At 27.2% G+C, this 72,089-nt stretch overlaps 2 protein-coding genes across 2 annotated transcripts; both read left to right on the forward strand.

Moving 5' to 3' along the window:
- The first annotated feature begins 38,969 nt into the window (after positions 1–38,969).
- LOC145840302 (uncharacterized) lies at positions 38,970–41,868 on the forward strand. The gene is made up of 3 exons (XM_082947515.1): positions 38,970–39,484; positions 39,578–39,701; positions 41,414–41,868. Exons 1-3 carry the CDS (start codon positions 39,404–39,406, stop codon positions 41,866–41,868), a joined length of 660 nt encoding a protein of 219 aa, XP_082803641.1. The 5' UTR covers positions 38,970–39,403.
- Positions 41,869–45,942: 4,074 nt separating this feature from the next.
- Positions 45,943–47,703, forward strand: LOC145840311 (uncharacterized). The gene is made up of 4 exons (XM_082947528.1): positions 45,943–45,969; positions 46,047–46,182; positions 46,392–46,587; positions 47,428–47,703. The coding sequence occupies exons 1-4, from the start codon at positions 45,943–45,945 to the stop codon at positions 47,615–47,617; spliced, it is 549 nt and encodes a 182-aa protein (XP_082803654.1). The 3' UTR covers positions 47,618–47,703.
- The last annotated feature ends 24,386 nt before the right edge of the window (positions 47,704–72,089 follow it).

The raw sequence follows: 72,089 nt of genomic DNA on the forward strand, positions 1-72,089 counted from the left end.
CTTTTATACGTTCGAAAATCCGTCTTTTATCCGCTCAAACGTGAATTCATTAACTAGTTTTACATTTCATTGAACTTTTGACAAACAGTTAAGTAAAATTCAAAAAGTATAAAGTGGTCTACCGAATCCAAAATTTAGGATTTGGCCCAATCCGAGTCCGAGTCCAATTTTGAAATTTAGGATTCGGCCGAGTCCGAGTCTTATTTTGAAATTTGGATTCGGCCGAATCCGAATCCGAGTCCGAATCTTGGATTCGGTAGATCACTACCGTACTGTTGCGGACAACGATGATCGATCATCTACTTTAAAGCATCAGCTTCCTCTTGGTAAGTAGCAGCATCAAAGATTTGACCCTTTTTAGTTTAGCCTTTTCGGCCCACAGTCAAGTAGTTGTCAGCAGCGAAAATACACGAAACAGTTGTTAATTTTTAACTACAAGTCGTTGTTTATAACTTTTAAACTAAGTATTTTACGTTAAGTGTTAACACACTTGATTTGTTTTTTTAATTACTAAAACTATTTTTCTAATATAAAATTGTACAACATCTTGTTTCGTGATAAAACTGTAATTATTAAAACAACAGAGTTACAAATATAGTCTAATAGTATTATCCTTTTATTTTAATCAATACATTTTTTAAAGGTAGGTATTTTAAAGGCTAACAACAAAATTTTGCAAAAAGTAGAAAAAAAACTTTGGAGATATGTATGTATACCTTAGACCAGTGCTTCTGAACCTTTTTCTAGTGGCGGAACCCTTTTCCAAAGTTCAACTTTACCGCGGAGCCCCTAATTTAATTTTACATTAAATGTTTAATATAATATTCTTGCAAAAAACGAAAAAATTTCAATAAAAACGAATTTTTCAGCAAAACTCTATCATAGTTTTTACTAATTGTAATAGTATTAAGTCTAATCAAACTCAAAGTGTGCCAGAGGCAATAGGTTTTTTATGATTCTATAATAAATAAACGAAAACAAACATGATTAATTGCAACGTCATAAAAATCTTTCCTTGCATAATAAAAACAAAATGAGAGCTACAAACAATAACGAAATGAACATGAACCTAATCGAATTCACATTTTACTGTAATAAACGGGTGAGATGCCTAACGAAAAATAAATAAAAAACTTTTATTGCGAAACTTGAACTTGTTTCTTAGCAACAAGCATGTCAATGCGCGGCTGGATTTTGGATAGACTGAGACGGAGACAGGCAGATAAGATTTGAGTCAGCATACAGTTCCTTTGCTTCGTTTTAATGTTTGTTACATGCGAAAAGCCGGACTTGCAAAGATAAGTGGTAGTGAATGGTAAAAGAAATTTTACTGCACGCTTTGCTAAAACGGGGTACTCTGAAATTGCACATATTCAAAAATCTAAAAGCTCCTTTCATTTGAAACTGAACTTTAAATTGCTATCTTCAGATAGTTGCAGCAATTCGTTTTCTGTATCTGTAGGAAGATTCACTTCTTCAGAAGCAATACCACACATAAAAGGATTCAAAATCCATAAATTTTCCGATGCGTACATCTTCAGGAAAATAATGTTGAAACATTATAGACAAAAGATCAAGGTGGTTGTATATTTCGTCAGAGAAGTTGAATTCTATGCATTTTTCGTTGGCCTTATCAAACCGGGGAAACATCGCAAAATTACCATTGCTAACCTTTTTCTTCCAAAAGTTAATTCTATTTTTAAACGCCTCAATCTTGTCTGTCTTGACAAAAATGTAATTTTGCTTCCCCTGCATGCTTAAGTTCAAAGCGTTCAATTCTTCGAAAATATCGGTGAGATAAGCTAGCCTGGCCAAAAAAACATCATCTTCAAAGAACTTCACTAATTCTGAGCCTTCATCTTTAAGAAAGGTGAATACCTGCTTCTTTAATTCAACGAGAGGAACCAGTGTCCGCCCCTTCGACAGCCAGCAAACTTCGTTGTGATAAAGAAGTCGCAGATGGTCAGCATCTAAACTTTCACATAGGTTTTTGAAACATCTGGCCTTTGTGTCACTTTTCTTTATGACTTTCGTTATGACTTCATTAAAAATAGAAATTCAAAAAATTTGCGCAACCAGGACACCTATTAATAATGAATACCCATTAAAAGTCCTACCGCTAGATACACACTAAGTAGATCAATGAATGCTATAATTATATATGTTTTCCATTTTATATGTTCCATTTTTTTGAAGTTTTATGATTTATGTTTTATTTTTGTACAGAAATCTGAGACAGTATTCATTCAAAAACATCTTTATAAAAGCAAACAACAAATAAAATCGATTTCGGCTAACGCTTTTCAACTACTTTTGTTAGCAACTAATTTTAAGATTAAATTTCGAGTAAATAAATAGTTAGAGGTTATATCAGAAAAAATAAATTAACACTAATTAGCATAGTTGAGCAAAAATTAATTAGACATTCACAATTCATAAACACATATATGAAACAGTTGATCAGTAATTTAATTAAGGTAAGCAACAATAAAAATAAAAATATAAGCGACAAAATTCAAATAAAATTAAACAAAAAAGGAAACAATTTACTTTAAAAACTTTCTTTTAATTTAATCTATAACAACTTATAAAGAGTAGATTTATAAACGTATTGTTGCTTTTATTTTTTCTTTCAAATTTTTTTTTTAATTTCGAAAGGGTCCGCGGAACCCCAAAGTGGCGTCGCGGAACCTTTAGGGTTCCGCGGAACCCCATTTCAGAAGCACTGACCTAAACTATAGAAACACAGCAGGAAAAAAAATACACTCAAAATCTACTAAAGTATAAAATCAGTCAAGTAAGCCTGTAAAAACTATCAAAAAATTTTTGTTGAGAAGTAAAATAACTTTTTATATTTTTCAAACGAACCTAAACCTTTAAGAAAACTACATTTCAATTACTATCACAAATAATTATTTATTAAAATAAAGCAGTAAAAAAAATTATATAGGACTTTCCGAAAAATTATAACAATAGTATCTTTTGACTATTTAAATAGAAAGTGCTATTGTTTCAACTGTGAAAAGATAATTTATTCAAAGTCTATTGAACGCTAAAAACAACTAAATAAGCCGGAATCATACCGATCAGCATGGTTTCTACTTCATTGCTAAAACAGCACCCTCTGGTGTCGGAGTTGGGAAAAGCTTCATTTTCCGCACTTTTGCCGTCGCTTGACACGAAGACAAACGACAGCTTTTCGACTTGTCCGTTCGTGACGCAGTGGCTCATTCCTTTTGAAAGTTCCCTGCTCAAGCTGGTGGACGCGTAGCAAAAACACATGCCGGGTCTGCACTCGCACTGCTCCAACAAATCATCGCGACTTGCAGGGTAGCCTCTCGCAAGAACATTCACTACCTCGTTCGCCTTGACTCCTCGCAGGTAGAGCGAGCTTCCACGCATCTTTTTAATCTCGAATCCGTCGACGGGGTTGATCCTGAAAATATGCAGGATTGCCGTGTTCGGGCTCATTTTGGTCATCAACCCGAGCACAAACTGGTGGTCTCGGTCTGTAGTTTGCAGCAGCTCCGCTTTGTACTTGGCGCAACTATTGGTTTCCGAGATGCTGCTCGTTTTAAACAACATTTGCTGTATAAAAGAGTTCACTTTGCGTTCAAACTGATGCTTCACATATACAACTTCTGACCGCTGATTGGCGCTTATTTCTTTTTCGAACTCGGCAACAAAAGCGTTCATGGAGCAGTTTTCGGAATTAGCAAGACTGTTTTCGATCGACGGCTCTTTTGGCGGATCTAAAGTTGGCAGGTATTTTGAAACGCAGAGTTCGCCGTACAAAATGTGTTTCGCAAGCTCACTTGCTTTTTGTTTTACTTCGATTTCTATGAAGTATTCGAGAGTTACTAGATCGTGGTGAGCCAGAAATATTCTACAATCGTCATCGTCCACTTGAAACGTGCCCGAAAGAATTTTGTTTCCGTCGCTGTCAAACTTGCGAGGTGGAGAGTCTTCCAATTTAACTTGTTTGTCGGAATGCGCATTTGCATCGAAAACCTTTAAAACGGGCTCGTAACTAAAACTGGAGTCATGACTTGGAAAAGAGGATTTTACAAACACAGTTGAAGTTGTCTTATTACCGAATATGGGTTTGCAAGTTTTAACAGACCGGTCATCTTTACAATCTCCACAAAGACTTCCTGAACTTTCGAGCGTCTCTTTCACTTTGCTAACAAACAAGTACGTCACATCTTTGGCGCTCCCATCGTCTTTCGTGTAGTGTTGACCGTAATGATGAGCAATTTCAAAGCTGTTCGTCAAATAAATTCCGGGGCCCAATCTGCCTGAAGAAGAAGGCCTCAGCCCTTCTCTTAAGATTCCTTCAACGTTTTTCCCTTTTGTGCCGTGTAGAAGCAGCAAGCTCGGACATCTGCAGCGTTCCACATTCGACCTGACCCTAAAAATCCTGAGAGCTACATTTTTGTTAGAGTACCTTTTCGATTGGTTCGTTTCAGCGCTCAAACCGAGCAATCCTTTCAACAGATCATAATCCGGATCGTCGTTTTCCAACAACTGAAGCTCGTGCTTGGAATCCTTGGAAAAAGGTTTTACGAATGCTGAAGTGTTGCATTTAAACAATTTCATAGCTTCTTCCACCATTTCTTCTTTTTCCGCATCGAATTCTTCGACCATTTCTTTGATTTCAGCTTGCGTCTTTTGTTTTTCTTCTTCGCAGAGGCGGCGCAAGTAGTTCTGAGGACCAGGAAACTGTAAGATTGTCTGATCTAAATATTTTTCGTTTGAGTACATGATGTATTTACTATATAATCTGTAATAAGTTCTAAGTTAGAAAAAAATTCTTTGTTTTTCATTGTTATAAATAACTAAAAAATAAAACTATTTTAAAAAATACAATAATAATTCTACTTTCATTGAAAAAATGACCAAATACATCCTTTTTAGTTTACAAGTACTTTCGTTTTCTTTATTATACGTAGTTTTTCAGATTTTATTTTGTTGTTTGATTTAATCAATTAAAGAAGTTTATATATAAACAATATATATATATATATAATATAGTTTGTATAGTTTTTAAGTAAGTGAATTTAATTATAAACTCAACTTAAATTTTATACATCAAAATATAAAAAAAAGTACTACAACATTTACATACTCTGCATTTGATAAAAAGAAAATCATTCTGTTTTAAATATATTCAACTTATTTTTGATATTTTCCTAAGCCTAAAGATGTAACTTAAAAGAAACAAACATTATTTGAAGACTTAAAAAAAGTCTTAAGGTTTCCTTAGAAAAATAATTTAATCTACTATAAGTTTACTTGAAACAGAAATCTCAGCTTATCATTTATTTTTATAATTAACTCATTGTTAAGATGCACATCTGTAAGCGAATATATTGTGAGGATTACTAAAGTTATATGGTTATAGTGTACAATCTACACAATAAAGCATAATAAATAACATAACGTAACTAATACTGATATTAAATATTACTTAAGGCTACTCTTTATAAAACTAGGTTTGACAATGAAGGACTATATTCTATTAAAGAAAAAATTCAAAAGCTCAAACATATAAACAATCATGTACAATATAAAAAGTTCATTTTTCAGAAACTACTTGCATGTTATTAAAATCTTTAAAAAAAATTTAAATCTAAAAAACTATACTTCGAGAGTGTTTATATTGGAAAAATAATTAACTGCTTAAATCTGAAATAATAAAAAGTACTTACGTGAACAAACAATCTTAAACAAAAACCATTAAATTTAACAATTAAGCATTATGAATATATATTCTGTAATTAAATGTTTACTGCAGAAAACCGTTGCTAGAATGATCTCCTCTAGAACTAGTGCACATGCAAACTTGCATCAGCTAAACACGTAACCTTGCGAGCCTTCTTTTAGACGCTTGGATGAACAAGAAGTTCAACTCAAAATTTTCAATTAAATTAAAATACTTATCAAATTAATTTTGATATTCTATTACACTTGCTCTTTTTCCTTAATAAATGAGAATATTCACTCTATTTTGTGTTACTAATTATTTAATACCCCTATGATACTATGTTTAGTATGACCCTCTATTGCCTGTAGTTTTGATTATTTCTGGTTATGGTTAAATATCAAGGGCTTTTTAAAGGGGCAGAAAGTAGATGTCAGTATTGCTTGTTTAAAAAAATATGCAAGAATACTGTAAAATTTCATTTAATTTACTGTTAAATAAAATGCACTGTGAAACTAAAATGACAAAAAAGTAAAAATGTCATATAAATGTGTGCTAAATGCTGCCTTAAAATAAAAATTAATATATAAGTAAAACTTGTTTAGGTAAAATAAATTCGAGTTGTTACAATCACCTAAAAGACTAGTGATTCTTTACCTGATGGACGCCAAGTGGAACAGAAATGTTGGGTAGGTTACTTAAGACAGTATTGTGGCTATAGTATACTTTAAACCTACACTACAAACCATAATGAATTAATAACAACATTATCCCTACTAACACTGATACTAAAAAATACTTAAGGCCACTCTATATAAAACTAGGCATGACAATATAGAAACGTATAGTAGAAAAGAAAAGTTTCAAATACTAACAAACATAAGAACTATGTACAGTATAAAAACCCTTATGTTTAAAAAAATATTTGCATATTAATAAAACCTTCAAGCATAAATAAAATTGTAAAAATATACACTTTTAGAAAGTTTCAACTAGATAATAAGAAAAAACTGCTTGAAATTAGAATTATAAAAAATACTTTTGAGAAGAAAACATTCTTAAACAAAAAACTCCAAAAAAATAATTAAGAAATATAAATATTTATTCTGTAATTACATGTTTACTGCAGCAAGTCGTGGCTAGAATGATTACCTCTCTAGCTGATGAGTATTTATATATTGCGCGAGCTTTCTCTTAAACGTTTGGATGAACAATAATTTTAACTCAAGTGTTTAGATTTAATAGAAAATTTTAAGTTAAAGTTTTTATTTATCCAAGCGTTTAAAAGAAAGCTCGCAAGGTCACGTGTTCAGTTTGATAGGCTGTTACCCATTTATAATTCAGTACCTCTATCTTAAATTTTTTTCATAGGCATACTTGAAAAAAAATTGTAAATATTCTGAAGTTATTTTGAAAAAGTTATCTTAAAAAATAATGAAAAGACTGGCTAGATAGAAAATTGTACAACTTAGACTTAACCTCTTTATTGTAACTAAACAAATCAGATTGTGAACCAAAGTATTTGGGTATTAAATGACAAATATTATTAACTCCTTAAACAAAATAAATAGTCAAGTAGCAATGATCACTAAAGACCTTAATAATCACTATTTAATTAATAATTTCTAAGTTTACATTTGAACTTTCCAAAATGACTTTTGTTTTTTTTTAATATTAGTGGCCCGGTCAATAATTTACTACGTTGGTCGGCGAGCGATTTGTGACCACAATTGTTGTTGAACCTAGGTAGGAAAGATCTGTTTCTAAAGATCTCGTATGTCAATTGTAGTTCAAATTCCGTTGTTTTACTCTTAATTTGGTATCTATTCGAGACTTTGGCAACCACAAGTCTGTTTAACAGAAAGTAATACTATTATTGTTATTATTTTTTTTAAGTTCACTAATGACTTTTTATGAATTAAAAAAAGGTTATATTTACTGCTAAAATTAAGTTTTCGAATACTTTTATAAGATAATATTTAAACCAAGTAACATTTTCTAAATTTAATCACATTTTACTTTGCTGTTGTTCTCAACTATCGTAAGTTGTTGATTGTGAGAGTTAAAACTAATAGTTTATATTTTCATCACAATACCAAACAGAAATATGTTTCTTGAAACCAAAAAAAAACTTATAAGTTAAATACAAACTAATTACAGTTAGGGTGTGCTTACTTACTAACTGAGTTTGGCTTTAATAAACAAAACTATATCTAAATGGTTCTGTTTTTATTTTTGAATATAAAACAAATTTCAAAGAAATGATTGACAAAAATTATAATAACAAAAAGTTGCCTAAATTTATCAAAAGAAATTAAATAAATGTAGTAGTATTTGTTTGTGTAAAGCTTGTGTCAAATCCTGAGTTAGATTTATTTTTTAAGAAAAATATTTAAAGTACATTGTCATTTTACTTGATTTTCTTAAGGACATTTTTGTCTTAAATGAATTATTGAGAGCACATATGTATAGCTCTAATATATAATGGAATTCGTTGACTGAGATACGTACTTATTTAAAAACTGAGGCAAATTTTACTAGTTCAGGGTCAGGGGTGGCTTTACTTTTATTAAGCTGGGAAGAACTTACTTTACTTACTTTGAAATAAAGGTTGTCATAGTTTTTATAAACATTTTAAAAAATGAATTAGATATTTAGTTATATAATAGTATTATATAACTATTTATATAAAATTTCCAGGTTTTTCAAGGTTTTTTGTTCAAATTTCTAGGTTTTCCGTTTTGTTATTTAAATTACTAATATTCCAGGTTTTTTCATGTTTGTAGGTAAAGTGGCAACCATGTTTATTATGGAAAAAATAAAAATAAGTCCACTGCTTTTATGCTTATTATTGTCAATTGATTTCAATGTAACTAAGCTTAAAGTTATTATTTTGTCTTTATTTTGTGTCAATCAAATTTACAGACATTGAAAAAAAAATCATACTATATGTGTTTTCTGTAAAGACAAAACAACTTTTTTTAAAGATTTTAAAAAACTAATGTTTTTAAATACATTTTAAACATTCTACAGAATATTGTCATGCCTAAAGTAACCAAAATATGTCCTGAATTTATTCAAATCCTAAAAATTGTTTTTTTTATAAAAAATGTTGTTCATCAACAATATTGGCTGTAAAAAAAATATTTGAACCAAAGTAACTTAATATAATTCAAAATCTAGTAAGAATTTGTCCTGAGATTCAATAGAAACTTAAAACTAACCTGATTTAACAATAAAACAGTTTTGAGTCAGACTTTGAAAAAAAAAATTTAAGTTTTACTTTATTTTTAATAGCTTTGTATTTAATTATGATTAGTTTTCTTATTTTTAGTTAGTTGTAAAAACTGTTTTAACAGTAAATATAGTGTTAACCTTCACTGTAGGCCTTGTGGTTGAAATTTAAATGATGATACTAAGAAAAGCTGAGTACAGTTAACAAAACAGAAACCATAAAAAATAAAGTAGCATGGACTTTTAGACTAGAAACTATAATAAAAACTTCATAAAAAATCTAACTACAAATAAAAATATGAAATAAAACATATACAAATTTGTTTTTCAAAACACTTAATTTAGTTTGAATTTTTCTAAAATTCGAAGACTAGTTTTTAAAACTGAAATATTTTAAGATTTTGTTTTTATTGATATTAAGTTATTTTTTATTAGTATGATATTTAAGGATTCAAATAAGAGTTAAATCTTGTTACAGCTCTTGGCTCTATATATTACAGTGTATATTTTGTTAAAACTCAGGTTAGTTTTTCGTTGACCAAGCTTACTTTTTCGCTTAAAGGCAACTTTTTTCGAAATCCTGTAACACTTAACTCTGTTGTAACATGATAAACGAAGCTTTATTATATCTATGACAACCTTTGTTTTTAGAGTAAGATAAGTCCCTGAACCCTGAACTAATAAAGATTATCTTAGACTTTTAAGTTCAAACCGTAGTCAACAAACATCCTCATATACTATAGCTTAACATATGTGCTCTTAATATTTCAATGTAGAGAAAAATACATTTTAAGATGTCATATTAAATGGTCATGTACTTGAAATATTTTTCTTCATAAAACAACTGACTCAGAAGTTGACAAAAAGCTTTACGCAAAGAAATACTACCAAAATTGTTTTTGTTTTATTTTTATAATCAAGCAACTTTTTATTTTACAATTTTTATTAAACATTTTCCTACAATTCTTTTTATGTTTAAAAATAAAACGGTTTTATTTAGATATTGTTTTGCTTATAAATGACGAACACTCAGTTAGTAAGTAAAAACACCCTTACAGTAATTAGTTTTTATTAAAATTATAAGGTTTTTTTTTTGTATTATGACATATATTTAATTTTATAATTTGAAGAGAATATAAACTATTAGTCATAACTATCAAAATCAACAACTGACAATAGACAAAAACAACAGGAAAGTAAAAGTAGAGATTTAAATTTGAAAATAATTTTCTAAAAGTGTTCGAATACTTAAGTTTTTTACTAAAAATCCCTTTTTAAAATTCATAAAAAAAATCATCAGTGAACTTTTAAGAAAATATTAACACAAACAGTATTACTTTCTATTAAACAGACAATTGGTTCCCAAAGTCTCAAATAGATAACAAGTTAAAAGTAACAAAGTTGAATTCGAACTATAATTATCATACAAGGTTTTCAGAAACAAATTTTTTTACCTAGATTTAACAACAATAGTGGTCACAAATCGCTAGCCTACCCAGGAAAAAAATTTATGGACTGAAGTAAAGTAATGTTTAAAAAACTGAAATCTTTTTGGAAAGTTATAGGTTAAACTTAATTGTTATTTATTAAATAGTTATTATTAATTTGTAACAGAATATCAAACTGCATTTGATAACTGTTTAAAATTAATGAAAAATTTTAATTTGAAGTTCTTGTTCATCCAAGTGTTTAAAGAAAGCATACTGAAGCCATATATTAAAAAAAAATCATTTTAATATTACACTTATATTACACTATCATTTGCCTTGGCCATTTCCTAGATAAAAAATTGATAAAAGGATAAAAAAATTACTAAGAATGTGAATTACAACAAATTTAATTAAATTATTTTAGTTTAATTAAATTTGTTGTAATTCACATTCTTATTAATTTTTTTTTTCCTTTTATCAATTTTTTATCTAGGAAATGGCCAAGGCAAATGATAGTGTAATACACATCATTTTGATTTGGGGCCAAATCGTAAAAGATATTAACATTATTTATAAAATAAACATTTAAAAGTTTAAATAAAATGCAAAATAAGGGAAAATAAAAAAAAAATTAAAAAAAAAATATGTTTGGTTCTAAAACAATAATAATGAAAAAAACAAAAAAATACCTTTATTTTTGGAGGGACCCCATGAAATAATTCCAACCCCAAACTAAATATTTTTTTTTCAAATTAAAGACAAAGGTGCGTTCTCTAAAATAAAATAAAACATTTTTAGATAGCTTTTAAGATAACGAAAATAATTGACATTAAAGTTTTATGTTTTTTGAAAAATCAATAAATTTGCCAATAAAATTAACTTTATGCTCGTCTATTAATTTGAGTTACCTCAAATTAAATGAAATTAAATAAGCCAACATTGTATATTTTTTACTGGATAAAGTAAAGTATAAGGCTCTAACACATCAAACTTTTTATAAAAACAGTTTAAATTTTGCAGATCTGTGTTAAATGGACATGAAAAACTTTCGCCGGAATCTGAAAACTTTTAAAAAAACAGGGATTTTAAGTCATTTTTGTACATAAAGTAATTAAGTTAACTTGTAGAAGAAACTAACAAAAAAAAAACCTGGGAACATTTTTAAGAATTCTGAAAATCTCAGAAAATTTTAGGTAGATTTCGAATAAGATTTAAATGATTCAATTTCAATACTTTTTTGTTTTATAACCGTTTTGGTAGAAGATTATTAAGAGTATTTTAAATCTTATGTAAGTCTCAGGATGATTAAGGCCAATTCAGTTTGAAATAACTTGGTGATGTTTTTAATATTTTTTATAATCTCTAACTTTTAAAGATTTTAAATGAGATATAAATGATTTAATTTGAATGATTTGTTATTTTATAACGAATTTTGGTAAAATACTTATCTTTTATTGATTTTTGCTAAACTAAAAAAATTCTAAGGATTTAAAAAAAAAAACAATACAATTTTTTTTTTGAGTTGAATGAGGCTGGTAACGCTGTTAAATTTAAAAAAAAATAAATGTTTTTACTTAAAAAACCTATGAAAATCTTAGTATAATCCAGACAAGTTTATAAAAAAAAAATGGAAATACTTAAGACTTCTGATAATCTCATGAAATTTTTGTTAGATTTTGAATGAGATTTAAATGATTTAATTTCAATTATCTGTTATTTTATTACTAGTTTTGTTGAAGAACATAACTTTTATTAATTTCGTCAATTGTAAACAAAAATACTTATAAAAACTAAAAAAAACAAGTTTGGTTTAATACAGTTTTCTTTTTGTTATCAAAAAGTACACACCTTCTTATGTCTAAAATAGACTAAAAAATATTTACTTTAAAAAAACAAAAGAAATCAGAAACCCTTGAAGAAACTTTTCAACATTACACGTGAATTTTTTTAATATTTTAATAATAAGATTTTGAATAAGTTAAAGTAACAGAAGAAAACAAATTGAATGTTTTCTAGAATAATAAATAAAAACTGATAAAAACTTGTCTGTTTTTGCGCTTACCATTGTCATTCTATTTCAATTTAATTAACTAATCAACTTTGTTTTGTTTTTATTCTGTGACAATCTAATTGACATATTTAAATAAATACTAATGACATGTTACATGGGTTCTTTGTGTAGACAAAACACCAGATGCAAAGTTTGTTTAGACCAGGGTTTCCAAACTTTGTTTCAAGTGGTCCCATTTAAAGAAATTAAAAAATCTATGGTGCCATTCTACCAAGATTACTCAAAAACTACCATAATAAACACACAAAACCTTGTTTTTTCTTTGCTGTTCATCAGAAACTCTAGAATACCTTATGTAAGCTTCAAATTTAGACCTCATGACCCCCTGGTTGCTCCGCTCATGGCCCCTAAGTATCTGTCTTGGAAACCCTGGTTTGAACTAAGTTATTTAGTGTTTGTAAATACATTAACTATGTTCAACAGCTAATTGACATGTCTAAAGTAATTTTTCTAATTTTTTTCAAATCCAAATGTTTTTCTTTTAATTGATAAAATTCTAGCCTCAAAATTTTTAGTTATAAAAGATCAAAATATTAAAACTTAACTAGCTTAATATCATTCAAAATTTAGTTAATAATTTTTATGAGATTGAATGAATAATGTTAAGCTTAGTATAGTGATCAACACTGCTATTTTAAGTATTTTAACAATTCCTTAGCAAAAACTTTTTCTATTTAAAATCAGAAAAAAACATTTCAATTCTTTAGCTTTCGCCCGTAAACATCATTGTGACGTAGTTTTGGTTGAAGTTTCATATGTTTACTACTAACTCGCTGTACAGCAAAACGTTTGCAATGCTCTCTTCACTCACTTTTGAACTTTGTCCAGCAAGAAGAACTGCGCTAGCATTGTTTACATACAGTGTTAAGACAGCTTGAGAATATAAAATACAATAAAGTAAAGACTAACAATTTTTTTTTAATTATATAAAAGTAATGAACTTAGTAAGCTAACACAAACAGAGCCTCTAAAAGGTAGAAAAATTCTTAGGTCAAATATTTGTTTTAAATCAATATATTATCAGTATACTGTTTTAGAGCTTTTTATAAATAATACCTGAAATATATTTATTTTATTAAATTTTAAACAGTTTTTCGCAGTTTTTTATCATACTGATATGTTGTTAACTCGGAATACATTTGTACACTTAGCATATTTATCTAGTTTGAGAAATCACTACAAAATGTAGTGTTGTTGAGTATCATAATATAATTCTTCCAATTGAAATACATCACTGAAATAGTATTTTATTCTTTTTATTGTATCATTGAATAAATATCCTTAAAAATAAATTCGAAAGCTTATAAAAATTGTAGAAATTTTTTGGTATTTATAAAGGAAACAAGTCTTTTGTTTTTAGTAGCTCCGGTCTACCTATCACTTGGTAACTTTATATAATATACAATTCCAACTAATAATAATTTGTAAAAAAACCAAAAACTACGTGTCGATTCTATGAAAACTTAGTTTTAAAGTTATTTTATCTATATATTGAACAATGCGTTACTAAAACTAAGCAGAACCAATCCTAAAATAAAAGATGAAAAAAAAATTTTTTTGTTTATTTTACTAGCGAGTTTATATTTTAAAATCAATAAAGTCATTGTAACCAATACATGATCTAGAAACGTTTATTATTTTACAACCAAAAAAATAGCTTTAAGGAAATTCCTTATTAGTATGAAGAACTAAAAGGCTTTATAGCATTTTTGTTTACTTTTCTCTGTTGTATAACCTTTTTAACTTTTGTATGTTTAGTCTGAAAAATTTTAGTAATTTGGAGATTAGTGAGAAAAACTTATTTAGTTTTTCAGCTATTCGCCAACATTAAATAACAAATTCGCATGGCTTTAAAAACTACAATGTAAATAAATTGAAAATAATATGAAATAACACAATAGTTTCCTTTTAAAGACTTTAAAATAAGGTCTGTATTTTAAAGTTTGAAACATGAAGTCCCCCGACTAATTAAATTCGTTTTTTATTTTGTTATATTTGCACTTATTATATGCATACATTATTACGTTAAATGTCATATTTTTTTGCATTATTTTCTTAATTTGCGTTGTAATTTATCAATTGTTTTTAAACGTGTCCTAATAAAAACAAATCATAGTCTACTTTTAGTAATTTTAACCATAGTTAAAAAGTTTATGACCGTGAACGAATAAAACTTTTAATATTTTTTTGTGTTTAAAAAATAGTTACAAAAACACTAATAATTGCTAAACTAAAAATCAAATATAAGTAATAACAGAAGAGCAATTTTTAGGTACTATGTACAAGCATAAAAAATACATTAGCTTTAGTCTGTAGTAACATGATATAAATTCTAAATTACATAGATACTTATAAAAAGCTGACAATATTAGTCTTACGTGCAACGCAATTTCGCTTGAAATGACCCTGAAAACGTTTGTTTTTAAAAAAAGGAAGGTATTCGTTTTTTTTTACTATTTAAAGATAATGTAAAAAGTTATTAATTGTTTAAAAAAACTTTTATGCAATCTAAATAAAAAACTAACCTGATTTATCTTTTAAATAATTATAAAATTAAACATCACAGTTTTATTTTATATTTTGTCACTTAATTTGCGTTGTAATTTAGTAATTTTATTTATTCGTTTCTTAAAAAAACAACACTTAGTCAATTTTTTCTGCATTAATGTTAACCATGGTTAAAAAAAATTATGATCATGAGAGAATAAAACTTTGTAATTTAATTATTTTGTGAAAACCAATGACAATAAAAATTATAAAACCGTTTGACCCTGAAAACGTTTAGTAATCTTTCCTGGTGTATGACTCGATAACAGAACGGATTGTTTTCCACTAGGTTCTTAGACCAAATTTTTTGAGTGTTTTTTGTCGTTGAATAAACAAAATAAATGTTTAAAATGTAAGATCTTGAGATTGTTGGTTTTTTTACTTTTAAAGGTATTACGAAGTTATATATAGTTAACAGTTTTTAGACAACGCATATATTTACAAACATTTACTAAGTAAGTTGTACTAAAAGAGGAGTTTAAGTATTTTGATAGAAATACGACCTTCAAACAATGTTAAAACTTATCATGGACGTTATTTAATAATTTTTATGGGACTTTGCCAAATTGTCAGATAAAAATACGAAAGTCCAGGCTTAGGCTCAGAAGACTTTCGCCAATATTTTTGTTGATCATGTCAATTATAGAAAGACAACAGTAAATTTTTTTAGTTAAATATCTACTTTAGCTATAATCAATCAACTAATCCGATTGGTGTAATGATGAGCCTGCAAAAAAAACTAACGACAAATTCTTTGTTTAAAAGTAAAAAATGTTTTCATCTTTTTCAAACGAACCTTAATTTTAAGAAAATATCATGTTAGTAACTATACTAAATGGCTAATTATTAAAATAAAACAGTATAAAATAGTAACTACACTAAATGGCTAATTACTAAGATGTAACAGTTTAAAATAAGTATATAGCACTTGTCGATAAATTAAAATAATAGTCACTTTGACTGTTTAAAAAGAAAGTCCTAGTGTTTCAACTGCAAAAAGATAATTTGTTCAAAGTCTATTCAAAATTTGAAAACAACAAGATAAGCCGGAGTCATGCCGCTTATCTGTCGCGAAATTTCCGGTCTGGTTTTAAAACAGCACCCTCTGATGTCGGAGTTAGGAAAAAATTCACTTTCCACGCTTTTGCCGTCGCTCGTCACGAAGACGAACGACAGCTTTTCGACTTGTCTGTTTGTGATGCAGTGGCTTAATCCTTTCGAAAGTTCTAAGTCCAAAATGGTTGAAGCGTGGCAGGAACAGCTGCAGGGCCCGCACTCGCACTGCCCCAACAAATCCTTGGGACTCTCCGGGTATCCTCTCTCCAGAACTTTCGGCACCTCGTAGGACTTGATTCCCCGCAGGTACAGCAAGCCTCTGCGCATTTTTTCGCCTTTATCAACTTAGTTGATCCTAAAAATTTGCCGGATTGCCGCGTTAGGGCTCATTTTGGTTATCAACCCGAGCACAAACTGGTGATCTGAATCTGAAGTTAGCAGCAGCTCCGCTTTGTAATTGGCACAGTTGTCGGTTTCAAATATGCTGCTTGTTTCAAACAACAGTTGCCGCATGAATGAATTCACTTTTCGTTCAAACTGGTGCTTCTTAAGTTTAACTTTCTCCCCGTGATTGGCGTCTATTTCTATTTTAAGCTCGGTAAAAAAGCGGTCATGGAGCAGTCTTCAGAGTTAACAGGACTGTTTACAATCAACGTGTCTTTTGAAGGATTTGAGATTAAAGGGTCTTTCGAAAGCCTTGTCCAGTAGAGATTTTCGTACAAAATGTGTTTCGCAAGCTCGCGTGCGCTTTGCTTTATTTCGATTTCTATCAAGTATTCGAGAGTTAATAAATCATAGTGAGCCACAAATGTTCTTTTTTCGTCAATACAACTTGAAACGTTCCCGAAAGAATTTTGTTTCCGTCGCTGTCGAACTGGCGGGGTAAAGAGTCTTTGTACTCAACTTGTTTATCAGAATATGAATTTCCATCGAAAACCTTTAAAACGGGCTCGTAAATAAGACTGAAGTCAAGACACGGAAACGACGATTTTAGAAACACAGTTGAAGATGTCTTCTTATTGAGAAATTGTTCGTAAGTTTTAACAGACTGATCATCTTCACACTCTCTACAAAGACAACCTGAACTTGCCAGCTTCTCTTTCGCTTTGCTAACAAGCAATTACGTCATTCTTTGGCGCTCCCATCGTCTTCCTTAAAACAATTTCCATACCAATGAACAATTTTAAAGCTGTTCATCAAATAAATACCGGTGCCTGACGACGAAGGCCTCAGTCCTTCTCTAAAGATTTCTTCGACGTTGCTTCTTTTAGTGCCGTGCAGAAGCAGCAAACTCGGACATCTGCTACGTTCCACATTTGATTTAACCCTGTAAATCCTGAGAGCGACATTCTTGTTTGAGTACTTTTTCAATTTGTTTGTTTCACCGCTCAAATCGAGCGATCCTTTCAACAAATCGTACTCCGGATCGTCGTTTTCCAACAACTGAAGTTCTTGCTTGGAATCTTTAGAAAGAGAACTTCTTAAAGCCGAAGTGTTGCAAATAAACAACTGCATAGTATCTTTCACCAATTCTTCTTTTTCCGCTTCATAATATTTGAGCATGTTTTCAATTTCAATTTTCTTCTTTTGCTTATCTTCTTGGCAAAGGCGACGCACATTCTTTATTTCGCTTGTTAAGGATTGTGTATTTTCATATAATCTAGCTTTAAATTATGTTATGCGTAACTTCCAATTATTCACAACTGTTGCTTTATATATGACTTTTTTAGTAAGACAATCTCAGTTAGCTAAACAATTAGCTTTTGGTCTACAATTACAATATTTAATGTCTTCTTCAGATGTTTTATTGGAGTTTTGAAGTGTTTTATGATTATGATTAGACATTTCTTTTTCCAAGTTAGAAATACAGGAATATGAAGTCTTTATTGTATTTCTATGAAATATAGTACCATAAAATTTAAATTAGAATCTTAAAGATTATAAACTGTGAAACTCAGAAGGAGTACACAATTTTAAAAGTTCCTACATAGTTTTTACCCTTAAAAATAAACTTTTATGTTATTGTTTTTTTTACAGTATAATTTTAAATTAACAGCGGTTAATAAAAAGTTAAATTTTCTTTCTGCAAGCTCAATTTATACTATAACCTAATAGGTAAAGTAATTTATTTTATTAATTTTTATATAAAAAATATTTGTAAATTCTGCTATAACAAAAAATACTGCTAAATTGCACGGTAAAAGACAGTGCTGACGTCACTAATCAGTACCATCAAATGGTTGCTTCATATGAAAGCAAAATAAACTTTTTGTAAACTATCTTCTTCAAATTTTACGGTCGTGACTGACTGGTGAGTCCTAAGAAGGACGAAACTGGTCTTAGTCTACCGAAGTTTGTGATCTGATGATTAAATTGGTATAATGAACCTTTTGTTAAACTTGAGTTTCTCTACGGCATACGAAGGTCCAGGCATCTGCTCTGAAGACTTTCGCCGATGATTTTGATAATTGTTAGAAGTTGCTAATTTTCAGTAGTTTGAAGGTTTTCAGTATTATAAAAACTCTAATAAACTATATAACTTAAAAAAAATTTGACGTTAGGAAATATTTATAACTAAATTTAACTTTTTGCAATGGATGTACAAACAAATAAAGACGTTTTTAAATACAAACGTGAAGAACTTAGTTCTGACTCAGACGAACACAAATTTGTTAAAAATTTCTTCGCTAAAAGAACAAGAAACACTCCGTCAACTAACGCTTGGTTGTCAAACCTTCCCTGTTCAGCTTTTAAAGTGTTCAAGATAACAAAAAGCCAACCGTCTTCAGTTATAAATAAAAAAGGCAGCAACCTGATGTTGTTCCACGGTACCAAGAAGGAACATGTGGAAAGTATATTGAAAGATGGTCTTAAAAACTCTCAATAGGGCTGGTTCGGAAAAGGTGTGTACATGACGGAATATTCTAATGTTGCCATGATTTACACCACTTGTTAAATTCCATTTTTCATTGACCGGGGATTTAAGATGTGTGTTCGTCATCTTAAGTTCTTAAGTCAGAAAAGCTACAAACTCTCGAACGCTATTTATTTCACTGCGATATCTCAACTAAACCCGCCAGTTTATTTGAAAAACGTGTACTGAAGGCGTGTAAGCAGCCTACTGAAAATGATTACAAAAAAGATTCTTTAGGAAGAATATACAGGAAGGTTAAGGATGCTGGTCCTGAGAGTTTGTATAGATGAGTTCATAGCAGATGAACGTTCGGTACCTTATTGAAATTGAAGAGACACCAGTAACCTTTAAGGAGAGATTCAATAGTTTTAGCGATAATATTTCTCCTGTCTATAAAAAATATTACATTTAAAATAAAAATTAATTATATTTTATAAAAAAATTGTATTAAAATATAAATACTTTAATTGTCTATGTAAATTTATGATGTACATGAAAATATTTACTTTGTTGCAAGAGTTCTTAAATAATGTTGAATAAAAATTTATTAGTGAAAATTTAAACCATAGCAAATTTGTTCGGTAGTTCTTTATTCCCTATAGTTTTTTCTCGCAGTACCTCAACTTACAAATGATAGTAAAAAACTATTCAAGATAGTAAAGTTAGTAAAGTATATTGAACTTTATTCAAAATAGTTTAAAAAAATTACTGTTTTAAAAGTACTGTTTTAAAAGCAATTAAAGGCGGGTAAAATTTTAAAAAAGATCAAATTTAATCAAACTAAAAAATTAACATACTTATTTAAAAAAATTAGGAATCCAACAACCAATGATAACTATAGTTTTTTATAAGTTAGTTGTTTCATCATTGCATTTAACATAATGATTTTAAATTAGCTTTTTAAGATTACGGTACGATTAATCTTTATCTAAGCTAAAATTTATTCAATATAAACAGAAAAATAAACATTTTTTTACAAATGACGTCACTTAGCATTATATAATTTAAGTTAAAATTTTAAGTATGTTTACAAATTTCAGCATTTTGACTGAAAATTGATTACTTACATGTTGGAAAACAGAATTTGAATAAATATTTTCTTAATATTGGTTGAAACAACTCATTATATTTTTTGTAAATGTTATTTTTGACCTGTCCACTGTTTTTTAATGTCATTTGTGTTGTAGATTGACAAAGGTTGATATATTAAATATCAGGTTTAAAATAAAACATTTTGCCTTGGTTTGATTGAAAAAAAAAAGAATAATCCTCTTGAGTTTAAACAAAACAATGTACTACAACAAAATGGTGTTTTTTTACTACAACAAAAAATAAATATAATACGTTCTTAAAGTCTAACTCTTACGTTTTCTTACAAAACAACCCTTTCAGTTTTTCGAGTCATACACCTTATAGATACCTTTTAACGTCTCGTCCAAAAGATTTTTCAAGATTTCTAAACTTTGTAAGACATGCCGTTTTTTACGTAGCATGTATGTTTGTACCCGATATTTTTAATATATGTATCAATTTGTATAATTATTTTAAAGTCTTTACTATATTTTTATAAAGAATAATAATATCTTTTTAATTTAACGGCTGGTTTAAAGAAAATAGTTTATTCTGTTTGATTGAAAGCTTAGTTAAGCTTTTAAAAGTTTTGAATGTGATAAAAGATTTTAATAATTCTAAGGCTTGTTAAAAGTTCTACTCTAAATATATTGTCGCATAAAACTAACAGTTGCAAGCAAAAATTATTGACGTCACTAGGAGTTAAACTTAGTTATGTTATGATTTTTTGTTTTGTCTTAAAACTCTTATTTTATCTCTTATTACTGTTTACTAGCGTTGTAGTGACGTTCGTTCTGGTTTAAAATAAAAATTGTTCAGATCTAGAAAGTTTACATTAATTTTATGTATCAATGAAAACTTGATTTAGTATTTATGTACAATTATATGAGCTAAAAATCGGTTAGAATTTTTTTTTTAATTTAAAATCGCTTATAAAATTGAAGTTATATGTACATTTTAATTGTTTTAATTTACAAATTAAATCATTTACGTGTTTGTTTAAAGATTTCTTAAACAAAATTTTATATGAACTTTTTTTAATAATTTTTTTTTAAATTTTTAAGTAAAAGTATCAGTTTTTCAAAATCAAATTAAATCAAAAATTTTTACTTTTTTGTTTGATAAATAATATTAAAATGAATACTGTTTTAGTATATTATACATATTGTTTACATAAGTTTTATAAGTTTCCATATTTTATAGTTATTCAGTTTTGCATAGACTAATTATAATAAACAACGAAATTTTCACATTTTACGATTAGCTCTTTCAATTTAGATATTAATCAAAATATGTAAAAGTTTTCATTTAAAAGAGCTTATAAAATTTAAACTTCGATCATTTAACTTACTCATAGTTGTAATAAACAAGCTATGCGAACATAATGTTAGTAAATAAATGTTGTTTTCCTATTTTTAGATACCTAAGTATCACAGTGGGCTGAAAACGGGGATCAAGCTGCCATTGACATAAAACTGTTATAAAAAGCTTTATAATACAATTTAAAGTTACACTAAGTGTTACAATAAGAACAATGTTTGTTTTTATTTAAAGAATAGTTAAAATTTTAATTTTTAATGAAACTTTAAAGAAAGAAATTAAAAAAAAAAAGAAAATAATAAATGACTTCCTCAAGTTAGTCACATTTACTCCCATTTTAGTTTAAATATGAATGAATTTTTAATATCAAGCCGGTTGAAACTATACTCTAAAAACAGTTTATTTTTAATTTAAGGATGATCTTTATATAACAAAGTTTGTATTATTAATAACGTTACATTTGTACTAGTTTATCTAAAGATAAAAACCGTAAACATTTTGAACAATAAAAACATTTATTCGTTGCAAAACAGTGCAAAAAAAAAATTTAGCCTGTGATTAGAAAAAGTACATTAAAATTACTAGAAAATATTAGTCAAACACTTGTTTTTTCCTATTTTCTTATATGTGAATATCCCCAATTGTAAATTTAGAAAACGTTCAGTTTACTAAGTGTCACTGTAGCAGAATTTTTGTTTAAAACTTATGTTTACACACTTAATTATGACTACCTTAAATGGTCTACGCTTTTCTTTATACAAATTTTTTTTATGCACGACGTGACCCATGTACGTTTTACTAAAACTATCATTAGTTAAAAATGAAATCCTTCATAATAGCAATATTTTTTGGTTCAACGGTTAATGGATATAACTAACGATTCATTTGTTATAAACGTTTGCAAACTCAAAACTTGTGTTAATAATTACAAAACAGACCAATGAGACTTCGATTTGAGAAGTGCCAGCTTTTAGTTCTGCACAGTTATATGATCTGTTACAACTTTAAAGTGTGGAAACGTGAGGACAAGAAGTTACTGGCGAAAGCACTAGGTGTCGAGAATGTTGTGAAAATTGAGGTGAGATGTTGTAGTATACGTGAATAAATATATATATATATATATTATGTATGTGCATATATATAATACAAAACAATAAGTTTTTGCTCAATAAATTGTTTAAATCTTCGTGAAAATCGTGAAAATTTAGGTAAGATTTTGTATTATCTAAAAAACTAACATTTATAACTTTGAGCAGTATTGAGTCGTGAAGTGGTTTTTATTTTTGTCATTCTTGATTTAAATAAATTCAATTTGAGAGTTTTGTATAGTGTTTAATGTATACCCTTTTGATATAAAAAAGTAGTTTTTGACTCCTTGAATAACAGATACATCTACTTAAAAACTTTGTCCCTCAACTTTTACAAACTTAAAGATGGGTGATAGAGCACAGGAGAAAATCCAGTGATAACCGCACAAAGGATGAATTAGTGAGAGAGTCTCTACCTTTAGGTGAGTGTTTTTATATTTTTAAAATTTGTAAGTTTAATAAAAAAACTGCACGTTCAAGTAGTAATGAATATATTTCGATTAATACTTGTTAGAATTAAAGTTGAAGTTATTGTAGATAGAAATCCAATAAAGCGTTTAATCTAAGTTTCTACTATTTTTAAATCTTAGTACTCTCTTGAAACAAGTGAGGAAAAATTGCAATGAAAACTAATTAAATTTTTGTTTATTCTAGCAACTATGGTGTAAATTGCAATAAAAATGTTTTACTCTTTGATTACTTATATTTTGAAGTTTCAAAACACAAATTAAATTAACGGTTTATATTTTTTTACCTACCACTTTTTACACACTTAATGTTGAACCTTTTATTTAAGAGATGGGTGAGTAACCGTAGGAAAAAATTCAGGGATGTTTGCGTGAATCGTACAAAGGATGAACTAGTGAAGGATTATCTGACTTTAGGTGAGAGTTTTTATATTTTAAAAGTTTGTAAAAATATTTTCCTTTAAATTTTTAACAAAAATTGTAACTTTTTCTTGGTCACTGTTTGAACTTTCTTTACCCAGCTTAAGATAAACCGACATTCTAGGAAGGTTTGTTTAATTTTAACCGTTCATCAAAAAAAAGTTTAACAATGTTTTTTTTTATGTGCTCATGAACTATTAACTGATAAAATCATTCTTTACAGAGATCGAGAAGAATGAACTAAAATCTAGTCCCAATCAATTTTAACCGGAACTAGTTTTAGAGTAATAATTAGATGATCGCGTTATTTATAAAATTACAAAGTTTTAATATATTTAAAGAAACTAAAAAATATCAATTATAAAAACAAATTAAAAAAATCAGCTACAATTTCACTTTCCATTTAATTTAATTTTTAAATTTATGGGGCTGGTTAGAGTTAACTTCAAGTAATTAAATTTTTTGAAACTAAAATGTTTTAGATTAGTTAACTATTTTTTTTTATGTACTTAGTGTTGATTGATTGTTTGAAAATTTCTGATAGTTTTTTATTAAAATGAAATAAACGTTTAAACAGGAAAATTGAACTGTGCTATATAATTAAAGTTTAAGCAAGCTAACTAAATTCTAATATACGTTTAATGTTTTAGTAATTACTTTTATATTACTTAACAAAACAACCTCGAATTGCTTACTTAGTTTTAACTCCACACCTAGAAGTTATTATTTAACTAAAATTTAAAGGGTTGTAGATTACTTTTAAGAATCTAGAATTTATTCAGTGTTCAGTTTAATTTTAACTATATAAAACTACTTTTTACCTTAAGTTTAAGTTAAGTTTTGTATATAAGTATGAACTTCTGCTTAAGTACAAGTTAACATAAAAATTAAAGTTTATTTAAAGTTTGCTTTCACAATACAATGACTAAACATATACTAAAACTGCTAAACAGAGTATAACTGTAAGTAAATGATAAAGATTTGTTTTACTAAGTTATGATCTAAAAAGTTTTTTTTATTAAATTGAAAAACAAACAAACTAGCTTTAATTATGGTTTGTGCTCATCTAAAGCAACTAGTAGCGCGTTTCAGTGAAAAAAAAAAACATTTAGCAAAGGTGATCTCTTGAACCCCTTATATATATATATATATATTTATATATTACATCACCGTTGCAAACTTATTAGAAGCTATTAAAAAATAGTTTTGTTTAATATGTAAAACAAGTAATTAGTTCAAAAAATAGTTAAAATGTTATAAGTTACTGATAGCTGTTATTATAATCTGTTAAAACTGTAAGATTATTGACTTTTTTTAGTTTAACAAATATTATAATTGTACTAATACATTGAGATCAACAAAAAGTTGTCATTTAATCCAATAGTGTCACTATATCTATTTACTGAATCTTTTCTAAGATTACGACAAAGTGTTATGTAATCAGTATCAGCTGATTCACTGAATCTGTAGAATATTTAAAACAGTTTGTTATCTCATTTAAACAGTTACAGAAAACAAATTTTTCTTAGCAGAACTTTTTATCTTAATCTAATATCTACTTTTTTATGCTTCTTTTAAAATAACATTATATCAAAAATAGAATTAAATCCTATAAAATAACTTCTTGTTAATATTGTTTAGTTATTTCATATCTCTTATCAGTAAAAATATTTTTTTTGATTACACAATAAAAAGTGCAAAAGTTTTGTAAAGTTTCAAACTTTTTTATGTCGGAAAAACTTTACTGCTTATTAAATTTAACTGGTGTAAACATTGTTAATTATATAAAGAATGCAGCTGCAGATACTAGCAGTCAAATTAAGTTTATTTAATTTATTTGTGCATTTGTATAATTCTTTATCAATTTAGATGAAAAGCTATTAAATTTTCGTTCTTTAGCAACTAATACAATTTTAATCTTTAAGTTCATTTTTAACATATATTAAGATAACTATTATAAAATAAAAGTCTTAGAGAAAAAACTTAATAAAATAAGGGATATATTTAATGGACTACTTTGCTTTTAAAAGTGGTTAATTTTTCAACTCTACTGCTACTGTACAATTACAAACTTTGATTTGTTCACTTTTTACGTAAATAAAAAATTACTTACACTTTTTAAGTTTACTTAAGTTTAAGTTAGTCTTTTTGTATAATGGGGTAAACACTATATTAACAATATGCATTATATCACTATATCATAGTTAATATAACGTTTTTCCAAAAACTATTTATTCCTGTTCAATTTTCTGAAAATTAAAATTTCTGATGGTTTGCTAAGATATTATTATATTTTACTTACAAAAAACAAAAGTATAATAGTTTTACTACCAAGAGCAGTAACCTCTGTGAGTTCCTACTGTTTTTAATTCTTATGGAACTAATGCATGGAAAATGTTTCTACATTGATTTACAAATAATTTAATTTATGTGTCTCTCGGTAAAGAAGTTTTGACTAATAAATATACGTAGTTAAAAGAAACAACTGTAGCAGGGAAATTAATAGCTTAAAAAATGAAACTGATACATTTACTATTATTTTTATTATATTTTAGGAGAAACTAATGTTATAAACAAATGAAGTATAAAATCAGTCAAGTAAGCCGTTTGATGTAATGATAAACTGTAAAAGTTATTAAAAATTTGTTTGTTTGGTAGTAAAATAGTTTTTTTATATTTTTCAAACGAATCTGTAACTTAAAGAAATTTACATGTTAGTTACTACTATATATAACTATTTATTAAAACAACACAGTAAAAAAAATTATAGAACTTTCTGAAAAATTAAAACAATAGAACTTTTGATTGTTTAAACTGAAAATGCTATTGTTTCAACTACAAAAAGACAATTTATTTAAAGTCTATTGAACGTTAAAAACAACTAAATAAGCCGGAATCATGCCGATCAGCCTTAGCATGGTTTCTACTTCATTGCTTTTAAAACAGCACCCTCTGGTGTCGGAGTTGGGAAAAGCTTCATCATCCGCGTTTTTGCCGTCGCTTGACACAAAGACAAACGACTGCTTTCCGACTTTTCCGTTCCTGACGCAGTGGCTCATTCCTTTCGAAATTTGCTTGTCCAAACTGCTGGACGCGTAGCAGGAACAGATGCCGTGTTCGCACTTGCACTGATCCAACAAATCATCGCGACTTGCTGGGTGGCCTCTCGTCAGAACATTCACCACCTGGTTCGCCTTAACTCCTCGCAGGTAAAGCAAGCTTCCGCGCATTTTTTTAACCTCGAATCCGTCGACGGGGTTGATTCTAAAAATTTTAAGGATTGCCAGTGGGCCGTTTAGGCTCATTTTAGTCATCGACCCGAGGACAAACTGGTGATCTGGATCTGAAGTTTGCAGCAGCTCCGCTTTGTACTTGGCGCAACCGTCGGTTTCCAATATGCTGCTCGTATCGAACAACAGCTGCCGCATGAATGAGTTTACTTTTTGTTCAAACTGATGCTTTGCAAGTTCAACTGCTGCCTGTTTATTGGCCTTTATTTCTTTTTTGAGCTCGGCAACAAAAGCGTTTATGGAGCAGTTTTCGGAATTAGAATGACTGTTTTCTATCAATACGTCTTTTGGCGGATCTGAAATTGGCAGGTATTTTGAAAAGTTAGTCTCGTAGAGATTGCCATACAAAATGTGTTTCGCAAGCTCGCGTGCGCTTTGTTTTGTTTCGATTTCTATAAAGTATTCGAGAGTTACTAGGTCATGGTGAGCCACAAGTATTCTTTTTTCGTCATAGTCCACTTGAAACGTTCCCGAAAGAATTTTGTTTCCGACGCTGTCAAACTTGCGAGGTAGAGAGTCTTTAATCTCTACTTGTTTTTTGGAGTATGAATTTCCATCGAAAACCTTTAAAACGGGCTCGTAAATAAGACTCGAGTCAAGACACGGAAACGACGACTTTACAAACACAGTCGAAGTTGTCTTCTTTCTGAGCAATTGTTCGTGAAATTCAACAGACTGGTCATCTTTACACTCTCCACAAAGACAATCTGAACTAACTAGTCTCTCTTTCACTTTGCAAACAAACAAGTACGTCACATCTTTAGTGCTCCCATCGTCTTTCGTGTAGTTTTGACCGTATTGATTAGCAATTTCAAAGCTGTTTGTCAAATAAATTCCTGGGCCATGTTTGCCGGAAGACGAAGGCCTTAGTCCATCTCTTAAGATTCCCTCGATGTTTCTTTCTTTGGTGCCGTGCAGAAGCAGCAAGTTCGGACATCTGCAGCGTTCCACTTTTGACTTGACCCTGTAAATCCTGAGAGCGACCTTTTTATTCGAGTACTTTTTCAATTGGCTCAAACTAAGCGATCCTTTCAACAGATCGTAATCCGGATCGTCGCTTTCCAACAACTGAAGCTCGTTCTTCGAATCCTTGGAAATAGATTTTTTGAAAGCCGATGTGCCGCATTCAAACAATTCCATAGCTTCTTTCATCAGTTCTTCTTTTTTGGCTTTAAAATTTTCGATTATGTTTTCGATTTAAATTTTCGTCTTTTGCTTTTCTTCTTCGCACAGGCTGCGCAAATAGTTCTGAGGACCAGGAAACTGTGAGATTGTCTGATCTAAATATTCTTTATTTGAGTACATGATGTATTTACTAAATAATCTGTAAGCAGTCTAAGTTTAAAAAACATTCTTAATTTTTTGTTATTTTATTTAAGTAATATTATATAAACTTAATCACAGTAATACAAAATAAATTTATAAAAAAAAATATTTGAGATATGTATAACATAAGTTTTATACTTAAAAAACTCTTGTAATTAGTTTTGGTTCGAGATAAACTGTGTATATATATTCATTGCTTGATTTTTACATTTAAAAGTTAAATTATTTAACTGTTATTTAACTGATGTAGATAGTTATTTTTTTCTAACCAAGTAAGTAGTTAATGTACATGTAATGTAAATGTAATGGTTATAGTGTAATACAGAAAATGTTTGAAGACATATAAAGAAAAAGTGCATACTTATTTGTTTTCTTAGAAAAGTAGATTAATTTATTATAAGTTTATTTCAACAATAATTTCAGCTCACATTTGTATAATTAACTCACTGTTAGAAGGTGCATCTATAACTTAGTAACTTAATTACAAAGTTTTTACATGGGCATACTAGAAAAAAAAACTAGTTTCTTAATATTCTAAAATTATTTCAAAGTAGTTATCCTAAAAAACTATGTAAAGAATAGCCGGATAGCAAATGCTGCAACTAAGACTTAAATACAGTTACTTTAACCAAACAAATCAGATTTGAATGATAGTTTTTTGGTGTAACCTACAAGAAATTGTATGTATTGTTATAATGGGTGCCGATCATTTCTAACTCGATCACTACATTGTATGTACGGTTATAGTATGTAGAATAATTAGACCATAGCTCATTTTAGTGTTTATAATTATACTTGTTTTCGTTTTAGATTTTACATTGTAAATAAATTGTTAAACTAAATAGACAAGGAGTTATTCTGCATGTAAAATCTTATCAACAATCTTAGAAAAGTAAAATGGTTTTAGTACAGTACCCAATCCGTGGATACGAGTTCTAGACGCCAGATCTATCTGGTGATGTAGTGAGTAGCCTTCTCAACCTTCACAAAGTGGAGCATCAGCAAGATTCTGGGTCATTCAACAATAGAGTAATGCCAAATGCACCTCAATTGATCCGACCAAGGGTTGACCGGGGGATCAGCCAAGAGACATGGCTTGCTTTCATTCGGAGGTGGAAGGCATTCAAGATTGGTTCGAATTTAAGCAACCAAAAGGCAAGTATAAAGCTTTTTCAGTATGCTCAGGACAAGCTTGGCGATCTTATTTAGCAAGTGATCCTCGACTGATTGCCAAATCAGAAAGTTACGTTGCTAAACTGATGGAATCAATTGCAGTCATAAAAGTTGCTATTTGTGTAAAGAGGGTAGAACTTAAGAACCTACATCAGGACCATGATGATCCGTTTAGAACGTTTGCCACACGTCTACGAAGCAAAGCAGAAACCTGCAATTTTACTACAGTCAGTGAGTGTGACTGTGGGAAAAGCAATGTGACGAGCTACACAGAGGAAGCAATAAAAGACATGATGCTTGCTGGCGTTGTGGACGATAACATAAAAAGAGAAGTTCTCAGTACTGAAGATATATTATCCAGATCATCTTTTGATATAATTTTCTTTATTGAAAATAAAGAAACGGGACGCCATGCGACTGACAATTCGCGGACTATATCTGCAGTCTCTTCCTTTCAACGTCATAAGAAGGGACGTGTCAACATAGGAGATAAGTCCCAACATGTTCCTTGCCAGAACTGTAAAAAGATTTTCTTTCCTTTCAACGAAAAAGATAACCGAAATAAAAAGCCTTTCAAGTACTGTTTATCTTGTTGGCGTAGTCGATGAAAAATAAATAATGCTTTTTAAATCCAAGCTAATCGTTCTGATTTTATGCAAATAGATACCCAGATAATGTCACTACACATAAGTATAAAAAATTATGTTGAATAACACCATATTCAGCAAAAAGTCCTTGCGTAAAGCCAAGGCAACGACTGATCATCATCGTGCATCAGTCAAGATTGCTAGACATGGCACAAACAAGTGTGCATGGGTAAGTGCTTTAGCTGATACTGGAGCACAGTCGAACCTTCGGGGTGGAAAAACTTTCAGGAGGTTGGTTTTTGTAAGAAGGATTTAATGCCTGTATCCGTCATAATTCGGGCTGCCAATAAAATTTCTATTAACATTCTAGGGGCTTTCAAAGCGACTTATAGTGGAATGTCTCCAAAGAAGGAAGTTATCAGATGTGATAGAATTGTTTATGTAAGCGATTCAGTGATTGGATTCTTTCTCTCGTATGAAACTATAGTTGACCTCCTGATTATTAATAAGGATTTTCCCACCATTGGATCTCAACTGCCTCATCAGCATTCTGAAGTTGCTGTAAGTTCATATGAGAATGATCCGAATAGACTGGACTCGCATAAAGATGTAACCTGTGATTGCCCGCCAAGGAGTAGAGTACCAGACCGACCAAACAAACTTCCGTTTGAGGCAACAAATACAAACGTGAGCAAAATGCGTGATTTGTTCTTACATAGGTACGCAGCTTCAACGTTTAATGTATGTCCACATAGACTACTACAGCAAATGAGTGGGCCTCTACTTGAGGTACATTTGGAGAATGATGCTAAACCACGTGCTTGTCATACTTCAGCTCACGTGCCAATTCATTGGCAGAAGCAGGTTGAAGCAGATCTCATTCGAGATGTGAGGTTGGGTGTCTTGGAACGTGTCCCGTTTGGTGAACCTGTAAGCTGGTGTCACCGCATGGTGTTCACCAGGAAACAGGATGGGTCACCTAGGAGGACAGTAGATCTCTCACTACTTAACAAGTATTGCAAGAGGGAGACGTGCGCTACAGATACTTCGTTTAAACTAGCGCGCAGAATTCCAAAGGGGACGTTCAAGACTGTAACAGACGTATGTAACGGGTATCATGGAGTTCCACTGAGAGAAAGTGATAAACGCCTCACTACATTTATCACTCCGTTTGGCAGGGTCCGATATACTAGAGCACCTCAAGGCTTTGTATCATCTGGTGATGGTTACAATCGACGATTCGCAGCTATTTTATCTTATTTTGATAGAAAAGAGAGATGTGTTGATGACACCATATTTTTTGATTCAGAATTAGAGTGTCACTGGTGGCGAACAATAGAATTTCTGTCAAAAGTTGGCAATGCAGGCATCTATCTAAATCCAAAAAAGTTCAAGTTTGTCAAAAGTCCTTTGATTTTGCTGGATTTAGAATTTCTGATGAATGTATAGAACCTTTGCCCAAAAATCTGGATTCCATTTGCAATTTCCCAACCCCAAAGTCTGCCACATATATACGTAGCTGGTTTGGTCTGATAAATCAAATCGCAAATTATGCCAAACTTCGTAAAGTCATGGCACCATTTAGATATTTTCTCAGTCCAAAATGTAAGTTTATGTGGACAGAAAAATTAAACCAATCATTTAATGAGTCAAAAGAGATAATCATTGACGCAATAAAGAGCGGTGTTCAAATTTTTGATCTTGGGAAACTGACTTGTCTTAGACCAGACTGGTCAAAGCAAGGATTGGGCTACTTCCTTATGCAGAAACACTGCAAATGCAATAGCCGGTTACCAAATTGCTGCACCACCGCTCTTTAGATTGACGCTTGCAGGTTTAAGATTTCTGAATTGATCAGAAAAGAATTATGCTGCCATAGAAGGGGAGTCGTTTTCTATTGCTTGGCCATTAGAACAGACAAAGTATTTAACTAAGGGCTGCAAAGATCTTGTGGTTGTTACGGATCATAAACCACTGGTAAAGATTTTTGGTGATCGCACCTTAAACGAAATTCATAACATGCGCATTTTTAGGCTCAAACAACGTACATTGCCATGGCTTTTTCAAGTGCATTACATGTCAGGTAAAACTAATCTAGCAGCAGATGCTGCATCGCGTTATCCAAGCTTGATTAATGAAGAAAATTCATATGATAGTGATTTGACTGAAGAATCACTTCTAATTGCTTCATTGAGTGTTGAAGTATGCCATTCAATGGCAATCACTTGGGAGGAAATTGTAGAAGAGACACTAAATGACAAAGTTCTTTCAAGAGTATCCAGGTGTATTGAAGAAAGTCAAAGCTTGAAACATGATGAATCTTTGTCAGCGTATTTTAGAAACGATGATGCTTTGTACTTAAGTGATGGGGTTATACTTTACAAGTATAGAGTAGTAATCCCCGTCAGTTTACGATATCGGGTTCTCAACAAGTTACACTCGGCGCACCAAGGAGTCACATCAATGCATTATCGTCCCCAACAGATTGTCTTCTGGCCTGGTATTACACAAGACATTGAAGCAATTCGGGCCAATTGTCAAAGCTGCAACTGCAATTCACCTTCTCAACCATCATTGCCACAAGATGCATCTGATCCTCCTACAAACCCTTTAGAAAAAATATTCGCGGATTTTTTCCAATTTGTCGGAAACAGTTTTTTGGTAGTCGATGACAGGTTGTCAGGTTGGTCAGAAATATTTTCCACACCTAGTTGAACCTCTCAGGCAGGTTCGCGTGGGTTGATTAAGTGCCTCCGAGTTTTTTTTTCCAGGTTTGGAGTACCCGAGGAAATATCAAGTGATGGTGGACCGGAATTTACGTCCAGTGCAACAAAGGAATTCCTTAAAACCTGGGATGTTACGCATCGAATATCTTCAGCTTACTATCCAAGATCAAACGGTAGAGTGGAAGTAGCCGTCAAACAGGCAAAAGGTTGCCAAGATCAAATGTTGACGCTTCAGGAAGTCTGGACAATGACAAATTTTTAAGTGCGATGCTCTATCTGAGAAATACTCCTGATAGCGATTTTCAAGTGTCTCCAGCCGAGATCATATGTGGACGTCAGCTGCGAGATAGTTTCTCATTCTTGCCTAAGTTGACCAGGTTTCCAGGTTTATTCGGTTTATTTCTTGTCTAAATTGTCAAACTCCAGGTTTTACCAGGTTTCAGGTAAAATGGCAACCATGACCCACACCCTTAACCACAATATATAGATAATAACATTTATGAAACTAAAAGCTATATTAAATAATACTTTTTGCTTCTCTTTATAAAACTAGGTATGTCATGAATGAACATATCTTTACAAAGAACAGATACTAACACTAAAAAATAAATAAATAAAATTTTAAACTTTAGAAAATAACTTAAACTGGTGAAGAAAATATATTTTAAATCAAATCTGTTAGGAATTTACTTTAAAGTTTATAAAATAAATTGAAACATATTTACTGTATATAAAAAACAATATTGTTTAAAAAAGATTACTTTAAATAACTAAAAACACTAATTGTTATTTGAACAAAGTTTTGCAGCAGTAAGGGTGTCTAGAATGATCTCCTCTACAACAAATAAGTATTGATATATGTTTATTGTATGCAAATGCAAACTTGCATCAGTAAAACACGTGACCTTGCAAGCTTTCTCTTAAATGCTTTAATTGACAAGAGCTTAAACTTTTTAATTTATTAAGTTAAATTAACAACTTTTATTAAATTTAAACAGTTAAATCAATTTTATTTCCAGTTCCACTTTCTCTTCTACTTTTGGAAGAGACTCTTCTCTCTACTTTTCCTCTGCCTTTTTGTTGGAAAATAATCACTACCTTTATATTATACACAAGAAAAAAAAAGACATTTCAAAATATAACTTGGTTTCAAAAATAATACTAATATTATTAAAATAATTTTGAAGTATATTAAATTATTAAATAACTAAACAATTTTCAACAACCGGTCTTTAATTCTAAAAATATTTTTATTTATAATAATTAAAAAATATATTGTGTTTTAACCAGAAAAAACTTATCTTTTCACTTAAAATTTTTATTTCAATTTAAGAAATAATATCAAATGTTTGTTACAACTTAATATAAAGATTGCAGCATTTGAAACAGATAAGTATAAAAAACACAAAAAAAAACACTCAAATTTCATACCAACCCCTTAAATAGATATTCCTAAATTTCTCAGGGTGTTACTAGTGTTTGTTGTCTAACTAACTAATAAACATTTTCGTTTTATTATGCTATTAAGATTTAAGTACATCACATAAATTTAAATATGACAAACTTTGACTTAAAGTTGGTCACCATTTTTTTGTGATAACTTGTAACTTATACATTGTCAATACTTGTGTTAATTGATTAGAATTCATTTTATGAGTTCTATTTTAACTTGTTTTTACAAGTTCTAAAGTAACTTATTGTCTTAAATTTTAGTTCTATTTTGGCTCTCTTGACTTTAAATTTGTTAGTTTTTTTTTTTGCCTCAGTGAAATTAAAATTTGTCATTTAGAACTCTTTTGACTTAAATTATGACAGTTCTAGTTTGATTTTGTAGAATAAAAAATTGTTAACACCATTTTAACTCATTTTTTCTCCACATAGTACTTTGTTAAATATTACATTCTATTCTATTGCATGTTGATTTCATAACCCTCTATTGTTTTTGGTCAGGGTTAAACTTAGAAGGTTTTAGAAAACACCAGAATGTAAATGTGAGTATTGCTTTTTAAACAAAAATTTATTATAAAATTTATCTAAATGAGGGTTTACCGAATTTTTTTCAAAAGTCCCCCTTTGAATAAAAAAAAATATATCTCCCTCTATCAAGGTATCTTAAAAAGCTACCATTAAAAATGCCTAAGAGTTTTTTGTCATCATCATCTATAGTGTCTAGCGTAGAATTCATATCATGGCCTTTGAGTCCCAAAATTAGTTTCCAAAATATTTAGTATAAGTTTCGAAACTATCTTTAAAGTCGCCTTAGAGCTTTTTTTTTTCTTTATAATCAAAACTAAACTATCAAGCGTGAGTTTCAAATTTTGACCTTTGAGCCCCTTTACTGCTCATTAAAATATTTAAAATAAATGACCATTTAACTTGATCTCCTAAAAGAAACTTTTGTCTTAAAAGAGATATTAACAGCACAAATGTAAAACTCCAGTATATAAGGGTATTTTTTGACTGAATTTTATACTTACTTAAAACACTACAGCAATATTAATTAGATCAGGGTCAGGGATGGCTTTAATTTTATTTAGGTTGGTAGAAGGGAATTTACTTTCTTTGAGTAAAAAGGTTGTCATAGTTTTTATCAAAAAAATCTCAAGAAATGAGTAAAGTATTCAATTTTACAATAAAGCTTCATTTATTATAATACAACAGAGTTAAGTATTGCAGGTTTGCCAAAAAGTTTTCTTTAAAGCAAAAATTCCAGCCTGGTCAACCCAAAACTAGCCTGAGTTTTAAACAAAATTAAAATTGTAGTACATAGAGCTAAGTTATATAATAAATGTAACTCTTATTTGCGTTCTTAAATATCATATCAATAAAATAATGACTTAAAATCTAAAAGAATAATAATCCTTTAAAAAAATTTTGAATTATTATTACTTGTAATTGAATTTTGGAAAAATTATAACTAAATATTCTTTTATCAAAAACTAAATCCATTTCAAAACAAAACTAAACCAGCCTGAGTTTTTACTTAAGTTGATTTTTTTTATTATAAAATACACACATTTAACTTGTATCCAACACATTAAAAAGAAAAACATTCCTTTAAAGATTTTCACACAAATCCAAATATAATAATTTATTTAGGAAAACTGCATATTGAAACAAGTAAACGTAGCAATTTCATTACAGACAAACATATGGAAATAATATTTTTAATTGCTTACGTGTTTAAATTTTGAAAAAATTGACCAAAATCTTATTATATCCTGCTTTTCTCGGTTATTAAACAAAGAAAAAATATTTAAATCTATAGTAACGGCAATACAAGAAGGGGGTTATGATATTTTTGTTACAATAGTAAACACTGGCCTTTTATATAGACCTTTTGTGAGCATAAAATAGTTTTTTATATGAAAATAAAATTTTGTCTAACATTTTAGGAATAGTTATTCAAATAAGTATCCTTTAAAAGTTTTGTATAGATTAAATAAAAAATACTAAAATTTGTTTTCATTTTGATTTATAAGACAATTAGTTCAAATTTTGGAAATGTTTCTTGCGGTATATACAACTATTAATTTGAGTCACTTAAAGTATATCAAATCAAAAAAGCCCACATTGTATTTTTTTCACTGGATAAGATAAGCTACAAGGCTCTAACACATACAACTTTTTATAAAAATAGTTAAAATTTTGCAGATCTATTGTTAAATGGACAAGTTAAAAATTACATGAAATAGAAATAATTTTGGTATATAAAATAAATAAATATTTATTGTCGTAGAAGAAACTAAAAAAAATACCTGGGTACACATTGACAAGTCTTCAAATAGTCATAGTCTGATTGTGTGGCAATTTGTAGTTGTTTATTTGATCGAATTTGAACTATTTTGATTAAAAATGTACAAACTTATTAAATTACCATTTCTCAATCTAGATTAAATAGGTAGTTCCAAAAAATGGCAACTGTTTATATTAGTATGCAACGCATAAAAATTAACCTAATTTGCCAAAAAACACGGTATGAAAAATTAAAAAGTATACCTAACAAAATCTTTTTTAACTTATGTCATATAAATTGTTTTAATTGTTTCTGTACACTTTAAATACTACAAGTAGAAACAATAATGTCAGAAAATAATGCATAAGCTAAATTTTATCTCTTTAAGTATTTAGTAAAAAGTGGTTTCAAATACTAGCATCTTTGTTCATAGTTGTGCACAGTAATTAATAAAAAATGCAAGTAAATTTCTAAAAAGTCATAGGCAGAGATGCTAAATCGCAGAGCACAAAATCCCCGCAGTAGAATAAAAAATAAAAAGCATGGCAATAGAATTAAAATTTCTTATGAAAGCAAAAGCTGTATTTTACAAGTTGAGAACATAAAAGTTTCATATATTCAATTACACCAACATATTTAAAAGCATATTGTTTTTATAAGTATGAATGCCTTAAATGTAAGTTTATGTTTTTTATTTTCATAAGGTTAATTTTATTCACTTTATTGTTAATTTAATCATAACTACCTATTAACCTTGTAGTAGTAGGTAATGTTTGGTTAGAAAAATTAAAGAAAAGTGTCTTCCACTTATTTAAATGGTTAATAAACTAAAAACATTGTAGCTTTGGAACTAATCGATGTTAAATTAATTTATTATTTGATTTTTTTTCCAAAAATTAGATGCAATAGACAAATTATTTTTTCTTATATCCTACTTTTATCAAATTATTTGAATTTTTAAACTTAAAAATAAAGTTTGATTATTATAATTTTTTAAGATTCATTATAAATTATTTTATTAAGACATAGATTTCACTTAAAAGTAATTTGAACATAATTTATTATTTTTGTTTACAAACTTGAAACTACTATTTGCTTAGATTAAATCTATTTAAAATTTTTAATGTGACAAATTTATTGAGTCTTTTTTTATTATAATTAGGTAGTTTATCTAAAAAAAATATTATACTTGAAAGTTTTAGTGTACAACTCAAGGTTTTTAAAACTAGTTTTGTAAATTAAGCAGAGTTGAAACAAGGTCAGGAAAAGTCAAAAAACTCAGGAAAAGCAGAAAAAAAAGATAAATAACAAGAATAGTAAGGTTTTTTTTTAAACAGTCAGGAAGTTTGACTAAATATTAAAAAATACCAGATTTTGTCAGTTTAAATTCACTGAACTCCTTATATTCAAAAACAAGTCATTGAATGGTAAAAAATTAATTTAAATTCTTCAAAGTGTGATTAAAATTGAAAAAATTTCCAAGAATTTTACAAAATTACTTAATGCCTTCATCTGGTAAAATTAAATGAATATCCTTTATAAAACTGCAAAATGTTTCTATTTAAATTTTTTTTAAACTATCCTACTAGAACAAACAGTTTTTGTAAGCAGTTTGATAATCTGTAGCATTTTTTAGTAAAACAATGATAATACACATAAGTTTGTTTATCTAGCATATGTTAGAATTGAATTGTTTTTTGTTTAAGTAAATAAATAATTTCATTCTAATTAAACACTAGGTTTAGTGTTTTGGGTAATAAGTTTATGTTTATAATTTACCTCATTATAATTTTTTCAAAATTGTTTAAATTTTTAAAATAAATTATAAAAGAGGTGAACTTCGTGGTTAAGTTTAATTATTTATAGTTTATTGTAGAATAGTTGTTTTTTAATATTTTTTACATAAATAAGGGTAAAATATTTACTACTAATTTTATAAATATTGATAAAATGAAATATAAAATTGAAGGCTTTATTAATTCCAAGTGTTTGTATGTATTATATTATTTGTTTAAATTGATAATTTGATTTAGAAAAGTCAGGTAAATTGTAATAAAAAGTCAGGAAATTGTTTAAAGAGTGGATAATAACTATAGGGTTGCTATTTTACCTAGAAATTAAAAATTCTGTACTTTGACAATTAAGGCAATTAAAACCTTAGCAAAGCTGAAATTAGATATAATTTAAAAAAAACCTACATTTTTTAACAATAAACCTAAAAAACCTGAAATTCTTAACAAGTTTACATAGTTCGGTAATAAAATTTAACTTGATTCAAAAATATTTCATATAAATAAGTTTTTTTTTATCAACAAAAAAAACTTTTTTTCATAAAACGCATTTCAATAAACTTAAGTATTTTTCAATGGCTTATGCTATCAGGGTTGCCACTTTACCTGGAAATCTGTTTTTACCTGGAAACCTGATACTTAACAACTAAGGCAAAAAAAACCTGGAATTTGAGAAATTTTTAACCAAAGACTTAGAAAAACATTCAGTTTTTAACAATTTCAGCATGTTAAGTAGTACAATTTTAACTTGACACAAAAAAACTATCATATAAATAAGATTTCAATCAAAATTTTTTAGTTATGATACACATTTTAATTAACTTTATAGTACATATACAACGTTTTTTTATTATTTAACACAGTTTTTTATATTAGACATAACTTTAAACTGAAAATAAACCAAAATACATGTAATTTTAAAAGCCTTGTAGAGATTTGAAAAACCAGGAAAATTTTATAAACATGAGTGGCAACCTTGTACTATTCTAAACAGTTTATTACAATAAATTTAACTTTAAACTAAAGCTAGACTCTAAAATGTGTATTTTTGAAGATTTTTTGAAATCATGTAAAAAATTTAAATAAAAATCAGGTGGCTATTCTCAGGGTTGCCACATAGTCAGGAAAATTCAGGAAATCAGGAAAAACTAAGAAAAATGACAAAAGTCAGGAAAATTCAGGTCAAAATGGGGGGTTTTTGAAAAAATTCAGGAAAAATTCAGGAAAAAAATTTATAAAAACCTCAGATATTGTCAGTTCAAATTTATTTATTTCCTTTTATTTCAAAGCCTTCGATTAGTGAAAAATTAATTAAAAATTCTTTAAAGTCAGACTAAAATTGCAAAATGTTCCTTAAATTTTACAAAATTACTTAATTTTCAATGCCTTTTTTAGTAAAATTATAGTAAAAAGTCAGAAAAATCTTGAAAAAAGTCAGGAAAACTTTAGTAAAATGTCAGGAAAAAGTCAGGAAAAGTCAGGAAAAATTTCTCAGCTTGACTTGTGGCAACCATGCTATTCTGTAGTAGTTAAGGTAAGTCTCTAATGGTTTTTTTTTTTCTTGGATATACAAATAGTTATTAAGTTACACACTAAACACATTACTTTAGCAGTTACATTTTCGTAGGTAACAACCGTTGAAATTATTTTAGATGAAATTCCAGACCAAGAAGATTTACCAACTTTAGATTTTCCACCACCTAAAAAGATGAGGTACCAGAAATCTTGGGAATCTGTTTATGAGTTAAAAGGTTTTTTTATCTCTAACAATTTGTAGTATTTAAGAATACACATTTGAGTATTTCAATTTTGAATTCAACAACAATTTTTTTTTAATACTGAGCTTTTTTATTAAATATTATAAAGGAAAGTTCTCATGTTTTTATTGAATTAAATTAATTTTTCCATTGTAATTTTTGAAAAAAAAATAATTTTTAAATAGTTTTTAAAGTATTTTTTGTAATTTTATTTCAATAATACACAAAAAATTTTATCATCTAAAGTCAAAAATTCCAATTCACTTTTTACCTAAAAATTAACATTTTGTTTTATTAATTTAATAGTTAACAATACTTTAGCATGACATTTTTTTTTTTTTAGTACTAACCTTTGACTACTTTATTTAAATAAATATACTTAAAATACATTTTATAATAACAACACACAAATTAAACTGTTAATTTTATTATAAAATTAAAACCAAAATTTGTTAGTATAAAACAAAGTTCGCTTCATAGACAAAAATTGAATTTCTAATTTTATTATTTAAGTAAAATGGTTCATAGAGGCCATAAGGCGGTGAGATGGGCAAATTATTTATTTACAACAATTTTTTAGTTTTACACCTTACAAATTATCATGATTTTTGTTTGTTAAACGAAAAAAAATTTTTTAATTTTTGTCATAAAATAAATTTATTTGAATATTAAAAACATTTTTCTGACAAATGGTTTGTGGTAATATCAAGAATTCTTTATAAAATTTTTTAGTATATTGCTTTCAATTACAAAAAGAAAATTTTTATTTACTATTTTATAAATGCTAAGAAGATTAGCTTTGACTGATTTAATTACTAGACAGATCTACTTAGTTTTTTATTTCAAAAAAGAATTATTTCACTGCATTGATTAAATTTATATATAAATTTTTGATAAAAGTTGTGATATAAATAACAATTTTATTATAAGCAAATTTATTATCCCATTTGTAAGCTTAGATTTATAAGATAGATTTAACTAAAGCTTTTATTAATTGAGAACAAATAAATTAAAAAAAAATTGTTAGTTATTGATCTTGTAGTGAAACAAAACTTTAAAAAGCACGTTTTAAAAGTAAATACATACTTAATTAGCTCAAGTTGAACTGTGATGCTTACATCAGGCTAGCCACTTTACCTGGAAGCCTATAATTTGTCAAATTAACCCAAAAAAAAACCAGGAATGTTTGTATTTTTGAAAAAAAATCGGAAAAACTTCAAATTAAAAAAAAACCTGGAAATTTTAACATTTTAAGCATTGTCAGTAGTTAAATTTTCGATTTGACACAAAAATTTATAATATAAATAATACTTTTTTTCTTCATCTAAAAATTTTTTATCTACCAACACATTTATTGTAAGTTTAAAGTATCTTTTTAATGTTGTCATACTGTTTAACACAGTATCTTACTTTGAACCTAATTTTCGACCAAATAAAGATTAAAATTGTGAACTTTTAAAATTCTGTAAGAATTTTGGAATACTTTGAAAAAAATTTGAAAATACAAGGCAACACTATTACATCTATTAAACTGTTTAGTTTATTGTGAAACGTTTTTGTTAAATCATTGAAATCTCAATTGTTCACTTATTAATAAAATAAATATTAGATACACAACTTATTTATAAACAAATATAAATAGTGTTTAATGTTTTAATAGTTATATCTGTTATGTCAACTATGTGTAATGCTGTTTTACTTATTAGATTGGATTGCTCCAACAAATTGTGAAACTAAAGCTTTTTGCAAGTGGTGCAATGTAGAACTACAAGCAAAAAAGAGCAACTTAAAAGTTCATTCTTATTCTGACCGACATAAACGCGCATCTCCAGTCACAAATAACCACAACTCAATAAATCAGTTTAGGATGGAAAAATCTTTTAAACAGCAATTCAACAATTTCCTTAAAGAAAACGTACGCCAGACAGAAATCCGGTTAGCATTGCAACAAGCTCTTCACGGGAACTTGCTAGCAGGCGAACACCAGATAGATGTCATGAAGACACTTGGGACAGCTCACGAATCAGCAACGCTTAAAAGGAGGAAAGCAAAAATGATTCTGTGCAATACTCTGGCACTAATTTGCAGAAGACTAATCATAACTGATTTTATGGTGAAGCATTGTTCTTTCTATCTGGATGAGAGTACAGATACTGCTTGACAAAGTTTTCTAGGTAAGAAAATAATTTTTAAGCTTTGTTAATTTAATTAAGTTTAAATTTGTTATTTATTTACATACATTCTGTTGAATATAAAAATATTTTAATACTAAAAGCTTATTAAATTTAAATTTCAAACATGAAATAAACTTTAAACACATTGTTCTTTGTTTTATTTTTTTATTATAGATTAATTCTTGTAACACGTTAGCTGTAAAAGAAAATATTTTGTTATGCAATGAGTTGTACATTTTTAGATTACTCAGATGTAAGTAGGTTTAATGACAGTTAAAGGAAAAAGTTTTTATTTTACAGAATTTAATAGGTTAATAAATTAAAATTTACATAAAATTAAAGTTAGAATTACTATGATTTTTTTTAATAATTATACAGTAAACTCGTTCTAGTAAACTAAGTCAGTTTCATTTCTAACATATATTGGATTTTTGCGTTGACTTTTATTTAATAGTTTAAGAAATATGTCAAAATATTGTTCATTTTATTTTTCTAATAAGGAGAATGATTTAATTATTATAATATTTATTAAACAGCAAAAATTTTAATTAATAAAGAAAATAATGAATAAATTAGCAATTTGTTGCTTTAACGAGCAGGGTTGCCACTTCACCTAGAAACCAGGAAAAACATGGAGTTAAAATTTTAGGCATAAAAATACCTGGAATTTTGTACATAAATCTTTAAAAGACGTTGAAAAACCTGATATTTTCAATAATTTTTACTTGTATGGTAATAAAATTTGGATTTGAATAGAAAATTATACCCTATTTTTCAAAGTTTTTTGTCATCATCAATTTTTTTTAATTAATGAACCATTTATAAAGCAGCTTTAGTGTACCTTTTCCATGTTTTTATACTGTTTAATACAGTTTTAACATTAAACTTAACTATTAACTTTAAACAGACCTTAATATGTGTAATTTTAAAAACTTGGAAGAAATTTAGAAAACCTGGAAAAAATTTTAAAAATACCGAGTGGTTAACCGGAAGCAGTTTATGTTCAAATAATTATAACAGTTTTCCTTTTATATACAGCGGTTGTAATTACAATAAAAGCTATACTTTCTTAAACTTTTGTTCTACTACCTTCAGTTGTTTAACTAGAACAAAGTGGTAGTCCTTTAATTTCACAGATTTTATGTACTTAATAGTTCGACTATATTTGGTATTTTTTAACTTTCTTAGATATCTATTTAAAAAAGCATGAGTAGTATTTACCAACAGATAATTTTAAAACATTTATATTTTTTTTTATTCCAAAGTATACAGATTATAAGTTCTTTTCATTCAAAATTTTACAGTTATTAAACTTATAACAAAAAAATTAGAAAGCTTTATGTTTGAATCACAGGTGTTAGTATTTGTTATCTAAGCAAAATAAAGAAAACTTCAGTATCTATATTTTTACATCTCGAAGACCTTGGAAGAGACAAATCAGCGTTATCTATTGCTAACGCATTCAAAAGAGTCTTAAAGATGTATAATGTTCAGTTAAAAAATGTAGTTTTAATATGTAAGTATATATGAACTGTTACTGTTTTTTTCATTTTTGTATTCTAGTTATGTATTTATTAAATATGTACTACTAACGTGTTTTTAATTTTAAATTTAGATATTAATAGTAAGTTAATTTTTGTTTATTTCAGCTATTCTCTGTGTATTCTTGCTAACTTTTATAAACTAGTTTTAATATCTTACAATGATCTATCTTTATTAATAGACTTAATTTGATTTTATTCAATTGTTTAAGAAAAGTATAAATTTAAGCACAAACTGGTCTTATAATTTAAGAAAAATATTTTTTTTTTTTTTAACTTAGTAAATATATTTTTAGGTACAAACGGAGCTGCTTCCATGACAGGAGTTAAGAATGGAGTAGGACAAATTCTGAAAAAAGATAATCCCAGGCTTATAACAATATCCTGTACAAATCATGCTTTGCAAAATGCATGTTTAAATGCAACCAAAGCTACAATACCTAATGAAGTAAGTATTAAAACTATTTTATATAAATTATTAATTCAATTGTTGAATGAGAATTTTAGTAAGCTGCATTTATTCAAGTTACAAAGTTTTTTTTTTATATTTATTTATGATATTTTATTATATTTTAATATATTTTAATATGTTGTATTAAAAAAAACCATTGTTGTTGAATAAAAGTGTGTATACTTTTAAATTAAATAAGGTTGAGAAGCTTATTAAGAAAACGTTCAACTACTTCAAGTTATCTAACACAAGAAGAAGTGACTTTGAAAATTTAGGTGTGTGTATGACGGGTGAAATTCCGTTAAAATTTAAAGCCTTAAGCAAAACTAGATGGATATCACACTTTCCATGCATTAAAAGAATTTTATTGAATTGGGAAGTACTCAAAGCTTTTTTTAATGAAGTAGGTATTAAACTATTACTATAAACTACAAGACGCTTTAATAATTAGAAATATTATTAGTATAAAACTTAAAACAATCCTGTTTTAAATTATTTAGCATTTTTACAATTATATTTTTACAAATATCTATAAATTTAAAATTCAATCTGCCCTGAAACTTAGTAATCATATGTTTACTAAGGTAACATTTTATTAAATCAAATATATAATCAGAAGATATATAATAAATGTTTAAAAGCACAAATTAATTAACATAGATTTAATAAGAATATATATCTTTTTAAACAAAACTTTCTTTGTTAATGAGCCTTGTTTTATAAGTATTAGTGTTTATTAACTATAATGATGTTTGTTATCGAAATTTTTATTCTTACCTATAACATTTGTTTGTATATTAGCCAGAAAGAAGAAGAAACGATTTACATGCTGAAAGTATTCGAAAAATTCTAAATAGCAATAGATTAAATTTTGTTTTTAAATTTATGGGCAAAATTTTAGAGAAAGTTAGTTTCTAAGACCTATTATCTGCTTAATAATGAATTAACACCCTAAGCACTATAACATAACTAATTTCAATCATTCTAATTTGATTTTAAATGTTTATTTTTAATTACTTATTTTGTAGTCATGCCAAGTTTAGCTGTAAGTATTAAATGTAAAGCAAGACTAAATTTTACAGTGTAATAATTAATTATTTTTATTCATCAGGTAAATTCTGTTAATATTCTTCTACAAAAAAGTAAAGTAGAACCTTTTAAGTTTGGATTAGCAATAACAAAACTTATACAGCATCTAAAAGACCTCATTTACCAACCAAATTCAAGTAAGCTTAATTTAGATCACAAGGCAACTAAGAATAATTTTTAATTTTAGGCTATTAATAATAAAGTTTCGTTTGATTTTATATCTACAACATTTTGGCGTAAATAAACATTATTTTTTAATTAGTAACGCAAACAAACGTACAATAACGTTCTTATAACAAAACATTACTAACATTTTGTTAAAGGTTTAGTAGATTCAAATTTAGATTGGATTTTATACAGAGTAAACGATATAAGTAATTATTATCAATATTTTATTTTTTTATTAAATTAATTGTTAAATTATTATTTTACTATATAAATTAAGTTGTAGTTACTAAAATTTACATTTTTTTTGTAGCTAACCTTTTGGAAGAACCTATCTTTCATGTTGAAGTAAACGAAGTTTATGCAAATTTATCCATTAGTAAGAAGGCAGAGGTTAAACTAATTAAAATTCACGTTGTTTAGTCAATTGGGTTTATTAACAACTAAACTTAATTGATTTTTTTTAAATAGGATTTGTTTAATGAGAATAATTTGTGAAATTGTTTTTACTTTACTTGAAAAAATTTTAAGTCAAAATACAAGTTATTATAATAACTGTGTATTTTTTTTACATAACCGTTTTTTTTTTCAGTAAATTCTCATACTTTACTTAAGTAATTTACTTAATGTTGTGTATTACACGTGAAAAAATTTCTGTTAATGACACGCTACGGTTCTAATCTGTAACTAATTTTCCTATAATTCCAACATTTTTATAATTAATTGTTTTAATACAGGTAAAAAATATTTTTCAAAGTTTTGTTGTAGTTTTTATAATTGAATTGGAAAAAAGAATGCTGCAAAATCTTGAATTAATGGCTCAGTATGAAGTTGTAAACGATGTTAGTTGGTATTAAATATATCTTCAAAAAATAAAATAACTTATTTAAATATCATTAAAACTTATAATTTTTTAAAGGCCTTATATAGACGGATGCCGGATATTGAGAAGTTTTTAGAACATCCAAAAATTAAAAAATTGTTTGAAGGAAACCACAGAGATACTATCTCACTTCAATACAAAAGTTTGCATGGACGTCATCAAACAAGTATCGGTTAGCTAAAGGAAAATAACAATAGTAACCTACTACTTAAATATAAATTAAAATTTTCATTGTTAATGTTAAACAAGTTTTGTAATTTAGTAAACATTGTAAATCTACCGAAAACTAAGTTCTGATAAAATAAAAACATGATTTATTATTGTAAGAGTACACTTACAATTGATTATGTACATAAAAAGTTATCAGTTTATTCTTAACAGATAAATCAACAAACGTTAACTTTTGGAGCAGTGTTCGCGTTGAATACCAAGAACTTAAGGAGTTAATGATGAAACTACAAACGATACCTTTTAGTAACGCGCAAATCGAGCGAGACTTTTCCTTGATGAATATCTCGAAAAACAATAGACAATCTAATATGGGCCATATTTTGTTAAACTCCTTAATGATTATTAGGTAAGTAAAAATTTAATGTATTTGGATTTATGTCTTTTTATTTTAACCTATTTTATAGAAATGAAACTTTAATAAATAATTTAAACTGTAAAGTTTTTAATCATTATTTAGATTATTTAATTTTAGTTAAAGTTGGGTATGCAACTCGATGACCGAGAGGTCTTTTTGTGTACCCGGATCCTTGAAACAAGAAATTTTTGAATTTTGTTTTGTTATTATTCAACAAACCTTATCATTTTGATTTTTACTTTTAAAAAACATATTTTATTATAGGAGACATAAAGGCCCTATTAATAACTTGTTTTTTTTAATGTTATCCAATTAAATTAATATTTTGTATTACAACGATTTGTTTTATATAATTTTTTTTCTTTTATTTTAAATATAAGGGAAGAATAAATGCATAATAAGAATTGAAACATTTTTTTGCTAAATTTATCGGTATATTATCAGTAAAATTCAATAATATATATCACTAGTAAAAGTTACTAGAACTTTTTTAACAAATTTTAGTTTAGGTAGTTTTTTAAATTTTTTATTCTAATTAAAACTATTTGTACAAGGTTAAAAAGCTTGGCGTTTGCTTATTATTTAAATATTATATAGGTTGTTGTCTTTTTAGATAAAGTAAAGTATAGTGTTAATCTGTTTGTTGAATATTTTTATCATAAATATAATATTGGTAAAGTACAAAATTATAACTCAATGTATGGTTTATAAATTACTCTTTTTCATTCAAAGGTTCAATTCAAACATTAATAATAAAAAATTCCTACAATTAATTTTTACATTCTTAAGCCAATTATTACCCAAAATTATAATAAATTCTATTTTTCTCAGATCAACCTGCAAAAGAATGGAGTTATGCTGTGACAAATTTCCACTTTCAGATACATTGATAGAAGAAGTTGGTAAGTCTAGTTTGTACAAACCAAGAAGCCAAGATGTCAATGAAATCTTGACAAACGAAGAGTACAGCAAATTTAAACCTTCAAATTTGACAATCTTTGCAGCAAACAATGTAATATAAAATTTCAACAAAATTTTTGCGTGTTAAAAAGCAGTTAATTTAAAAAAAAAAAAGCTTTTCATTTAAAGTCAATTCACTATTTTAAAAACACTTTTACTTGAGTGACTGTTAAAGCATTCTACTGTTTAAATTTGTTGTGACTGTATTTTATTCAAAAATTTCAAATTTGTTTATTTACAAAGTTTTGTACATTAATTGCTAAAATTTCTTAGACTATTTGTACTTTTTTACATATTTTGTAGTAACAATAATAAGTTCAATAATAATTCAACCGTTAATCGCGCTAATTTTTTATCATATGAGTATTATGCTAAATTTCTTTTGCCTAACAAACTTTAAAATTTCTCATTTTCTTAGTTTTTATTAAGTATTTTTTAATACTTAAAATTGTTATTTTAAATTTCCGTATTAACTTTTGTATTTTTTAAAATTTTTATATAATATTTTAGATTTTTAAACAAAACATTTTTACTTCAATTCAGCTTTTTTTTTAAACAATTTTCTTTATTTACCAATATAGATTTTTTTTAATTGCCATAACTGCTAGTTATTGCAATACAAATTAGTTTAAGTCATAGTGCTGTAAACTGCCCTTATGTTATGCACTTGTTCTTTTATTAATAAACATATAAAATTAATCCAAGCTCTTTATATATATATCAAAAAAGTATGTAGAGTATATAGCTTGTATTAGTTTAATATTTTGTAGTGTCGAAGGTTTGTATAATTTTTTTAATTACAATATATCCTAGTTTTTATTTTTTCACAAACTTTGAAACTTGAATTAAATGAATAATCCTAGAAGTACATAAGCAACTTACAAAAATAAATTACTTTTTAGTTAACTATACTTACAAATTAAACATTGAAAATGGTTTAAAACTTAAAGATAAATGAAATAAGTAATACTAGTAACCTTTTAGATTTTTTTTCTCTTAAATAAAGTTTTATTTTATGAAACAAATTAAAGTAGTTAAACATGAATTCCTTTAAATGTACAATTTCAGTCTTTGCTTTATATCATAGTCATTATTATCTAATAAAATATCTTTTCACTAAGTTAACATTTTTAGCTGCGAATATTCTTACTGCAAAAGCTTTAGTATAATTAGATTGTTATAAAACTTATAGCAGAAAATATTTTTAATTTAGTTTAAAAAAGTAAATTAAGCTTAAATCTTTAACAAACCAGTTAAACTGACCTTATATTTTTTCATTTAATAAAAATTTAAGGTATATAAACAAATAAATTTTTGATAAAAATTTTCATAAGAAAAAAAAATGTTAAAATAAGTAAGTAAATTGTAAATTAAGCACTTATGTAGTTTTTCACTTTAATAAAACTTTTGCAGGAACAAAAAAAAATTTTGACTTTAAGAAATATAAGACAAGACGTGAAAGTTAGTTAAAACTTAAAAAATTAACATGCATTATTAAAGTTTTAAAATTAAGTGAATTACTCAAGCGTACGATTTTGGCTTATAAATTTCTTTTTTCTTCTAGCTCTCTCACTTTTGCGCTAAAACTTTGCGTCTATTTGTAAAGTTCTTAAATGAAGAGAATAACTCGAGCGCGCTACAGCGTACCACTCACTTTTCACTTTACTTTCTTTTATTTCTCCAAATTTCTCTCAATTTACTATAGAGCTTTAAAGCGCGTGTTTACAATTAAAACAGCTGTATTTAACTGCCATCTTGATTATACCATGTCTGGTCATAGGTGTCAAAACCAAAACAAAATTAACTTTATTTGTTCTTATTATTAATATTATGTTATTTTAAATGTTTTTGTGTAAACTAGAATATAACATTTAGAAATAAAACATCTGTAATATAAATTTAGGTATAAAAAACGTGAAAAAAAAATAAACTAAAGAAATGACATGTTAGTTAGTTACTGTGCATTACTTTTGTACAAAACGGAAAACATTTGCATTTATTTTTTACCAAGTAGGTATTATATAAGTGTTTTACTAATTCAAAGCACTTTTTACACTCTTTATTCAGAAAATAATTTGCTGTTGCAAGAACAAAGTTATTACTAAAGGAAAAAAAAACCGTGGTAAAATGCTAACCTGTCTTTTTCACATTTTTAAGCTAAATCAGTTCAGCCTTTTAATTGTTTTAAAATGTTATACAGGAACTTAAAACAAAATTTATTAGACAAAATTAACTCAAAATAAGTTTTTGCTCAGCGGGCCACATTAACATGCTCGCGGGCCTCAAAACTTTCTTTTGCAGGCCGCATTCGATTCAAAAAAATAACGTGCTCGCGGGCCGCACTTGGCCCGCGGGCCGTAGTTTGCCGACCCCTGCGCTAGATGATTTACTAAATTTACTAAACGAAGGTCGTAAAATTTGAGGTGAGAAGTTGTTTTATCTGAATAACAAATGTTTTATAACTTTAAGCGTTATTGAGTCGTGAAGTAATTTTTACTTTTGTCATTCTTAATGTAAATAAATTTAGCTTGAGGGTTTTGTATAGTGTTAAACGAACACGCTTTGAACTAAAATAGTTTTTAATTCCTTGAGTTATAAACACATTTGCTTAAAACTTTGTCCATCAACTTTAACAATTTTTTAGAGATAGGTGAGTAATCGTAGGAGAAAATTCAGGGATACTTGTATAAACCGCACAAAAAATGAGCTAGTGAATAAATATCTACCTTTAGGTGGGTGTTTATTTATATTACCAAAGATAATATACCAATATAAAGCATATTACGTTCTACAAGTAATATTCAAAGTTTTTCTTTTTTAGTATTTAGTTTTCAACGTTCTGTTTCTTGATATTATTTACTTATGTTCTTATATTAATACAAACCAGTTATTATATTAAAAGAGTTTTTGAACTAATAACACAAACCTTCTTAACAAAGTGAAAGTTGTTAAAATATACTTAAGTACTATTTACTTAATATTTAGTTGAAATTTTTACCAACATACAAATCATTTCTATAACAAAAGTATGTACAAAGTCGTTTAATTTTCTACAGGTCACTGTCTGAACTTTCTCTTCAAAAATTAACCCTCGCGAATACTTTGAGTACTTTGAAGGTTTGATTTTATTTGTAGTTCGATCAATTAGTTTTATTTTTGACATTGATGTTTTACGAATACACTTAAACCTTACTAATTTCTTTTCTTTACAGAAATTGAGAGAAGTACACCAGATCTAGCAACAATTATTCTCACTTTAGAACAACTTTCGATTTGTAAATAAATAGTCAAGTTAATAACAATTTTTTAATATTAAGCATTGAAGTAGTTATATAAAAATCAAATTGAAAAAAAAACTTTTATTATAGTTTTCATTAGATTTGAATAAAATTTTGCTGTGGCTTGTTTAAGAGAAACTAAAAAATAACAATATTTAATTAATTTTTTTTTTTTTAATTAATTATCTTTCTTTACATACGTATGTTAGTTGATTGTTTGATTATTTTTTCGTGATTTCCTTCCTTAAGTTAAATAAACGTATAAAGAAGAAAACTAAACAGTCTTAATCAACTAGAAAATTTAAACAAATTTACTAAAATATTTTTTGAGTTTAAGCTGTAACTCATTTATTATTTTATTTAACAAAGAAGTTTCAAATTTTCTCATAAACTTGTAGTCCTTGCCTTAAAAATACGTCAGTAGTTTATAGTTTTAAAAGTTATACATACTTTTAAAGTTACTAAGCAATTTTGCAATGTTTATTTCATGTACAAATACTTGGCTACTTCTTACTATAAAAGCAATATTTACTTAATTAAAATTGATTCATAACTATAAACTGCTGCAGAAATACTACCTAACATTAAAAAAAAAACTTTACTTACAACTTTATTTAATATTATCATTATAGTCCTAATACAGAATGAATAGAGTATAAATCAAAGAGATAACATTCTATTTAAAAGTACTACTTATTAAAATAACTTCTGAAAAATTTTAAGTAAAATTCAAGATTTAAGTACTACTAACAAACAAGCTCAGTTATATTTCATGCTTTTCTAAGGAGACTAACAGTGCCATTTAACGGTAAGCTATTAGATAGAGGTAATTACATTATGTCTAAAATGTACATCTTTAAACAGAAAATTATTTCTAAAATATTTTGTCTATTTTTTAAGAAAAATAAAAATATAATAAGTTACTGTGAATGTTATAAGTTATTGGTTATTGCTATTTTTTTTTCAATTGTTACCTAGTTGAAACTTTTTAGCTTGTTGAACTTTACATTGTTCTAATACCATTTAGGTCTAAATAAAAATACAAAAGTTATTAAACCTTTAAAAACGTCACTAAATCTATTAACTGGGTATTTTTTAAGACTGCAACTAAGTTTTTTGTAATCAATTTAACTATTTTACCGACTCGATAAAACCTTAAAATAGTTTGTGAACACACTTGAATAAAGAAAAAAAAACTTTTATCTTTATTTAATTTGTACTTTTATGTTACTTCTTACATAACAACAATATACCAATGATAAAGTTGAATCATTTAGAGTAAATTTATATTATTATTACATAACAGTGTGCTATTTCTTATCAGTTGAAACAATTTAGTTTTTAACGTAGCTGTTATTTAGTATTTTTGCTTGTTATATGAAGTTTTGACGAAACTATTTTGTTTTCTTGATTACTGAATATGTTTTCGATTAAGTACAGCCGGCAAGCAGCTTTGTTAAAGAAGTTTGAATTTTAATACAAATATAACGCTACAAGAGCTAATAAAAATTAAACAACCTCAGGTTATATAAATTTAAACTTCGCTATTAAAATATGATTATGCTAAAACTTTAAAGTAATTAATGGATGTCTAATGAAAAACAATTTTGTACGACCTCAATCACAATCACACGACAACCAATTAAATCTTACTGTTTGTTAGTTATAAAAATTTAGAATTTAGAATTTTTTAACAGTAATTTTCAAATAATTACGCCACACGATTGACTCGGGTGGATTTTGACTCTGAGGGATTTTGATCGACTGGATTTAAAACGGATGGGTTTTGAATGTGTCCCGTTAATATAGTGTTGACCTCACTATACAAGAAGACTATTTTAATATTAGTAAATTTAAAGGTTTTAGTATAAACAATATATTATTTACTTAAAAACTGAACAAATTAAAAAGTGTAAATGTACTAACCAGTAGAGTTGAAAAACTCACAACTTTTAAAGCAAGTTTGTTCAGTTATCCTCTTTTAGTCAAATTATTAGCTAAAACTCTTATTTTCTAAAATTTAATTGATTTCCAATTTTTCAATTATATTATTTAAAAGTTAAAGATTAGAAGTTCTATTGGTTACTAAAGAACCAATGTTTCATTTCTTCTGATTTATAAAACGTTATCTAAACGCAAAAAAAAAAAAAAGTAAATATACCTAGTTCGGCTGCCAAACTCCGCAGCTGCAGTGATTAAGAACATGGAAGTTAAAGAAAAAAGTTGAAATGTTAATCAAGTAATAACTAGATGGATGTTGTTAAGAACTTTTGCTTAGTAGAGTCTAAAAATTTTTGAAAACTTCTATAAAATAAAAATATAACACAAAGTAGTTTGCATAGACATCCAATAGAACTATTTATTTTATTGTCCTTTCAATTGTAAACACTATTATAGTAACAACGTTTTATACCAGTTAAACTTACTAGCAGTAAACGTATGCCTGCATAAAAGTGTTTGAAACTTTATAAAGTTTATGCACTTTTAACTATGTACTATAGTAAATTGTTTCAACGTATGAGAAATAGCACACTGTTATGTAATAATAACGACAATTTACTCTAAATGATTCAACTTTATCATAGGTATATTGTTGTTATGTAAGAAGTAACATAAAAGTACAAATCAAATTAAGATAAAAGTTTTTTTTTTCTTTCTTCAAGTGTGTTCACAAATTATTTTAAGGTTTTATCGAGTCGGTTAAATAGTTAAATTGATTACAAAAAACTTAGTTACAGTCTTAAAAAATACCCAGTTAATAGATTTAGTGACGTTTTTAAAGGTTTAATAACTTTTGTTTTTTTATTTAGACCTAAATGGTATTAGAACAATGTAAAGTTCAACAAGCTAAAAAGTTTCAACTAGGTAACAATTCAAAAAAAATAGCAATAACCAATAACTTATAACATTCACAGTAACTTATTATTTTTTATTTTTCTTAAAAAATAGACAAAATATTTTAGAAATAATTTTCTGTTTAAAGATATACATTTTAGACATAATGTAATTACCTCTATCTAATAGCTTACCGTTAAATGGCGCTGTTAGTCTCCTTAGAAAAGCATGAAATATAACTGAGCTTGTTTGTTAGTAGTACTTAAATCTTGAATTTTACTTAAAATTTTTCAGAAGTTATTTTAATAAGTAGTACTTTTAAATAGAATGTTATCTCTTTGATTTATACTCTATTCATTCTGTATTAGGACTATAATGATAATATTAAATAAAGTTGTAAGTAAAGATTTTTTAATGTTAGGTAGTATTTCTGCAGCAGTTTATAGTTATAAATCAATTTTAATTAAGTAAATATTGCTTTTATAGTAAGAAGTAGCCAAGTATTTGTACATGAAATAAGCACTGCAAAATTGCTTAGTAACTTTAAAAGTATGTATAACTTTTAAAACTATAAACTACTGACGTATTTTTAAGGCAAGGACTAAAAGTTTATGAGAAAATTTGAAACTTCTTTGTTAAATAAAATAATAAATGAGTTACAGCTTAAACTCAAAAAATATTTTAGTAAATTTGTTTAAATTTTCTAGTTGATTAAGACTGTTTAGTTTTCTTCTTTATACGTTTATTTAACTTAAGGAAGGAAAAATAACCTTAATTTTCAAATAATACTAAAGTTAGTAAAAAAAACCTCAAATAAATATTCTTAGATGAGTAGCATTTGTTGTTGCTTTCATCTTAATAGATCGATTAAAGTCCTAATTTGATTTATTTGACTTTGAAATATCAGAAATTGCCTAAGAGCGACTTTTTGTTGTCACTAAAGAAATTAACAAAAAACTTTTACTACCACCAACACAACTTCTTTAAAAAAGTTTTCAAACCTAAACGATGTCTCCTTTTAAATATTTACTTTTGCTCTTTTATAACTTACCTTGACAAATTTAAACCTTATTAACTTGCAAAGATAGTACATAGTCTATTAAATTTTGAGTATATTGATCTATGAAATTTTTAGTTTTTAACACGGTTTATATAAAAAGCTTACACATTTAAAATTTTAGTATTCTCTTTAATTTTATTTATTTAAAAAGTACAAAAACTAGTAAGTCCAAAAAATAATAATTTGAACAAGTTGAAATCTGTGCCAAAATAGACTTTACTTACATTATCGCTTTTTTCAAAGACTTTTCTTTCGGTATTAAGTCTCGAATTGACAACAGAATTCCATTGATTGCTGAACTTACAAGTCCTTTCGGACTTGCACTAGGAACTAGTACTTAAGTTTAAAATAACAAAATAATGAACAGAACATATATTCTTAAACCTAAACTAGATTGTTCAAACAAAAAATTCTCTTATACTCTCTTTGAATAAAAGAACTTGTATTCTAACTTTTACTTTCATAGCTAAAAAGCATAGATAAACTATGTGTTTGAGTAAAAGAAACATTTATCTTCAACATAACCAATAGTACTTTAATGTTTATGTTTAACTGCTATCTACGTGTACTAAGTGTTAAAACTATTCCTATTTCAGGTTAATCTTATATTTTTTTATGTTCATAATATTAAAACTTAGTATATCAAAAACTAAAAAGCAATTAAATATAACAAGATAAATAAAGTTATAGCATTTAACAAAATAGTTTAAGTGATTTTTTTTTCAGATCATAGTCAGACTTGTCTAAAGTTTCCTAATTATAGTTTTGTCATTAAGTAAATTTTAAATAAATTTTATTTTAGAAAATAGACTAATCAAATTAAGGTTGTTTATATTTATACTTTTGTGTTTAGGAAACTTCTTTAGCCATAAAGTCTTTTGAAAAGTTGGTAGTTTTATGTTATTAGATTTTTTAGACTGTTCATCTAAATTATGTTCAATTTTTTTTATATTTTAAGCTTAACAAAATAAAAATGCAAACATGAATCCTAAAACTGTTAAGACTATCGTCTAAAAAAATCAAAAAAGTTTTATTTGTAAAACTTTGAATTATTATGTTTATTAAAAATTTAAAAGAATAAAAAAGCTAAATAGATAGAGAAATTGTGAATCAAGTTTATTTACCTTTGTGGTAGTCTATAAATAAATCACATATCACATAAATACGAATTAAAATGTTGCGACACACGATGAAGATGTAAGAGGAACTTAACATATTTTTGTATTGCGATATTCAAACCTAAATGTATTTTAAAATGAGTTAAGTAAATTTTTAAATGTTTGTTAAGTTATCGGAGCTTTAAATGCATAGGCAATTTATTTATCAGTGTTTAATAATATTTATGTTCAACACCCTTTATTTAAAATTTACGCTTCAAATTTAAACTTACTAAAAATAGTTAAAGATTAACAAAAACGTTATAAAAATCTAGAGCTTGTATATGTTGCTAGGTTTATACAAACAGTTTTATGTTAAAAATATAAAAGTAAAGTTTTAAATTTAAAATGTTTTGATAAAATGAGTTGAAACAACTTGAAAAATTACCTTTATATTATTATCAAAAAGTAAAGGTTTGCTGTGAAATAATTAGAAGTATTTTATACTAAGCACGAAGTTTTAATTAAGCCTTAACTTTTAACTCATTTAAAACTTGTTAACTTTTAGTCTACATGTTGCAAAGCTCGTTTTTAAATTTTTAAACATATCAGTAAAAAAGTTATGTAAGCATAAAAAAAAAGAGTCAGTCTGTGCTAAATTGACACCGTGCTAAAGTGTCAATCTGCGCTAAAGTACCACTTCGTGTTAAATTTTCACTCTGTGCTTAAGTGTTACTCCTTGCTAAGGTTTCACTCCTTGCTAAAGTGTCACTATGTGCTAAAGTATCACTCTGTGCTAAAGTGTCACTCTATGGTAAAGTTTCACTTTGTGCTTAAGTATCATTTCGTGCTAAAGTAAGACCCCGAACTAAAATGTCACTCTGTGCTAAAGTGACGCCCGTACTTTCTGACCCGTTCTCCTACAAAGTAGTGTGCACCAAATTCCATTAAATTCTACAATTTTACAACTTAGATTCTGAAGTTTATGGTGAAGAAAAAAAAACTTTGGCATATTTGTTAGTAGTTTTGAAATTTACATTATATATTCAGGAAAATTTTTGAAATTTAAGCTATATATTCTAGATTTCACGATAAATAGCATGAATATTAAAGTTCTATGGAATATCTGAGGAAAAATTTTGAGCTTGGGGTCGCTTAGGGCAGTGCTTCTGAAATGGGGTTCCGCGACGCCTCTCAGGGGTTCCGCGAAGCCTTTTAAAATTAAAAAAAGAAGTTTGAAAGAAAAATAAACATAAACCATAAAACCTTAAAAAAAAATAATGGAACACATAAAATGGAAAACATATATAATTATTCATTGATCTGCTTAAAGTGTATCTAGCGGTAGGACTTTTAATGGGTATTCATTATTAATAGGTGTCCTGGTTGCGCAAACTTTTGCAAATTTTTTGAACTTCTATTTATAGTGAAGTCATGAAAATACTGGTATTATCACTAAAGCAAACAATGTAGCAACAATCAAAACAAATTTTAAATGTTTACGCAATAAAACTAAATAAAAAATCTTTATCAGAAACCTATTTCTGGTATATTATATGGTTTCAAATGCTGTAAAAATGTTTAAAAAGATGTCTATTAGCCTAATTTATAATTTAACTGTATAAAAGCTTACTTTTTACTTTAAAAATGCTACTATAATTTTAAAAAAATCTGGCCAAGCCTATAAAATTTTAAGAGAAATTGAATTTGAAATAGTTTTTTTACACTTAAATGATAAATAATGATACTTTAACTTTTAAAAGTTGTGGCCAGGTCTTTAAAATTTTAACAGAAATTGAGTTTGAAATAATTTTTAAAACTACATGATAATTTTTTTTAAATAAATATCTATGTATTAGCCAAGTTTTAAAGTTTGTTATTTAAATCTTAAATGCTTTTTCTTTTTAAGTATTATAACTCAATATTTATTTTTGATAGTCATTTATAAAAAAACATCTAAAGAAAATGACAAATGATTTTAAACTGATGATTTTAAAATAAAAAATATAAAATAATGATTTGCTTAATCAAGGTTGTTTTTTTATGTAATTTTAGTTGCAACATTTTTGTTTGTTGAAACATTACTGTTTGTTTAAATTAATGCAAAAAAACACATCTTAAGGAAAGCACATAATTTTTACTATTATTATTAAAAGTTGTTATCTTTTTTAAAATTCAAGCTTCTGATATATATTTAGGCCATAGGGGGGTCCATGATTATGTTTTACAAAAAAATAACATTGATTATTATATGAAAGCTTTAAGTATAAACTACAGGCCAGTTTTATAGAATTTAAAAATTTCAATTAAGTTTTAAGATACTGTAATTTTAGTAAAAAGTTTCTAATACAAACGTATGGACCGTACATTTTTCAACTTCAATTTTCTCAGAAGTATAAAAATGTGTTTATGAACTTTTACGTTGTTTATTAAGGTTTACCTTTTCTTCTTTGGTCAAAACAAACGTTTAAAAACTCGATATCTTAAGTTTTATGATCAGTATTAGAAGTATTCTTATTTTGAAATAACCAAATGGAATGTTTTACTTTTTTCAGACTTTATTTTACATACTATTTAGCATGGATAAATTTTTAAACAGAAAGTATGACAATAGTGAAGATGTTGGTAGTAGTTCATCTAAAGGTAAAATAAGAAAGTTTAATGATGAGTATCTGCAGTATGGTTTTGTGGTGATTGAAAGTGGAGGAGAACAGAAAGGTCAATGTGTTGAGGTTGGTTGTAACAAAGTGTTGGCAAATTCATCATTAGCACCAGCAAAATTGAGAAGGCACCAAGATGCATTCCATAAGGACAGTAAGTCTAAAAAGTTGGACTATTTTAAAAATAAGGCACATGCCTTATTCTTGCAAAAGAATGCTTTGAAATCATCCATCAGCCCTTTCACCTCAATTTTAAAGGCAAGTTATAAGGGAGTATTGAGAATTGGGATATGCAAGAAGGCTTTCACTATTGCCAAGGAGTTTGCCCTTCCTTTTACTACTGATCTGTGCGAGGAGGTTGCATCAAAAGCAGTTGTTAAAAAACTTAGAACAATTCCTCTGTCTAATGACACCATCCAATCCAGGGTCATAGAGATGGCTAGTGATACAGAGGATCAACTACTGGAGAAATTAAAAGCCAGTCTATTTTATGCTGTGCAACTAGACGAGTCCACTGACGTAAGCGGCAAACCCTTGTAACTCGTTTTTCTTAGATTTTGTGGGCAGGAAGGATTCAACGAAGATATACTATTTTGTGGAGAATTACCCACAAAAACAACTTCTGTTGAAGTAATGAAATGTGTCGAAAATTATTTCATCAGCAAAGGTTTAGAGTGGAATAAATGTGTCGGCATTTGTATTGACGGTGCAGCGTCTATGACTGGGTCCAAAAATGGTGTAGTGAGGAAAATGAAGGACAAAGCAGTTGAAGCTAAATGGATACATTGTTTTTTACATAGAGGAAATTTGGCAACAAGACATTTTTCTTCTTGTTTACAAGAAGTTCTCTCAGCGTCTATTAAAATTGTTAATTTTATAAAGAAAAGTGACATAAAGGCAAGATGTTTCAAAGACCTATGCGAAAGTTTAGATGCTATTTATGGATTTTGAATCCTTTTATGTGTGATATTGCTTCAGAAGAAGTGAATCTTCCTACAGATACAGAAAACGAATTGCTGCAACTATCTGAAGATAGCAATTTGAAGTTGAGTTTCAAAGGGAAGGAGCTTTTAGATTTTTGGATATGTGCAATTTCAGAGTACTCCGTCTTAGCAAAGCGTGCAGTAAAATTTATTTTACCATTTATCACCACTTATCTTTGCGAGTCCGGCTTTTCGCATGCAACAAACATTAAAACGAAGCAAAGGAACTGTATGCTGACTCCAATCTTATCTGCCTGTCTCCGTCTCAGTCTATCCAAAATCCAGCCGCGCATTGACATGCTTGTTGCTAAGAGACAAGTTTAAGTTTCGCACTAAATTTTTTTTTTTTTTATTCGTTAGGCATCTTACCCGTTTATTACAGTAATCTGTGAATTCGATTAGGTTCATGTTCATTTCGTTATTGTTTGTAGCTCTCATTTTGTTTTTATTATGCAAGGAAAGATTTTTATGATGTTGCAATTAATCATGTTTGTTTTCGTTTATTTATTATAGAATCATAAATACCTATTGCCTTTGGCGCACTTTGAGTTTGACTCGACTTAATACTTTTACAATTTGTATGATTTCTAACAATGATATAGTTTTGCTAAAAAATTCGTTTCTTACTAAAATTTTTTTGTTTTTTGCAGGAAATTTTATATTAAACATTTAATGTAAAATTAAATTAGGGGCTCCGCGGTAAAGTTGAATTTTGGAAAAGGGTTCCGCCACTAGAAAAAGGTTCAGAAGCACTGGCTTAGGGTGCATCTGTTGCTGCTCAAAGTTATAAATTTTTGAGTGGACCTTAGTCTAATTTTCTGTGTGCAGAAAATCACATAAATAAACGACACAAAATTTAACTTCCTAGCTATTACCACCGTCGGGCTATTCAGTTTTTTTTTTTTTTGAAAACAACCCCTATCAGGGGCGTGTCTAGACATTTTTCAAAGGGGGTTCACAGTTTTTTTGTTCTTAACTTGCCTCTTAAGTACGTATTTCTTAAGTATGCACAGCCAGTTAAGTACGCAATATTTAGTTGAAAAACTTTGTGTTTAGAATGCTTTGTTCTGATTAAAAAAAAAATAAGTTGAAATAGAAAAATGTTATATTTATATAAAAATTATACTAAATTAAATTTAGATTAATTAAAACTAAAAGAACCAGAAAAAAATTATGCACTTACAAATTTTATATCAAAATTCAAATCCGTTATCTAAAACAAATATATTACACACAATTTATTTAATTAACGAAAAAAACGAACATTGTATTATTACTAATATAGGTAATTAAAAACCAAAACTTGCAGGTAGTCTTAGTATACTATAATCATTGGTTCAAACTTTGAATATAAAACTTAATAAATCTGTTGTATAATACAAAACTCAATAAAAAACCTTTCGAAGTTATCGAAAATAAAATTGCATGTCAATTAAATAAAACAATCGAGAACATAATTTTTACGAGCAATGTCATTAATTTTCATATAGTATTTGGAACAGAATTAATAAAAAGCACAGCTGGAATAAAATTTTCTAAGGTAAATAAAAACTTTTGAGCTTTAAACCATCTAAAACTACAAGTAAAACAATATGTAAAATTTTGATAATAAATCATTCAAAAAAGTTTCCTAGAAAGAAAATGCTACTTTAAAAGTTTTACCTATTTTTACGTCACAGTTAAAATTTTATTTGAAGTCTATTTCAGCTGGGCAAAAACGATCATTTTTTGTTACGGAAGCTTATAATCTTTCAGTGTTATAAATTCAACACTAATTATTCAAATGTTATCAAATAACCAAAACAAAACCAATAAACAACGTTTTTACTTTTTAGTGATATTCTAGGAACTTTTTTTTCTTTTTTTTTTGCAGGAGGTTTACAGGAAACAGAAAACCAGTCAAAACAAGCCCCTGACCCCTATATAGATTCTATGTAACCTTAAAAATTCCACCTTCTTTTTTTTTTAGGCTAGGTTTTTTGTACATGTAGCAATTATCAAAAAAACATATTCTACGCGTTTTTAAGATGATTCAAAAAAAAATTTTATGCAGATAATTCTTAATTATTAAAAACAAACTAAAAAATGACAAAAAAAAAAGTACAAAAAATCGAAAACTTCCACAACATTCTTCAAATCATCTAAAAGCGCATATAATGTTTTATTTTTGTGATTATTGCTACATGTACAAAAAATTTTAGTCAAAAACTCGAGGGTTTAACTTTTAAGGTCCCATACACTTAACATAGGGGTTGTTTCAGAAAAATAAAAATAGCATGACGGTGATAAAAGCTAGGAATCTTTTTTTTTATGTGATTTGCTCTGAACAAAAAGTTAAACTAAGCTTAACTACAAAGTCGGGCAACAAATGCACATAATTTTATACAGTTTAGTTACACAAGATTCAATTATCAAGAGATCTTTGCTAAAACACCACAGGAAACACTCCGTGCTTCTGGGACTAAACCTTCATTTCAAAAGGACAGACATCACATAAATAAAAAATAGTAAACGTTTATTCTTAGTTTATTTTTAGTTTTTAACAATGTTTAGTTGCTGTTTTGTATCTTTTGAAAATAATCCGTTTTTTAACCGATCCGAGGACTTTTGGCCCACCCGGTGAAGCAAAACGAGTTTTAAAAAAACGCTGATTTACTTAGTCTTTTTAAAAAAACTAAATACTTTGTGTGCTTTAACTTGGTTGAAAGAAAACTTTAAGTTTATTTTTAATATTTTATTTAAAACTGTATAAACTTAAAGAGCAACAAACTTAATCATTTAGAAATTTTTAAGGTTTAAATATCTATATAAGATGTTTTTACAAATAATGCACAGCACATTCATGACAGATAAAATTTTTCTATGCAAATAGTTAGTATTAATATTTCTATTTTGTCAGTAAAAGAACTCTGTTTTACATAAAAACTAGAATATTAAAACTGGAATTTTTTAAAGTTTACCTTTTTTGAGTTTATCCTCATTCCTCACCTGCTTCAAAACCAAATAAACCACTAATTTTGTTTTGTTTGACAACTACCATAATAAATGAAACATAATAGAATAATATTTATGTCTATATGGTTTTTTGAACAAAAAAGAAAGTTCTCAAAATAATTGTTTACAGGACCTTCTGTTACGAAAATACCTTTTGATGGTTATTGATTCGTAAATTACTTGGAATGTGGATACAGTTTAACATCTTGTTCCAGAAGAAGAACAAAAAAAAGTAAAAATTTGATATTTAAAAAAATTAAAATCAAAATTAAAATAAACTAATGTAATTAACGTTTTTATTGTTCTCCAATCTGTATTTCGGCCTAAAATTTCTATCGACCCTGATACTAAGTCAATTACTAAATTTGAAAAAAAAAATTAGTAACATAATTTGAAGTTTAAATAGTTACCAAGACAAGGTATACTTAGAATAGTAGAAAATGTAAACAAACATAAAGACAATATTGCAAATTATTAAAAAATGTTATTGCATGCAAAACTAATCTAAAATTAAGTTGGAAATAATATTATAATGAAAAATAATAAATAGTTGTATAAAATTATTATTCTCATTATTTATTAAAATATTCCTTACACTTGATGGAAATTAAGTAAAATATTTTTACTAAAAACTGCAATTTAAAATTTAAGTAAAAAATGTAAATAAGAAACAACATTTGTAGGTTATTACAAGAGCCTGGTCTATTTTCCATCAGTTTTATTACAAAAAACTATTATTTTAAAACTTGTTACCTTTATAATGGTTTTTAGTTTTAGGCTAGTTGATTTTTTTTTGTTTTAAATGGTAAAAAACCATCGGTCTCAAACTCTACATTTTCCATTTTCCAAAAACATAGCTTTTCCAGAAATTTTTTCTGTAGAAAAGCGAATGTGTTACATCATGTGTAATTTTACCTGCCCAATTTTATATCTAAACTGTTTTAAAGAAAACTTTATGAAATTTAAAAAAACTTGTCCTAACCATAAAAATAACTTCTCACTGATATATGTAGTAGTATGCTGCATTTAACTACAACCTTGAAATCAATTTAACTTCAGAAGTTCAATTTTATAGATATGAGCTTAGTTTGAGTAAAGCAAAACTAATGACAATTCACTTCCTATAGATTGAGGCCATAGGGGGACCAACATTTTATATTTTACAAAAATTAATATTGGCTTTTATTTTAAAGTTTAGAGAATATACTGTAAGAAGTTTTTTTAGAATAAAATTTTTTCAAATATTTAATGAGATATAACAACCATTAAAAAAAGAGTCTGATACATTTATTTGTAACCAAAAAAATTTTCAAGGCTAATTTTCTTGGAATAAAAAATTTACTAAAAATCTATATCCTTAAACTGTTGGCAATGGTTCTTTAATTTTTTTTATACTACAAATATGTTTCCTCATTTAGTTTAAAGCAAATGTTTTAAAACTTTCTCAGTCTAATACAGGGTTTCCCCAAAGTGGGCCATGAGGTCATAATTTGAAACTTACACTAGATTTTTTGAAGTTGATGAAGAAGAGCAAAAAATGAACAGTTTAGTGAAGATGGAGCTCTTATGGGTTTTTAAGGCCATAGGGGTGGAAGAGTCAAAAACTTTGTTGCAAAAAATGACTTTGGTATTTATATAAAAGCTTAAACTACAAACTACATGCCAGTTATTAGAATTCAAAAATATCATTTAAGTTTTGAGATAAATTATTTTTTGAAAAAAGTTTCTATCATAAACAAATGTACGCAAATTTTCTTGCAAATTTGAAAATCAGTAAAAATCTATCTCATCTTTCATTTTTTGAGCAATCTTCTTCAAATTTTCAGGAATTGTTCTTGGCATTAAAAGAATAATACTTACTTATGACTTTTAATAATTTTATAAACAAAAAGTTTTTGACATATTAAAAATTAATTGATAACATATTAAAGATATTATTACTTAGAATTTTTTAAAGTTTAAATTGTTGATTTTTGTTACTGTGAAAAGATTTGACTGTGAAAGTTTGAAGAAGATTGCTTGAAAAATGTAGATTTGAGGAGATATATTTTAGATAAAGTAGTATTTTATTGCTGTTTTAGTTTTCACTTCCCATAGAAAACCTAAGCTTAGTAAAAACTATATAAAAAATTATCAATTTGTAAAAAACATGATTAACCCCTCCCTATGGCGTATCCTTGTTGGATGGGCCATAGCTTTTTTGATTTCTTTAAAGAGGCCTTTTGAAAAAAAATTGGGAAATCCTATTCTAACATTTACTAAATGGTAAACAACCTGAACCAAGCAGATTGTGAAATAAATATATGACCAAAATTAAAAGAAAACATTTTTTTTAGTTTAGTGTTAAAAAAAAAAGTTAAATTTAAAAGAATTTCTGATTCCTATAAGTTGTTCAAAGTTTATTAAAAGTTATACTGAAAAAGTTTTAAAACAATTGCTCAAAAATAAAATAGGAGATTGATTTTTAGTGTAATAGTCTGTTTTAACTTTTTTAGTTTAAGCCTCCCATAAATGAATTATTTAACCTCTATCTTTGACTGCTTATATCTCAGAAGTTATTTTATATAATTAAAACATTTGAAAATAACTAAAAACATAGTTTTATACCTAAAAAACAATAAATTAAATAAAAAGATTTAGCCTTTTCTGGTCTAAAATTTTTGAGATTTTAGATATTAAATTAGAATTGTATACACTTCAAAATTAGTGTTAAGAATTGTTACATATACTCAGACTGGCACTAATTTAATACTTATGAAATAAAAAAGTTTGTCTGTCACTGATTTAAAGAACAAAATAAAAGCTACATTATCATTTTGTTGTTTTGGATAATTTTAGTTTAAGCTTGGGTTTTTACAGCCTTTTATATTGTGATTAATTTGTCTTAAAACTGTAGAATGTCCTCAAGAATCATATTACTTGTTGAAGTTTAAAACAGTTTTTATTTTAATTTTAACTTTTTGCTAGTTTTTAACTTTTGTGTGCAGAATTTTTTTTGTTACAGATTGTATAGCCTTTAAAAAATTGACTGTTTATTAATGCAAGAAACGCACTTTTTCTAAAAATACGTTTTAAGCTTAGATTGAAACATGAGTAATAAAATTGCAGGTGAGCAGTTAGATTTGTTTAATAAGTGTTTTGATAAATTTAGTAATCAAAAAATTGCTTTGTTGAACAGTTTTATTTTTATTTTTTCAGTTAATATTAGTTTTAGTTAAAAGTTGTACAATAAAAATTTAATATAATGTTTATGTTTTTTTAATGACAGCTTTTTATATTTATTTAACTATTTTTTTACCTAGGAATATTGAGAAATTATTTTTTTTAATTGTTAATTACTTTAAATGAATTTATCTAAACGTTAAATGTTGAAAGATTTTTTATGTTGCATTGTTATTTTAAACGACTATTATAAAATAAAATAGTAATTTTTTATTTCATACCATATAGCAACTAAACTAGTTTTTACAGTGAGAATTATTTTGGTCTTCACCCCTTGTTTATGAACATTAGCTGCTATAATTTCAATTTTTGTAAACCTTAAAGTTTTAAATCTTAGTGTTACATGACTATTCAATTACAACAATCTGACAAATAAAATTATTGAAAATTATTTTACATTAAAAAAAACATGCTTAAATTAGTCTAACTTATAAGATTATGAAAGTTAAATAAGAAATAAATGTTTGCAAAAATATAATTCATAAATTCTTGAATTAATTGTTTTTTCTATAAAACATGTTTGAATGGCTAGATCAGTGGTCGGCACGCTAATCAAAATCTGTGTACACGAAAATGCAAAAAATTTTACTAATGCGTTCTCTTAAAGCAAAATTCTGGTTAAATGACAATTTAAGTTCTTTGAAAAGTAATTAAGAGACTATATCTTAAAAAGTTATGTACTTTTGAAAAATAAAAAAATACATTTGTTGGTCTTATCAATATCTTCAGGACTTTTTTTTTTGCAAAGTTTTTATTTAATTAAATATATTCATAAACTACTAAAAATTACTATTTTTAAGCTTATTTGATCAACATCTCAAAAAAGTTTAAAGTTTTGCAAAAGTAAAAAAGAAAACTTTGTAGATATTTAATTTAAAAGACCTACATAGATATTTATTTTATTCAAAATAGACTACTTTTAAAATTAAGGTCCTTTGAATATCTTTTAAGAATTTGAATTGTCCGAATTTAATTTGTCATGCACCTGAAAATCTTGAGGTTTTATGTAATGAGATATGCTTTCATGGAACTCAAAAAGTTCTTTTATTTAAACTTGTATTTTAAAAAGTCATAACTCAGTTTATATTTACATGCAAACCTTTTGTAAACTAGTGATGAAATTTATTACTTGATACTAATTTTAATGAGCCTCTCTATTTAGTGTACCTTGTTTCCACAATGATGTTTTAATTATATGGCTATGCCTGAAATACTTATTAATTGAACACATCTTTGCAGTCACTACAAAATCCCTAGTACAGTACTTTTAAAGTATTTTATTTACTATTAACTACATACATGATATTAAAAGAACAGACCAACAACAACAAAAATAATCACGAGTTAAAAACAAGATAGATTTAACTTATATATTTAACTATGTCTCTTAAACTAAATAAAAATAATAACAAGACAAAAAAAAATTGTGTTATCTCAAAATTTTGTGCACCCCTAAATGACTTTCGTGTACCCTAAAAGTTTCATGCACCCTAAATAAAAGTTTGTGTACACCGTGCCGACCACTGGGCTAGATTATAAAAGTTTTCCTCAATTGTGGGCACATAAGATATACTTTATTAATAAAATAATTATATAAGGCACCTAAAAAACTCCCAAACTTTCATTGTGTAGATCTAAAAATCCTGCTTTGAAATTAAATTAAATAATAACAAGTAATAAAAATAAGACTTAAAGAACTTAGCAATTAAACCTGTTTTATGCCCTTAATCTTAACATTAGGTAATTAATTGCTTATTAATTTATTTTGAATCTGAAAACTTTAATTTAAACTATAGTTTTAAAAGACAGCCACTGTTATATTTGTTTGTTTTTAATAAATAATTTCTTTTTATATTGTTTAGATATTGTAATTAATAATATTTTTAAGGTGAGTTTGACCATGGCAGTTACAAAAGACTTGCAGCTCTACACTATTGTTTCTGGTAAGTTTCATGCCAATTAATAAAGTTTTGTACCGCTGAATCACAGACTTATAAAAAATATTGTTTGTGTTGCTTTTAAATATCTAAAAATTCGATTTGTGTACTTTTTATAGAATATAATAGATTAGAATAGTTTTTGGGATATAGTCAGTTTTGGAAAATGTCTCAATAGAAGTCTAAGTTAACATAAATTTCTGATCATACTACTTCAATCATCAGACCAAAAGTTTTCGTTAGACTTAGACAAAAGTCTCTGTATAACTGTTTAGGCTCTGTATAACTGCTTCCTGAGATTTCTTTGAACATAGAAGTCTAGGGCAAAAAGTTTTCATTTACAATTTTGTGGTAAATTTACAAAAGTTACTAAAAATCTATCAGTACTTTGCTGTCATATCTTGCTAGGTTTAAAGCTACAAGACTCCAATTTATAGGAATTTTCAGTTGCATAACTAAAATATTGTAATTAAACTGTTCACATTATAATGCTTAAGGTATAAAAATAAATAGGTACTATAAATGGTTTTCTAAATAAGATCTGGTTTTACTAAAGAAAAAATATACATACGTTACATATGTTTTACATACATAAAAAAGTTTGGTAACTATTTTTACATATGTTTGGTAACTATTTATTCACAACAAAAATAAGAAAATTTGAAAATTATGTTTATAAGACTGTTAAAAAAATAGATTTAAAAAATAGTACTCTTTTGGATTTTTTATAATCTTGTAATACTAGTACTATTTAAAAAAAATTATAGTAAATACTAAATTATTTTAATAATAAGGTATGTTTTAAGTAAAACACAAAAACCTTAAAATAACGGGACATGTCAAATATGCCTGAAGACTTTTTTGCACCAAGGGTCAAATATATACAAAGGGTCACTTTTGCATGAAGACAAAACTAGTTTGAACAATAATAAAAAAATTCTAAAATTGAAAAATTAAATAAAGAATATTGACCAAGGGTGACGGTTAGGGTAAACAGTGATAGTTAAATAAAATAGAATAATAATAATTATTATTATTATATTGTTTATTGTGCAATGTTGGACTCATGCATCAAAACCTGAGCCACTTAAACAGGACACACAAAAAGAGAAAAAGAAAATAAACTTATATTCAAAACTTTAAGATAAATTATACATATATATATATACAAACATAATTTAAATGGAAACACAAAGTTTTACACAATATGATAAACAAATGAACTAAATTGAAAATTCAGTTCAAAAAATTCAAATTTATATATTACTTAGTACACACAGTAAAGAAGTTTGTCTAAAATCATGGCTTATAAAACAATATTCATAACTACAAAATATATAAGTAAACTAATAGTTTGTAGGGGGGAGGCGTAGGGAAACGAATATTTTTCCTTTTGTTACAGTGGAAAATTAGTTAATTTTACTGGTATTTATCGTATTTAAGTCAAATCTTTTTAGCTTTAAACGAAATTGTTCTACCCTCTCACAAGATACTATATCCTGAGGTAGTCTGTTCCACATAGCTTTTGCTCTGTGAAAAAATGCGCCTTGCCACTGACTGTTTTGAAAATCATGTTTACATTTTATTTTCAAATTATTTCCTCTTAGTTGATATTTATTTTGGGAAAAATTAAAAAACTGGTTAAAAAAACTTTTATATTTGCCATTGATAATTTTGTAAAGAATTAATAAATCAAATTCCCATCTTCTATATTCCAGTGATTTCAATCCAAATTTAATCATTCTATCATTATATGACGTGTAAGATATGTTGCAACGATTACAAATATGACGGGTAAAACTCCTTTGCACAGATTCAATTTTGTTAATATCCTTTTTTAAATGGGGTGACCATATTTGGGTACTAAACTCAAGTTTAGGGCGAACGTATGTTTTAAATAGTTTTGTCAGAATTGAAGCAGAATTAGTTTTAAAACTTTTCAATATTTGATAACATGTAGTTTTTGCAATCTTATATAAATAGTTGATATGTTCATTCCATTTCAAATCTTTGGAAATATAAATTCCTAAATCTTTAAAAACTTTAATTTCTGGTAACTTGATGTTATTGATTAAGAGGTCAGTTGGAGAAGATTCTTTTTTGTTAATGGTTAGAATTTTACATTTGCTAGGATTTAAGTTTAGTTTTCTTGTTTTTAACCATATGTAAATATTATCTAAAGATAGTTGTAATGAAGTATTTGACTGACTAAAGATTTTGGCATCATCTGCAAATAAGCTTAACTCACTTTTAATATCAATGTTTGAACAAATATCATTAATATAAATTAAAAAGAGAAGGGGACCAACTACACCACCTTGTGGTACTCCACTGTAGATTGTTAAAGAGTCAGAAAGCGTATTATTGATGGGTACTCTTTGTGATCTATTATTTAAAAAGTTATCAAACCAATCAATTAAGCTTTCATGTAGCCCATACTGATTTAAAATTTTTAATAATCTTTTGTGTGATACTGAATCAAAGGCTTTTTGAATATCCGTATAAACTACTTTAGTAAATTCATTTTTGAGATAAGGAACTAACCAAGAATGTAAGCATGTTAACAGTTGAATGGTTGATGAGCGGTTTGGAACAAAACCAAACTGTTTGTTAGTTAATAATTTGTTATCAAAGAGGTGATTGAGAATTTTTACAGATACAATATGTTCATAAATTCTTGAAAAGCCACTTGTTAGAGATATTGGTCTGTAATTTAATGCATCGTGTATATTACCTTTCTTGTGCACAGGAATAATAAAAGATGTTTTCCATTGTTTAGGAACATCAGATAGTTCTAGAGAGCAATTAAATATTAATGAAAGTGGAAATATTATTGATTGGATAACATGCTTGATATAATAGGGTGGAATGTTTTCTGGCGTTCTTATGATTTTATCTTTTAAGTGGTTAATTGAACTTATAATGTCTTCATAGGTTATGAAAAAATTTTGCATCTTACTACAATTCTTTTAGGGTAGCTTAAAAGACTGGTAACTCTCGTCTTTTTTAAAAACTTTTTGAAAATTTATGTTAAAAAGTGTTGCTATTTCAAAATCTGAGGTTACTGTTTTGTTTTTATCATTATCATATAAGAGATGTATGGAATTATTTAACTTAAGTTTAGATTTCACGTAGCTATAAAACTTTTTTAAATTTTGGTTTTTGCAGAATTTGTTTTCATATTCAAAGTTGTATTTTTTAACAGCTAATTGATATTCTTTAGAATTGTTTTTGTATTTTATCAAAAGTGATTTGTTTAACTTACTTTTTTTGTATAAATTCGCTTTTTCTTTTAATAACTTTTTAATATGAGATGGATATTTTTTACTTTTGTTATTTTTAGAAAAAATTGGAACAAAACGTTTGATTGAGATTTGGATTGAGCTGATGAATTGATCGTAGAAATGCTGGAGATTTTCTGAATTTTTAAATAAAGAGGTCCAATTAATTTTTGACAGGAAATCATTGATTTTTTCAAAATCTGCTTTTTTATAGTCATATGAGACTTCTTTAGCAATAGGTACTATTTTATTTTCAATTTTAATTTTTAGTGAAAGCAAGTTATGGTCACAAGTGTTTGTTAATGGAAAATTTGTTGAGTGTGATATGATTCTATCTAGACCAAAATGATTGCAAATTATGAGATCAAGAATGTTACCATTCTTATGGGTTGGATTCTCAATTACTTGGGTTAAAAAATTGTCTGTACAAAAATTAAGAAAACACTCATGGGGTTTATTGAAATCTGTGCTAGGAATCCTCCAATCTATATTTGGCATATTAAAATCACCAAGAACATAAAAAGAACACTCTTTTGGAAAAACCATTTTAATCATTTTGATTACATTTTGAACAGTCAGTGCGCATCTAGCAGACAGTGGAGGAAGGTAGACACAACAAAATCTTAATTTCATCTTTTTAAAAATTACATCTACACATAGGTATTCAAAATTGATGTTGCTAGTAGAGATAGAATCGTTTTTAACTTTAATAACTTTAAGCGAATTTTTGAAAAGGATAGCAACACCTACACCCCTACTAGACCTATCACTTCGGTAAATGTTATAGTTAAAAGGACACACTGTGGCATCGTTGACCTTATTAGTCAACCATGTTTCAGTCAAAAAAAATAAATCAATGTTATTCAAATTTATATAGTTCTCTAAAATATAAAATTTATTTAAAACAGATCTTATATTAGTGTAACAAACTTTTAAATAGTTGTTGTTACAATTTATATAGGAAAACTTGTTAGTGTTAAAATTAATCCTATCACTTAATAAGTTTATACCCGTTGACTCACGATTTCCTCCATTAATCCCAGATGTCCTGGGAGCGGTAACGAAAGGGCTGTTTTGTCAGTTCAACTATCTTGTTGTTCCTTATAACATATTTTATGTCCAATTTATTCTCATCAGCGATGGCTTGCTTTATTTTAACTTCTTTTCTCAATTTTCTGAAAGCTTC

This window comes from Thalia democratica, chromosome 1, assembly GCF_965202585.1.
Source record: "Thalia democratica chromosome 1, ktThaDemo2.hap1.1, whole genome shotgun sequence".
Classification (NCBI taxonomy): domain Eukaryota; kingdom Metazoa; phylum Chordata; class Thaliacea; order Salpida; family Salpidae; genus Thalia; species Thalia democratica.

Excerpts from the sequence above, each read along its gene's own strand:
- LOC145840302 (XM_082947515.1), top strand. The coding sequence starts at position 39,404 with ATGTCAGGAAAAAGTCAGGAAAAGTCAGGAAAAATTTCTCAGCTTGAC. Across the intron at positions 39,485-39,577 it reads GCTATTCTGTAGTAGTTAAG|GTAACAACCGTTGAAATTAT; the intron begins GTAAGTCTCTAA and ends ACATTTTCGTAG. Across the intron at positions 39,702-41,413 it reads ATCTGTTTATGAGTTAAAAG|ATTGGATTGCTCCAACAAAT; the intron begins GTTTTTTTATCT and ends TTTACTTATTAG.
- LOC145840311 (XM_082947528.1), top strand. The coding sequence starts at position 45,943 with ATGGCTCAGTATGAAGTTGTAAACGAT. Across the intron at positions 45,970-46,046 it reads AGTATGAAGTTGTAAACGAT|GCCTTATATAGACGGATGCC; the intron begins GTTAGTTGGTAT and ends AATTTTTTAAAG. Across the intron at positions 46,183-46,391 it reads ACGTCATCAAACAAGTATCG|ATAAATCAACAAACGTTAAC; the intron begins GTTAGCTAAAGG and ends TATTCTTAACAG.